The 72,089-nt window shown below is 37.1% G+C and overlaps 1 long non-coding RNA gene across 1 annotated transcript; it reads left to right on the top strand.

The window, feature by feature from the left end:
- Positions 1-24,485: 24,485 nt before the first annotated feature.
- Positions 24,486-69,616, top strand: LOC146767792 (uncharacterized). Its single transcript, XR_014953572.1, has 3 exons — positions 24,486-26,324; positions 53,859-53,940; positions 63,084-69,616. It is a non-coding gene; the product is annotated as an uncharacterized LOC146767792 (long non-coding RNA).
- Positions 69,617-72,089: the final 2,473 nt, after the last annotated feature.

Genomic DNA, 72,089 nt, shown 5'->3' with positions numbered 1-72,089 from the left:
TACCCTACTCTGATTTTGTTAGTAATCAATTCAATTCATATCTCTAATTAGAGCTTGTTTTCCCCATGGCAGTATTTGAGTGATCTCTCATATACTGAGTGTTCTGTCCCTGTCCTTATCTCAACCCATGAACCCATCATTCATTACATTTTCTCTCCCCTGTCCAGCTGTGGAGGAGAGTTATAGAGAGGCTTGGCATCCAGCCATGGTCACCCTGATACAATATATTCAGCAAAATCTGTTTGAATTTCTGAGTTCAAAGATGGTGACACCCCAGGATAATCCTTGCCTCTTTTTAATTAACTGGACATATAAAAAGCACAGTATGCATTTGTCAGCAGGTGTAGAATTTATATATATGATTTGCAAATTGACATTCAGGTTTATGAAGACATACAATATGGTACTTTGAGTTTTACTACACAAGTTTATGAGCAGTAATACCATAAGATTAACAGCAAGATTGGTCTCTGACTGGAATCAGCTCCTTAGACAGGATAAGGCTCTGGAGGGGGGCTTAGCTTCTGAACTAAGAGACTATTTGCATTGTGTTTTTTAGTCCTCATTGTCTAAGAAATATTATATGATTTTAAAGAGCCCCAAACAATTCCACTCATTTCTCAGACCCCACTTAACACATTACAGCATACCTCAATCTTCCTAAACAGAATGAAAACCTTTTATTTTAACCTCAAGTGGATAGCCTCATTAGACAAACTACAAAATACAATGGAATACCTTAAAGCCTTTCATACTTTCAGCAGAATTATTAAAGGTTCCTCAGAGAATAAGGAACCTTACAGTTAGGTTCACTTTATTTTGCTTTAACCACCTAAAAAATTAGGTGTCTGGTTTAAGCTAAGTTTCATCACGCTGCATTGGAAGATGGAACTTGCACATAGCAATTCATCCTACCTCTCTTGAAAATCCTGGTTCGTGCTTTTAAAGTCCCTTCATCCTTTTATAGACAACAGGTCACAGAATTATAGAATGGCCTGGAGTGGAAGGGACCTTAAAGATCATCTATTTCCAACTTCCCTGCTGTGAACACCTTTCACTAGACCTTTCACTAGACATGCTCAGAGATCCATGAGTTCACAGATATCTATGAAACATAGGTAACAATTTTAGGCATGCATTTTTAAGACAGAAAATGTTAACTGAAATTAGCTCATACATTCAGCTGCATTTACAGAAGATCTTATTCTTTATTCTATTCTAAAATATCAGCCACTACAGAGATGAGCTGCAAGTGCACAGAACTCAAACAGGCCCTAAGGCCTTTCTTAAAGACAAGCACAAGATGTGATATCCAAGACCATATCTATTTCTAGTATTATCTGTAGATTATTCAGGTGTGTGGCATAGTCAGATGATTTGTTTCTCTTCAATATTACATTTTAGTCCAGAGCATCTTACTTCCAGGAAAGTAGTCAATCCCTGAAAGAAAAATATCTAACAATTCAAGGTTTAACGTGATTAGCAGAATTTAATGAAACCATACCTATAAGGAAGTACATTCGACATATTCAACACATGCTTAAAGCTGCTGAAAATTATAGGCATTTGGGTAAGACACCCTAAAAAAACCTGTACAGCCTGTGTTTGGGATACAAGGGCCAGAGAAAAAGCTGATCCACATTTCCAGCCTGAAGAGTCTACATGTCTCTATGGTGAATCGTAATGAGACAAAAGAGATATACATCAACCAATAAACAAATTTTCACTGTTCTTTGCTTCATATATACTTCAGAGGTATATTGAAAAGAAAATCAAAAAAAGAACAAAACAAAACAAAACAAAAAACCCAAAGCAAACCAAATCCAACAACAAGAAAAAGCAAGGTATAAAAAAAATGTACCCACCAAATAATAAACCTTAGCTTGAATGACTGGTTTTTACCTATCTTGCTGATAGGGTTTGTTAAAATTGTTCCTAATTAGTGAAAAACTATTATTGAGTCCATTGCTGTCTGGATTTCTTCATTTCAGAACTGAAAACCAGCTACTTTCTGATATCTTAAAATAGGCCTGTGAGTCTCAGTAACACTGTTTCCAAGTAATATGCAAAATATACCACAAATAATAATTTTTTTGGAATCAAAATCTTTAAGAAAATCAGTGCACATTAGAACGAATTGAAAGCAGTATCTCTTAAAGAGAAAGCTTTTTTATTCCCTATAGCATCTTCTCAGATGAAAGTTAGTTGCATATCTAATATAAGCCTATCTTCAACAGTCTGCCCTGTTAGCTTTGGAGAACTTGTCTCATTAATGTAAAATTAATTCTGCAGTTCTCCTTACCATTTGTATATTCTGTGCTGAAAATCTCTTTTCCCTTGATTATGCTGTCAAAATGACCAATTTGTGAACCATCACAATCCCAATAACACAGCGATATCTGAACACTCTACAGTTATACTTACAGCATTAGTGCTGGAGGATCTAACAGACTTTTCTCTTTGGCTGGTGGTTGGTTTTGCTTTCTTTTTCTCAACAGCTGTCAAGCTAAAACCAAAAGAACAAATGTTTAATAAACCCTTGGCTTTAGAGGGTTGCCTTTTAATTATATCTCAGAGCAATTTTTTTTTTGCAAATGAAGTTTAACTGTGCTACTCTTACACACCATAGGGTTTGCTTAGTTTTAATTTACTACACAATTACATCCTAATATATTAGAATTCAAGAAAGTATGTATTCAGCTTGGGATTTCAAGTAATCAAGCTGGGAAAGCTGAATATTCTGATCTGGATTCTGTACATAAAATATTCATAATGAAAGTAAACAAGCTCAAAGAGAATTAATATTGAACCACAGTACCCTTTCTACCTGTGTGTCTTTCAGCCTGTGTGTTGCTGAGTTTCCTTCAGGATCACCATTCATTACTTAGAATACGATTAATTAGAATGGCCTTATTCAGACTAAAGGTCTATCTTGATTCCAAAAGTTCTGAGACATACGCATGCCGAGTATAGATATGAAGCAAGCACACAGGGTATTTTTCTCTGATATTTTCCCAATCTCTTCTTTCATAGAACAGGGATTTTAACAAAATTGAGGTGGTTTCTATGCATTTAATTAACACACTGAATTTCCTGGAAATCCAGGAAACTACTTCATCTCCTCTAGAACACATAAAAATTGTTGGATTCCATCCTTATTTATATTTTGAAAATCTGGATTGCATTTTATATTTTCCCTGGTCCTTTGGGCAGAAATTTTGAAAATTACCAAGAAAAATAAGCAAACAGTAAAAACCTCCTCTTCCAATTCTGTGTTTATTGGAGATTTGGATACACTGAACTATGTCAACTATGAGATCAAATCAGATTTTTCCAGGTTTCATCCCAACTTCAAAAGTACTGCTGCCAAAACCTCTTTTGGCAACAAGCTCAACCATTTGACAGTTCTCTGGGACAAAAAGTTTTCATTTTTGACTTTGCTTTAAAAGCATGAACTTTTCCTGTCTGGTTTGAAGGTGTATTATATTCATTAGATACGTGGCATAATATTTTTTTTTCTTCTTCACTATTCAATGTTATTTAAGGGTTTGCTTGCTATAGACTGGATAATTTAAGAAGGCCAGTCCTAATTCTGTATTTCTGAATATTCTGTATTTCTAGAAAACACTTACAGCTTTCTTCATTTTTTTTTTTATTCTAGAAATTATTTCAAAAAACAGCAAACTGATTTTTGACTTTGGGTTTCAATTCCAGTTATAGACCATTTAAAAGAACTACAGGCATGGAAAACCAAAAATACTTGTTTCCTCCTAACTAGAACCTCTCAGTAAAATAAAATAATTATCTCCTCAGGAAATATTTTACTTTAACTTTTCATTCTTACTGTACAATGTGGTATTGAATAAATAAAGTTAAGAAAAAGAGATAACATTTTGTTTGTGACATGCAAGACGGATAGTCCTTGTGATAGCTGCTCACTATGAAGGTGGTGACAGAGCCAGCTCCAGACACACATGGAGTTAACAGTCACCTGGATCAGCAGGTTATGGGGTACACCAAAAAAGACAGGGCTGCAGTGTGACTAGGATGAGTTAACTGCTGTTGTTTAGAGCGGGGGTAAGAATTTGTGGCATCCCACTGAAATATTCCTTCTGTAACTGTCTCAATTTGCCTTCCAAAAGAAAGAACTAAGCTTCTTCAGGACCTTCCTTCTTTTCTCAGCCTTATTCCTCCCCCAGTTATGTATCACTCTTCTTCTTTAGCCTGCATGGAAGGAAGTCCCAGCTCATTCCTGGATCCTCATGTCTGGAGCAACATAATAATTTAGTTTTCCAGTATTCAGCTTTGCTTGCAGTGCTGTCAGCAGCGAGCACGCTCTGTATGTAGGTCGTGGCTCCTCCCTTGTTATATTTCTGATGCTGACCTCAAGGTAACCTGAAGAGGTTGTCTGGGTACGTAGAGGACTGATGTTTCTTTAAGTAAGAAAAGCAGATATAGAATACCTAATTAAAATGAAATATGTCAACTTGGAGTCCTAGACAAATCTGAAGCAGAAACTAAGATGACATTGCTTACTTCTGTAAGAGCAGCAGTCAAACTAAATTTCAGTCTGAGTTTAAAGATACAAACCCTCACATTTTAGAAGTGCCTGTTTAAGGACTATTGTTCATCTTCTTTGTCTGTTTTATATTTGGCTTTATTTCTTATCTATACCTTGCTATGTTTTGACAGGTGCTTTAAATAATAAGGTTGTCCACTGGGTAGCCTATTAAGCAAAGGGATATAGTAAAAAGCATCAAACTTAATATCCTTCTTCATCAGCCTTGAAAACAAAACCAGAACAAACATAAATTGTCATAATTACTACAATCTTTTCCATGTAATAGAGGATTTATATGAGGGACATTTTAAAGTATAAATTTCCTTAGTCCTATGAATTGCAATCCACATGGCTTCTAGGATCAGAATATCATACAAGATGGAAAACAGCTATGGATTTTTACTGGATTTAGAACGGTAATGATTTGCAGATCCCCTTATAAAATCGTCTAGGGCAAACTATGCTTTTCAAGAGTATAAATAATCTCTTGGGTGCAGCTGAGTCTCTGCATTAGGAAGTCTTCTGAGTCTATGTAACCTACCGGTCTGCCTACAATTAGAATTTTTTATTAGAAGCTAGAACTGTCTAAATAAGACCATAAAACACATTGTAAATAAATAATCACAAATAAATAAACAAATAAATATGTATGTATATATGAATGTATGTCTATTATGGCCAGAGAAGTTGATAATAACAAAAAAGAACCAAAAAAATCAGTAAATAATGGAGAGGACTGTGCTTTTAAACCAGAGTGGAACCCATCTCATCTAATTTTAATTATCTAAGAATTTACTGCATAGCTTCAGATAATTATTTTAGATTCTTAGCAATTAGAAAAAAGGAGAGAGAATGCTGTCATTATACTTTAGCAAGCAGAATGAATCACTCTCTGGAGGCACCTCTTCCTAAGAGAGGACTAAAGAAGGACAAGATATAATAAACCTAGATTAGGCTGGTGGGACAGGATTTGATTCAAGACATTTATATTTATATGTCAACATAAATTAATGTGCCGGACAAAATTCAGATTTTCCAAAAGCATAAAAGCTGTCTAAGTTCCCATTATTGTCAATGAAAATATAATCAACAGAGACATGATTTTCTAGAGCAACTGCAGCTGCCCAAGTGAAGGCAGCAACAACAGCAGCATGAGAGAATATTTGTCTGGCTTCCAATAATTTCATTAACTAGATTTTTTTAAATGGTTAAGGCTGCTTAGGTTTTGTGTTTACCAATGGACACACAGAAGGTCCAGTTTCAGACTGAAACTTTTAAAAGGGCTAAAACTAGGTGAGCTGGATCATATATCATGAGTTGTATGGCTTTGGGAAACACTTATTTGGACAAAATGAAATTTAAAGGCAACCAATAGAAAGTTTATATATCTGCTATGAACACCAGCTGTACCCATTACATGATCAGTATAGACACTTTCTTTGGCAACAGGCAGCATACAGTTGGGTGCCTGTGTGTAATGGGGTGAATGTCCAAACCCAAACTTTTGAACTATCTAACAAAGAGACAGAACTGCTGATTAATTATGAGACTGGTCAGACATTTCCTTATGCAAAGTATATTCTCTTTAAACTTGGGGACTTGGAGTCTGAAAGGAAGAGGTACTTAAGAGGTGTCGGAAGAGAAGAGATGATCTTAGAAAGGAGAACTTTTCCCTTAGAAAGAAGGGAAAGATGACAGCTGGAGGAAGAGTCATGGAGAGGTATGGAGTCAAATGCTGGGGATGCCCAGGAACTTTAGCCAATGGCACCTCAAATGCGTAACTCTGAGCTGCTGAACATCAGGAACCAATAAAATTTTCTGCCTGACCTTGCCAGACCAACAGCAATTCCCCTGCAAATACCAATGAGTGTAGTGCTGTGGGAGGGAACAAGTGAAATAATTCATGAAATAGTAGAATATCTCAAGTTGGAAAAGACCCTGCATGAAGGGGTCATCAAGTCCAACTCCTTCCTTTTTTCAGGACTACCTAAAACATATGAAAAACTTGAATCTTGTTGATTTTTAAATGAATGCCAGCATTCAGGTCCACTTCAAGTTGTGGCTTACGTTATCTTACATGTGTTGCACTTTGGAAAACAGCTACTAGAAAAAGGATTTTTATATTTAGTGGACAATTCAGAATGAGTCTGCACTGTAGCTTTGTGATTCAAATATATAGTACTATCATTAAAAAAAAACAAATAAGATCCAGGAGATAATTTTTTCTCTTTTTATAAGATTGATAAAAGCAAAGTTAAGAAAGAATTCTGGAAGTGTGAAAATTTTTGGGTGATAGAACAGACTGCCTCCTATTGTAACACTTAGAGAGCTCTGTTTGCCACTGATGAATGCCTTTGTAATGCTAAAATATTCAAGTGCTGAAGAATATACCACCTAATGCTAAAGTCTGAGTTTTTTTAAAAAACACATGCTGTTTTATGAGAAGGAATGCATCTATTGTGCCTATGTATTTGCATATATACTTGTATATGTATATGTACACAGTAGAAAGCTCCTGGGGGAAACACATTTGAAGCAATGACAGCTCTTCACCCCTTGATGTCTTCACAGCAAGATTATTTAGCTCTAGGGCCAGTATAATTTTTTTATAAATTTAGATTGTCAAATGTAGAGGCAGCAATAAGGTAAAACATAAGAACTTCCAATATTTGAGTCTCTGGACTTCTTGTTGCCCTTTGTGAACCTGCACAGGAAAGATGGAGTTCATACTCAGGAGAAGCATCTTACAGTGTTTTTAGCTGGGCTTCAGACAGTGGAAGCTTCCAGTAACAGATAGATAATAGCAAGAAAATTAGTAACAACACCCCTGCATGTACTTGGGTGAGCAGGGAACATCCTGGGTACACATGGAGCACCCACATCTCCCATGGGAGGGAGGTGCAAGTTGGGACTGCCCAGAGAGGTATTAATTCCCGAAACCCATACAGCCTGGGAGAGGATGTGTGAGTGATTTAAATGTTGGGTAATCAGTTACAGCAGGTATTTCAAAATCTGCAGCTTTTTGTCTAAGTCTTGTGTCTCATTTTGTGGATTATCTGGTTTAACATCAAGCAGATCCTGAAGGCATGGTTCATTAATTGCCAGTTAATTATGTTATTATTAAATCAACACATTTCCAATTCTGAAGTCCATCAGGCAAACATGTTGTAGACATGACTCCTGTGTGAATCTCTGACTCATGCAGCTCTGTGGGTCCCATGGATATAATACACAAATGTGTGTCCAGACATACACTCTGTGTCTTCATGCATGCAGAAAAATCTATTTAGACCAGCCACATATTTCACATAATCATAAAAATAAGGTTCCATATGGAAGCGTGTATGTGGATCATAAAAATAAATAAATAAATAAAAAATCTGACTGAAGGTATTCTTAATGGATATTTAACCACAAATAGAGGTACCTTGAAGGACTCTTAAGTGGTATTGTGGTACTGCAATATTCAGTGGCATTCAATCGTATGAAGGACAACTTTCTATAAGAAGTGTGCTTACTAATGTAGCATTAGTGCACTTCTCTTTTTGCTCAGTACAAAAATACTTTATTTGATTATCCTCCCACACTCCTTTTAAAATAAGACCATGAGTTATAAAGCTTCTAAATAGTTAGATTAGGTATTTTAAAAGGTCATAGTGACATCTGAAAATAGTTCCTTAACATTTTTTAATGTTACAGAGGCTTAAAATATTACATAGGAATAGAAAAATAACTTAATTAGGACTATCAGGAGATGTACCTGCTAAATTAGCATAACCTTGCAGCCGTTTGTATGGATTTTTAATGTCATTGGACAAATCATAAAATTAATATCAGGAAGTCAAAAGTCAATTTTACTAATCTAAAGTTTAAGTTTATAAACCTCTTATTGCAGGTTAATGACACTAAATTAAAAAAAAAAAAAAAGAAAAAAGAAAAGGGGGGGTGTTTGTTTTGGGTCTCTGTTAAGGACAGAAAGGAAAAATATGAAAAAACCCAACCCTACAGTATTCTTTCATGCAGCTTTCATGTATCCTTCTAAATCCTGAAACTTTTTAAACAAATAGTAGTAAACTCTATATATCCATTTTCTGAGACACCAAAAACAAAAGAATAAGAACCAATTCCAAGCAATTTGCAATGTTAAGAGGCATCTCTCATTAGCCTTCATTCCATCAGCATATTGAAATATATGCCCAACTTCAAAACCAAAAAACGTGCCATTCCCTTGGTCTACCATACAACACTGTTTAGCTTAAACCTCTGGCTCTTAAAAAACAAAGGTGAGCTCTTAAAAATGAAGCTGATCCTCAGGGGCTGCCTTAGTTAAATATGTAATCACTTTTGTGTGCTGCAGAAGTGATATGCAAGGGATACCTGGGGTTCTCTGGAGATTTTAAGGTTTGTCTGATATTGTAGGTGGTCTTCAGGTGAGTTTGGCTCCTGTTCAGGTGAGAGCTTGGCTCTTGTTGCACTGGGCGAGATCCAAGTTTGTGTTTCAGCTGTGCTGTGTTAAAACTCATGTCTTGCCTTTAGCCCAGACACTGTCTGCAGCACTGATGAGCTCAGGATCTGAAGGAGATAATTAATGCTTTGGAAATTTTTTTCCAGATTTCAGTAACTACTGAAGTGTCTCAATAAAAAACATGTGTTCCTATATCCCAAAACAGAAAATAGCAAGAAAAAGAATTCTCATGTTTAGAAAGAGAAGAAGGATGTAACTCTTCAGTGGTATACCATACACAATGTGCTCTTTAAAAAATCAAGTTTTTTCAGATAGTTCCTAATATTTTAATTCTACATATTTTCATATGTACCATATTTAATTGTGAAACTGATAATGTTGCTCTTTTAAAGACAGAGAGTACATAAAATATTTTTCTCCCCTAGGCCAAGAAGATGGAGTAATTTTTAAATTATTCTGGGACCAAAGAAAATAACCCTGTGACAAATTGGACTAAATTTTTATATCATGAGTAGTACTATAAATTAAGTAGTACTACAAATTACTGTATGTGATTATTATATGAATGGGTTCAGTCCTAAGTTATTTTTAACCTTCATGCAGATATTCATTATTTATATCTGAAATGGCTAAAAAAGGATAGAGAAGTGAAAGAAACAGGCTCCTGGAATTTTTCAATTTGAGCATCTTCGAGTAAGTGATAGGAAAGTTATCAGCTGAGTCTATATTTAAATCTGAAAGTGAAAACTAAATTCAACCATAGCCTATCTCCAAAATTTGAAGGCTACTTAAATTTGAAACATATGCATTTCTGCAGCTTTATGAATGTTATCAATTATTTTTCATATTTATTTTCACTAAAAATTTGTGCCAATAGAGACTATTGTAATGGCGAAATGTATCATAAAAACCCAACTTACTCCTTTCTAGATATTAAATGTGAACCTTCCTTCAAAATGAAACCATTAAAATGCATTTTAAATGCCTTTAACAGCTCATTTTCAAACTTTCTTTCTGCTTACAATAATCAGTATACAACAGTCATGATTTCTTATGCCTGAAAGACTGGACAATGTAAAAATGTATTTCATATTGCCTGGTCATTGGTTGCTCTGGGGTATATTAAGCTGCAAGGTTTTACATTAGGCTGTGAAGATGATGGCTCCACCTGTGGAAAAGACACTTTTAGAAAAGCTTAATTACATCTTTATACTCTTTATAAGAATTCATCAACAAACAAAAATGAAATTCTTGAATACACCATTCTTGGGAATATTCTTTTATATAAATGGACTAGAGAAAAATTCTCAAGTCCCTGTGTGAACTACATCTGTTGGTACATGTTGGTGAATTCAGAGCACTTCAATCCAAGAGCTTGCTAGTGCTGTGACAAGCTCTGATTCATGCAGTTCAATTCCTCCCAATAACAGTAAAAGGTCAAACCAAGAGTTCCTTCAACACTGAAATTGGATTCCAGGGGGTTTCAGATATTCCAAATATGTAGACTTGTCTTGCGTCTAGAGGATGTGATTCCCTTTACCAACAAATCTACCAAAATATAAAAAGCTTGAACAAAGTATCAAAGCTGAGGAATTTTGATGTAAAGTTGCTGATGGGCCTTTTTATCTAAGAGATTTTTTTGCAAAACCTCAGGGGATATGTGGTTTGGGTGTTTTATCATTTGTTTGTTTTAAGTTGAACAACATCCAGAGATGCTTACTTATAAGGTATCATGTGACTCTTTTCTTTAGCTGACTTTGAAAATTAGTTTATTTCATTTATGTCAAATTCTTTTCTCATGTAAATGTTTTATTGATTAGAAGGACTAAGACAACCACATAGTGGTATGTAAACATTATTATCTGACTCATTCAAGTTCATTTGCTTCATTCTTTACTTTCTCTTCTTGTTTTACACTCTGGGCATATTTGTTATGTTAGACATATTCTGTTACATAGCAAACAGCTATTGATTCCATCTGTGTGTTTGAAATCATGCATAGTCCAAATGTTAGTTAAAATCTGTTTGTTATCAACAAACTGGTTTAGTGAAGACCCAAGAGTAGCTTTTCTTTGTTAAAGACATCAAATGATGTCTTGGAATGCATGAAACATGCAAGGATATTTATAAATACCAATAAAATAATAATTATAAAAGCAATCATGTCTAATACAGCTTTTTTAATATCACCTTAATCCATGTGGGTAAAGATCCTGTAGATAGACAACAACACAAAGTGAGGGAGACAGATAAAACAGATAAAAATAATTATGCAGAGAACCAAGAACTAATACAACATTTTAGTAAATGTTTTTACTATATAAACTCATGCACAGTCCAAAACAAACATAAACAGGAACTTTGATTATACTTAATAATGGCTTTTTCAAAGCTCAGGAAATTGGAGTGATTTTTAAATGGGAGAAAAGGACTCATTAAAGGTTACCTTGCCTTCTGTCTTCCAGCTGATTATTGTAGACTTTGCTAATATTGGCTCTTAAGGGATACAAAAAAATTGTCTTAGGGAGAGATTCTGTGTTTCTGCTGGTTTTGGATAGGACATAGTTAATTATTGAACTTGTGTGCACAGAATGGTTTTCATAAAAATAATAAAAGTCTGGGGAGGGGGGGTTGCCTTTATTTAAAATAAAATTTATGTATATGAATTTTTTTTCCCAGTTGAAATACTCAAATTAGCTAAGAGATTGTTTAAATCAACCCAAATTACTATTTTGTCTAAAGAAAAGGTCTCAGCTGACAAATTTCACCCCTCCAAGTGACAATCAAACTTCAGTTATTACACCAATAAGAAGCAGAGATACACATACATCATTACAGAAGGGATACATTTTGCAAAGCGTGGTGTGAAAAGGTACAGGCTGGAAAGGAACGAGTCAGTGATGCTCAAATGGGACACACAGGGCACTACAAAGGGTAGAGCAAGCAAGGCTGAGGGCAGCACAGCAGGAGGTGAAGCTGCATCTGTGCTAAACCCCAGAACTGTGATGAACATCCTGCTGTGGTGTTTAGCACTCAGCCATACATTAACCATGACCATTTTAATTGGGTTTATGTGGCAAGATTTTGGTATCAGGAAGGCTGTAGATGTGACTTCTGTGAGAAGACACCAGAAATTTTTCCTGTGGTGGACAGAGACAGTTTCAAACATCGCCAAGATGGATCTGCCACTGCACAAAGTCGATCAATCTTGGTAGCATCTCTGTGAAAACATATTTAAGAAAGCAGGAAAGGTATTGCACAACAACAAAGAGCTCTGCAGACCTTAGACCTTTGCTCTGCAGAGCTCTTTGTCTCACATTCGCAGGCCTCGCTCCCAGATGTTGTGCAATACATTTCCTGCTTTCTTAAAGGTCGGTGCAGGAGGGGCAGGAGGTGCTCCAGGTACTGGAGCTGAGATTCCCTTGCAGCCCATGGTACAGCCAATGGTGAGGCCACTGTGCCCCTGCAGCCCAGGGAGGTCCATGTGGGAGCAGAGATTCAGGTGCATGGAGGATCATCCATGGAGGACCCCACAGCAGAGCAGGATGAGATGTCCTGAAGGAGCTCGTGACTCTGGGGGAAGCTTGTGTTGGAGCAGGTTTCTGGCAGGACCCACGCTGGAGCACTGCTCCTGGAGGACTGCACCATGTGCAAATGACTCATGCTACGGCAGGGAACTTCTTGAAATGCTCTGGCCTGTAGAAGGGACCCCATGTAAGAGCAGAGGAACAGTGTGAGGAGGAAGGAGCAGAGATTAAATGTTATGAATGCCCATTCCCTGTCCCCTTCACTGCTTAGGAGCAAGAGGTGAAATAGTCAGAGGTGAAGTTGAAGCTGAGCCTGGGAGGTATAGGCTCTTAAAAATTACTTCTTGTTTTACACTGTCCTATGCTATTTAAATTGATTATAAATTAAATTAATCTCCTGAAGATGAGCTTGTTTTGCCCATGATTAGTAAGGGAACTTCCTGTTCTTATCTTGACCCATGAGCTTTTTATTGTTCTCTTGAGGAGGGTGAAGGACAGAGTAATTTGGTGGGCACTTGATAGCCAGCTAAGTCAAACCACAACACTGTTTTATGTACTTGCTAATTTGGAATAGCCAGGTGGTGTGGTTATTCCTGTCCACAATGTTCTCATTCCCCTACCCAGTATAGTGTCATACAAGATGAGTGGGTCCCATTAAGTCCAGCAAGACTCCTTGGATGAAGGGATCTGACTGGAGAAAAAAGAAAAAAGTAACCTCATTTGATGCTACAGGTGCAGCCATTCTTTTCAAAAGAGCATATGAGAGTGAGAGGGTGAAGGCAAAGTCTCCTGTGGGTCACTACTAAGTTGATGCTTGGCAGCCAATGGCAGATCAGCCTTCAAATTGCCTTTCTGCACGGGAGTTGACCTCTTCAAGGAAGGGTCCCAGCCAGCCTCCCTGCTACATCTGATCTGAGTGGAGGTCAAAGACTGGTGTCCAAGGCTGTGAACCTCTGCCCACACTTCAGGTGTGTTGCCCCACCTTGTTCTCTAGGTTTAGCTAAAGAAAGTGTCAGAGGGTACTTTTGTGCCAGTCATCTTGGAAAACGGCAATTTATAATCATCTCTGCTGGAAATGCAGCAGGGACTTGTTCTTTGGTCTTCTGAATTGAAGCAATTGAAACCACTGAAAATGTTCACAAAATACTTAAAAATTGTCTCTATCTACAATAACAGGTATATTTTCTTTTTTTCCTTTTTTAAATTGAAACCACAACTTTACTTAGCAAACACTGGCTTGGAGACTATTAGAACAGAGTTTGCCTTTGCAAAAAAATTTATGCAGCTGCTGGACTATATCTCTCTTGGCCTTCTCAGTGACTATCTAAATGTAAAAAACCCACTAAAATTTTACAATTCTACAAATAGAGCAGATACTATTTTCCTGGTTTATGATTTAGTGCTGTGCAAGGTGTTAATTTCCTGCATGGTGCAAATTCCTAGTTTATTTAGAGATGTTGAGTACAGACAGCTTTTTTTACTTTTTTCAACTTAATATTTTTGTTCCAGAAACATGAAAAGATAGAATAATCTAAATATTATATGTAAAAAAAAAAAATCAATACAAGCAACAATTGATTGAAAACATCATGTCCCTCTAATATATGTGATCTTTCTGACAGTTTCTCTCTCTCCTCACTGAAGGGCTGGAATATCAGAAAAACAGGCCTACAAGTAAGAGAGCTGGCTGGTTGCCTACTTATCCAGTTCTTTGGGCAAAAACAGTGTGGGGGTCTAGTATTGTTTTTGGAAGTGATTTTTGCTTTGTGCCTTTTAAACAAAAACCAAAAGCATAAAAAAGAATAACAACCCCCCCAAACAACAACAACAACAACAAAAGAAAACAAAACAAACTACCAAGGAAACAAACAAAAGAGTTTCAGGTACCTCAGTGTTATCTGTAACACTGACTGTGGAACTAAGTGCCAAATAAAAATAAATTAAGCATTCAATAAAAATTTTAAAATGCTGTGAGATTGTATGTATATAGAACACAGTGTTACCAAGGGCAAGGGCTTTTAATCCTCATATAGATATTTTGACTATTTATAGTAATTTCAGTTATCCTAATGACAAGATCAAGGCACTTGCCTTTTAGCTTTTTTTATTTTTCCTCACCATGTATTTATTTTGTGATCAGGATGGCTATATGGAGTGTAGTATAAGACCACTGATTTTTTAATTTTGGCTTATCACTAAATGCCAGTAACATCTTCTAATTTCCTTTCATTGCAGAGATTTCTCTGTTACTTCATAATAATATTTTTTGAATGGTTCCAGCCTGGAATAAACACCTCAGTCATACTGGGGTGAGAGAGAGAAATTACACTTTCAAAGGAACAAAGAAGAATCACAGCTATTTTGCTGACTCACTGGCCAGCAAATAATCTCAAATGAGAATCAAGGTGTTAACAGATCATTTCCTTGTGCTTTTTTTCCTCTGTACAATGATAAAAAAGGCTTAAAAGCAGTAACTTCGGAAATGCAAAACATGAAAGAAAATAAAAAGGGAAAAGAGATAAAAAATTGTAAGGTCTTTCTAGAATAGTTATAATTGTTCTGATTGAAGTTGAGTAGAAAATGGCTACCTAAATATTGTTAGTTTGTTCCTTCTTCACTGATTTTGCTGGTAAGAGGTAATGACAATTTTTTCCCCAAGAAATGTAAAAACAACATATTAATGTGTTTTCTCATGAGTAAATAATCCTTATCTTTTTTATGGAGAGGTCAGATTATGTCTAATCTTACTATACCTGAGGGGGAAAAGCAAACAAACAGACCTAAAGGGCCAAATGATCCTTAAAATAGATCTGGGGCAAACTTTTACAGACTAAGAATATTCTGTGTTGTTCTACTCAATTGTATTATTCTACTGAAGACAGAACATCTATTTTCAGAGACAATAAAAGATACTCCTAGCTCTTCTCAGTCTGTCTCAAATCACCTCTACTCTTCTGCTTTGTTCACTGCTGTAGATGAAAATATTTCACTAGGATTGCTAAGAAGTGTTTTTGAGGAAGTAAGAGAGATGGAAGATACATCACTTCTACAAGAAAGTGCAAAATGCGTAGAGTAGGGCAACGTAAAGCTGAAGGAGAGGGAGTGTATTCCCTAATGTTTGCACCTCTGTACTCTGTTTAAATGTTGTTTGATCTCCCCAGCTAGTGAGAAGTAAAATAACAAACATCAGCTACTCAGAGCACAAAATAAATAAAAATGTCACAGATTTCGAGGGGTGAAAAACGATGATACAAGGAAAAGCTTGTACACATTAATAAGTAATTTATCAGCATCAAATAAATAAAAGTCAACACAACTGACCTTTCTCATAAGTACCCAGAGCAAATTAAATCCAAAACTCTTCCCATAAAATTAGAAGATCAAAACAGATATGCAATCTAATGCGATTGTTAGCAGGTGGTCAATTTGATGGACTTTTGTAGGATTGTCCCTACACTTGTGAAAAAGAATGAATTCTAAATAAAGTGGAGGATGGATGAATTCACTTTTCACTCATTGCTATAATTTGACTCCAAATTGGAAATAGTTAGGAACAGAGCACTGCATCTGGCTTATAACTTCTATACTTTGAGCTCTCGAAGATTGTGATCTGAACTGCATTGCATGAGATTGAGTATTTTTTAGAGAACAAAAGTATTAAATTGTAAGTGGGAATATGTTAGAGGTAAACAAAAGCAAGAGTCTTTTTCCCACTTGAAGTCGGTGAGTTTAAGCTTTGCCTCAGTGAGCTGTTTCAATCTATTCTCAAGCACAGAGACTTTAAAATCTCAACTGATATTAATGGAAGTTTGGCATGTGATTATGCATTTTGCTGAACTGAAACCTGTGATTGCATATTTTCTTGAGTCTGAGGACATATCAAAACTAAAATCACTGTGAAGACTTCCATTTCCTTTTGCTAGGTTTAAAATAGGTTGTTTTGTAAGGGAAGGAGTATAAAATCTCATCCTCTCACCAGGTAACATTTCTCTCTCACCCTATTGGAAATAATTGGTTGTCCAAGGTCAACTGTCTACCTGTTCTTCATCAAAGACTGGGTCTCTGAGAGCCAGTGGGGTAATTGAAATACTTCCATTTGAGATTCAAGTAAGTTTTTAATCTGTATTTATTCATGTGTGTTTTGCTTCCATGCCATTGTTTGGCACTTAGTTTTGGAAAACTCAGAATATTTTTTGTCTTTAGTGGTCCTTTTTTCTTCATATAAACTCTATGACTTGACTGCTACACTACACCAAAAAATAAACATGGTTTTATTCTCTTCTTCTAATCACACAGCTCCAATATCCATATTAAAATATGACTTTCATCAGAGCTTGTGATGCTTGTATGAGAAAGTTATTATCTCTAACAAAAAGCATTTTTGAGAAGGGAGAGCATTTCTGCAAAACCTTCCTGATACTCATGTTCTAGTGTCCTGCCTAAATCCCAGAGCTTGTTAGAGGTGACTACTGGAAAAGGCAAACCAATGACAGTTTCCCTGTCATTGAAGAAGAGGAAAGAGAGGAAATATAGTTGTAAAAAGTCTCAACTGAAATTCCACCAAGCTAATATGATTTAAGTTTTCAGGCTGTAGAAAAGCAAGATGAGGGGAATCCTTAAAATTCATTCTGATGTTGGAAAGAAGTGTTAGTACTCAGGAAGGTGAAATGTGTGTAAGTCAAATAAACACAAAACCAGAGTGTTTTCTGGTTATTAAAGCCTCCCTTTTAAGCCAGAACTTCTATTTACTTTGGCAAATAGGATCTTACACCTGCTTTAAGGACTAGATCAGGACTATTTAGTAAACAAGTGCTTAGTATTTTTATTCTAGTTATTCTTTTGTGTATTCTGTAAAACTAGGAATTGGAGGATAATTTTTCTTCTTTTTTTGTTTTGGTTTTTTTTTTTGGGTTTTTTTGGGTTTTTTTGTTTTTTGATAGCAAAGTCTTTTGGATAAATTAGTTTGGGGACCACTGGTTGTTCAATAGTTACATACATTGGGAGGCCTGAGAACAGGAGCTGAATATCTGTGTTACCTGACCTGCATAGAGAGAATCTCAGAACCACAGAATCTCTGATGTCAGAGAAGAGCTCTTAGATCATCACCACCATGTTACTGTTAAACCATGTTCTCAAGTACCACATCCACACATGTTTTGAACACTTTCAGGAATGATGATTCTACCACTTCTGCGGGCAGCTTGTTCCAATGTCTGACAAATCTTTGGAGATATATGTTAGATCTTAGCTAAGATTCTTGGGCATTGATCATCTGAATCTACCTGACACCTTGATTCCCATCTGGGAATCACATTCCTGTACAGGAGAAAGCACTAGGTCATGCTTCCAAACTTCCTTTAGGTCGAAGTAGGATTTAAGTTGTGCTCATATAGCCATCAAGTCAGACAGGATGATTAGATCATATGGATCTAAACACTGGGAAGAAAGTGCAAGAACTTTGATGCCTAGCCAGAGGAATGAACCCCTGGAGAAAAAGAAATTTAAGAGAAAATTCACCTGATAATCATGAAAAACATTGTCATATCCTTAAAGCACACTCTTTTTCTATATGTGTTGTTTAGGAAGGTATGTGTTTTATGACTCTTCTGATAGCTGAGAATTCATTTCCATTTGCTATTATAATGATGTCACAAATTTCCCATTACTTATCCTGTCTCTTTGGCAGTAGAAGATTTTAAGCTGTTTTTTAGTCTCTTCAAGACAAAATAGTGTGATCAGAGATCTGTTGTTGGGTGCTTTTTTTAAATTTTTTTTTCGTTATGACTCCTTGTTCCATTTACAGTTATGTTTGTATTAACACTGTCTTTGCAGACATAAACTATCCTTTCAGATTCCTGGATGGATGTCAAGTGCATTAATTAGCAGATTGTCTGATTTAATATTTTTTTAACATTATGACATATCACTAAAATAATAAAACCATTGAGGTACTTTCTGCCTGATTCAAAGCCTGTTTTAAAGAATTTTTGCAAAGATTCTCCTGGACTTTGGCATGTGTTTGATTATTGATTACTTACCACCAATGCACACTTGTAGAAGAAACATCGGCTTCATTGTGGTTGTTTCCAGGCTTGGGCTCATAACTTAAGGGTTTTAGCATAGAAATTCCATTATTCCTACCAGATAAAACAGGGTCTGAGTTCCAGTCATAGCATTCAAATTTCAGCTATTTAAATACTAAGACAAATTAATTCAAGATCTTAGCACATGAAAATTTTTCTCATACATTCTTGGCATTTCCACTGAACTCCCTCTGACATCTCATTTTGAGCACTGGAAATGTGATGAATATCCTCTCCCTCTGTGAGATTTTATTTTCACTGGTACATTTAGATATAAAGCCTGGAGGATGCAGTAAGAAGTTGGCATGCAGGGAGCTGGTAACTTTTAGGAATGTCACGTGTGCTTCTGTGATTTACTGCTTTTCAACCTACTGAACGGAAGTAAAGGAATTTCAAAAATAGTGCCAGAGGAAATGTGGCCAAAACCTACCCCTCACTGAAGTGTAGGATACTGATATGTTCTGGATAAACACATTTGTCAGTTGGCTTAGAGTCAGAGGTTTAAAAATGCAGAATGCAAAAATGATTCTTTCACATGGTACAGCGTGATCTTGTACAGCGTGTATGAACTTTATCATCCTACCTGCCTTACCTGCTAAGGGCTGACCTTTACCCAGACTTCAGTAAAGCCTCTGATACTGTCTCCCATAGAATTTTCTTGGAGGAGCTGTCAGCCCATGGTTTGGACTGGTGCACTCTTTACTGGGTTAAAAACTGTTTGGATGGCCAGGCCCAGAGGGTTGTGGTGGGTGGAGTTACCTCCAGCTGGATGTGGCTCGCCAGTGGTGCTCTCCTGGGAGCAGTGCTGGGGCCATTCCTGTTTAATGTCTTTATCAGTGACCTGGATGAGGGGATCAAGTGCACTCTCAGTCAGTTCACAGACAACACCAGGCTGGGCAGAAGTGTTGACCTGCTGGAGGGCAGGAAGGCTCTGCAGAGGGGTCTGGACAGGCTGGACTGATGCTGAAACCAATTTTATGTGGGCCAACAAGGCCAAGTGCTCGGTCCTGCCCTTGGATCACAGCAACCCCTGCAGTGCTACAGGCTGGGAAAGAGTAGCTGGAAAGTGGACAAGAGGAAAAGGACCAGGGGATTTTGGTCAACAGCAGCTGAACATGAGCCAGAGTGTGCCCACATGGCCAGGAAGGCCAACAGCATCCACACAGAAATTGTGTGGCCAGCAGGACCAGGGCAGTGATTGTTTTGTACACAGGTAAGACCACAACTCAAATCCTGTGTTAGCGCTATCATTTGATGAGTCTAGTGTCAGCCTCAAAGAGGCAATGTAAAAATTGTTATTTTCATTAACCTTCCCATGAAGATAAAAGCCCTAAATTAAGCACTCATCATTTTAAAGTAGCTGAGAAATCCACAAGTGTATTAACAAACCACAACTAGAATCCCATCTGGTCATATGCAGTGGAACTGCCATCAAAAAATAAAGCCTGAAATTGTTCATAGAAAAAATGGGGAAACACACTTTGATTAAGTCTACTAAATTAACACTGCTGTGTATACTTCTACCTGAATTTCATTGTCATCAGAGCAGTGATACTGAGATAAACAAGGCTCATATTCACACCTGAAATTTTATTTTGAGCTCTTTCTTTTAATATGGCCAGTGCTTTACATTCCTATGTTTTATATACACCTAAGAAGAATAAATCCAGCTTTAGAGCCAGTAAAAGTTTTTCTCCATTTGTCAGTGGTACAGGTGCTGCAAGACAGAAGCAGGAACTCATCAATGTCAGAAAGATTTTGAGCAGGCAGCCCCAGATACGAGACACAAAGTTATCATTCTTCTACAGCAGTTCTTTAACTCTTTGTCAAAAAAGAGATTGGGAACAATCATGCTGGCTGGTAGAAAAGCTAAAAGGTGCATTGGACTATCAGCTTTCCCCAAATGCTGCTGGAGTTCATAACAGGAAAAGGATTCTAAGGGATGCCCAGTAAAAGTCACATTAAGATACTCTGACACATACTTTATTCAAGAGAAGAAAACATTAAAAATTGAATTTTTTGCTATAAAATGCATTATTTCTCCACTGTTAACAGTGTGCCTTGATATATAATTTTCTGTCATTGGAATGAAGTTCGATGGTTCTGCTTAATGTTATTACTAGAATTGCTTTTCATGTGATGGAACTAATGCATATATACTTAATTTTCTTTTTATGGATCTCTATCTTACATGACTGCATATATTCACTTTTGGTTTTCAGACCTGTTTTTCAGCAGTTATTCAATAATTTTATGAAACTGTTCAGCATCTGCCAGGTTTTTTACATTTTGCCCTTCAACTGTATAATGGGAGATACTTTTTTCTCTTCCTCACATCTTATTCTCACAAAGAAATTATGAGACTTCTGTCAACACTGGAAGTTTAATGTAATTTTGGTTAAAGTGAAAAATATAAAACACTGTTTGCAAAGTTCCAAAGCAAGGAAGTTTTTACACTACTTTCTTAACAACCTACTTTCTTGAATGGCAAAAGACTCTTACCAAAACAAGACACAGAGCTTTGATTTTAGGAGAAATTATGAAAATTCAAAATATCTACCATGACCTCAGCTCTGGGGTTACTTTCGAACCCATGAGAGCTGAATAAGAGAATTAGAAACTGGAAGTAGAAAGAGCTTCAGAAAGGCCATTTGATCTTTCCCTCTTCAGTAAGGCAGTGGAAGTCAGGCCTTCCTCATAGAAATGGAAAAGAATAAATTTTTACAAGCTTCTTTATGTATAGTGGTTTATTCATTGCTGAATAAAGAACGAATTATGTTGTTGAATTTATCTTTAAACCCAAATTATTTCAGTAAGTGACACAGTAATGTTTTGCTATGGAAGATATTTTAAATGCTGTGACTGAAAACAGATCTGCATAGGCATGAGAAATGTGCCAGGTCTTGATTTCATTCTACTGGCAAGATAGCAGCTCCCAAGATAGCAGCAAGGGAGGGAAGCACAAGGTGAAATCCACATAGAACTTAAACAGCCCCAAAGCAGGCAGCACCTTGTCAAGCACCTTGGCCTTCCCATTCAAGCATGGACACAGACCCGGCCACCACTTTTTGTCATCTTCAGGGCAGACAGACCAACTGCCATAAGTTACACTTCCAAAATGTCACCCTGGAATACATGGGTGGTAGGTTGGCTTGGAATCAGTAGCAGCTGTCCAGGCCAGTATCCCTTGTGTGGGAGGTGGCTGATGGTCCCAGAAAATTCCCCCTTCTCTACCCAGTGCTGTTGTCAGGGTGCTTTTCCTCCCCTGGGGGAACTATGGATTTACAAAATACAGGACTCCAGCATACCTTTTCTAATACCTGTGGGCACCTAACTCTGGACATGCTCCTCAGACAGGGTCTACACAAGTCTGGAAGAAAAGTATAATTAGAGATAACTTAAGGGAAACCTTCCAGGACTTGTTATTTCCCTCACCAGTTCACAGACATTAGTCTCCAGGTAGAGATGGGGCAGGGCTCCACATCATCTTGTCATCCAGCCATCAACCTCTCATCATTAACAGGCTCCTAGTGTTTCATCTGAGATGTTCTAGCTCCAGTTCCATGCCATAAGCTCTTCATCTCTCAAGCAGATTATTGAGCAAAACTGCAAAACCTCTTGAAGGCAGCTTTTCTCCTGGTGGTTGCCCATTATTCATAATCATTTGCATTAGTGATGCTGCATCTTGTTTCACAGGCAATTACATCTGATAGATTCTGGCTTCTTCAGAGACTTTCCTTTCCCATTATTTACCTATACTGAATCCATCTTCCCCACCATTCCCAGTCTCAGGTTTCCTAGAAATCTGTACCCATCCAATACAGATATCAAAGCTAGATGCAAACCAAGGTTGCTGAAGGCTTCAGATTTGAAGGATCACTGAAATACCCTTTTATTTGCCTTGCGAGAAGATATTCCTATTCAGAGAGAATTTAAATGGTAGTTTGAAACATCTGGGGTTTATATTTAAAAATACAGCAATGCTGTGTACTTTTGAAAAGCTTTAGACATATGTTTGCCTTGTGTTGTGAGATAGGTTTACATGCACAAACATTTATTAGTCGGGTGTTTAGATGGTTGCTTTCATCAATTCTATAAAGGTTGATTCCAAGAAAAAATAGAAACTAAGGGAGATAGAAAGATAAAACCAAAACTCTCCCCAGTGACCATCTGGGAAGAGAAGTAATTATCATCCTCAAAAAGCATCTTCCATTGGCTCCTCTCCAGCACACATGCAAACCCATCCACCTTTTTCCATAGAACTCTATAATCTTCATCAGGATCCACTCAACCCTCCTACGGGTGTTTGTTGCTGTTGCTGTTACTGCTGTTACTTTCTCGTGGGGCTGCTGCTGCAGACTGCATCATTGAAAAGGTATGCACTTGTTTATTTTTGGGTCCCCATAGTATAACTCAAATGCTGCAACCGAAGAACAGGAAAAGGTCAGAGAAAATAATTATTTGATTCTGGGAGAAATTTGTTTCTCAAGAGAGCTGACCATTAACAATGCTGTCAGGGTTGGGATGAATAAGGCCTTGAAAATATTAACGTGAGAATAACATCATGAGAGCAACAAGGGACAATCTCTGCCACAGGAGGCTGGCTGAAACACTGCAGGGCTTCAAGGCAAAGGCAGGTTAAAGAACTGCAGCTATAAGTGCCCTGGAATTATAAAGGTGAAGGCAGCTAAGACACTGAGCAGCATTTCTGGGCTTGAAAGGTGGTATGTTGCTCATTCTCCTCTATGGCTTCACTCTTTGCACTTGCTCTGATAAGTGACTTCAGTCTCTTTTCCTCACCTCCTCTGTTTGCTGTCTTTCTCTTTCAATATTTCTGATGATTCTTTCAAGTGCACTGTCTCCCATAACTAGCACATACACATGCCCTGCAGCCAAAACCCAAGTACTTCTGCTTTGCATGGACGAGTACTTGCTTCTTTACCTTTACTGGACACTGTAATACAGAAATATCTCACCTCTAGTGACAAAAACCTCCCTTTTTGCCTTCCTCTGAGCAGCAAAAGTTATTTTTCCAACTTATTAAATAAAACATATCTACCAGCTTTGAAGCCACCTGGCAGAACAGTCCCTGTTCTCTCTTAATGGCCTATTTAGCGATACTGAGATATCAAATGCCACAATACCTTGTCATTACCCATCACTGTGTTTATCCTTACAGTGACTGTGATATTCAATAAATTGTTTGTGTAACATTAATATTCTGGTAATTTCCTAGAAGTTTTCTACTCTGGTGGTCTACATTAAGTTTATTTATCATTAGAGATATTATAAAAATATGTACCTATGTTAGTTCCTTCTTCTATAGCATTTGACACTGTCCTGCATGAAAACCTTGTCTCTAAACTGGAGGGACATGGATGTGATAAATGAACTACTTGGTGGGTAAAGAATTGTCTGGAACTGGATGTATTCAAAGACTGAGGTCAATGGCTTGATGTCCAATAGGACACCAATGACAAATGGGATTACTCAGAGGTTGTTACTGGGACAGGTACTGTTAATATCTTTGTCAGCGACAGGGACAGTGGGATTGAGTGCAGCCTCAGCCAGTTTGCCAATGACACCGGGCGGGGTGGGGTGACCAGAACGCTGGAGGGAAGCAATGCCATCCAGAGGGGCCCTGACAGGCTTGAGAACTGGGCCCGTGAAAATGTTCTGGACTTCAACAAGGCCAATGCAAGGTTCTGCATCTGGTTTGGGGCAATCCCAAGCTCAGAGAAAGGTTAGGCAGAGAATGGACTGGGAGTAGGCCTGGGCAGAGGGACTTGAGCGTGTTGGTGGATGAGCAGCTCAACATGACCCAGCCATGTGCCCTTGCAGCCCAGGATGACAAACGTGTCCTGGGCTGTGCCCAAAGCAGCGTGGGCAGCAGGGGAGGGAGGGGGTTCTGCCCCTCTGCTCTGCCCCAGTGAGAGCCCACCTGCAGTGCTGCAACAGCTCTGGGTCCCCAGCACAAGAAAGACTTGAACCTATTGGATACAAGTCTAGAAGAGACCACAAAGATGATCAGAGGATGGAACACCTCTCTCTGTAGGGCTCCTCTCTCTGTAGACAGTCTGACAATGTTGGGAGTGTTCATCCTGATGAAAAGAAGGTTCTGGGGAGGTCTTACCACACCATCCAGTACTGAGAGGTGCTACAAGAGAGCTGGAGAGGGACTTTTTACAAGGAATGTAGTGATAGGACAAGGGGGAATGTTTTAAACTGGAAGAAGGCAAGTTTATATTGAAGAGGGTATGTTTACACTGACTATTAGGAAAGAATTCTTCACTATGAGAGTGTTACAGACCTGAAGACCCAGGAAGTAATATGTTCCTTTGGCATGTTGATTTTGGTGATAAGGGAGGCAGTAGTTCTCCAACATATAAATCTGAAACATCTTAGAAAGAGAGTTTTGCAAAAAAACTTGAAATAGCTGTCTCAAGAAGCTGGAAGCAACAATTTTATTGCTAGCAGTTATTATGTACTATTTATGGTAAGCAGCTTTTTAAGGACTGAAGTGCAGATTGTGGTCTGTTTGCTATCCCTAATAAAAGCAAATATAGGAAAAGACAGTCCATAAGGACACAGATTTTAAAAACAAAATAAAAAGACCAACAACATATCAGGTGTGATGGAGAAAAAGAAATAACTCTGTAGTTAGTGCTTTAGCTTGTGAAAAATGTGCAAACAAATGCCAGGAGGAAGAAATTGGATAGCACAATAAAGAAGATTAAAGGTTCTGGGGGAAAAATCAAGTAAGTGGAGCATGAAAACACAATACTGGTAATTAATACAAGTAGGCACAGGTGAAAAAAAGCTTACAGGGGAAAAGAATACATAAGTCACTCAAGCTGTGCAGAGCCAGAGTGCAAATGAAAATTCAGTAGCTAACACAAGGAAAGGAAAAATCAAACTGTGGCTGGAGGAACATGAGAAGTGCATTGACAGCACAACTGCGAGTAGGCAGATCTAAAAGACGGATATATCTTCCTTTCTCTGGGAGGTCATGCAAGGACTCTGCAAAGAAAATGGAAAACAACAAGATCTTTAAGAAAATATAGAAAGAAACACAAAACAACTGAGAACACAGCCTATTGATCATAAATTTCTAGAAACCATGGAGCCTGTAAAAAAAAAAAATAATCATATTGAAGATAAAATTGGACTGTTCTGAAAACAACCAGATGACATCTTACTAAAAAGCTCAGAATTTCCTTTTTTTCACTCTCTCCTTTTTTTCTTTTTTTTTTTTTTTTTCTGCAGGCAGAAGGCTCCTTCTCATCTAAACAGCAAATGAAGTCATTTTGCTCTTCCCACTTTTGTAAAAATGGTTGGGCAAGAAAGGCAAAACAGCATTACTCACAGGAGATATTATTTCTGCAATAATGTAGGGAAATCAGTTTTTTCTTATGAATCTAAGTCAACCAAAATGTCAAAATTTACCTATGATTTTGGCAGGCATTTCTGAATAGTGACTGTGTGGAATTGTTCTGTGTTTTCTCCTTTTGAAAAGGTCTTCTCTTCAGCATTTAACCAAATGAGGAGAGGAATCAAATTTATTTATGGAACTCCCAGCTGGCTCTTATTTTTTTTTTTTTTTAATCATTATTACATCTTAAATAGCTGCTGTCTGTATTAGCCTCTATCTCTTTCTGTCTCTTAAGAAGCACCTTATTTACAATAAGGTAAGCTCAAGAATCACTTGATTTTAAAGAAAATTCTTAATATATTGTGATACTTATTGATGTAGGATATCCATGTGTAAATACTTGTACATTAACTGAATCAATGTGGCAACAGGAAAATGCCTCAAAGCATTTATTCATTTTGTGCAGTGAAGCACATGAGGAAATGGAATTTTAATGACAAACTGTTTTAAACAGTAAATAGAGGAAATCCAAACTGTCATTTAAATAGACCTTCATGTGAAAAAATACTATAGTGATGCATGGGAAGGCTGCTGCACAATTCCCACCTGATACACATATTTGCTGAGATGCAGTTGACTTAATATGACACTTGGCAGAAAAACAGCAAAATATTTAAATAATCATCTAAATACTTTCAAGGAATTTAGGTAGAAGAAGATAAATAAAATAAAGCATGTTCATAAACTGAATTGTATCACATAGTAATGTTGTGTGTATTTCATTTCAATCTACTGTTTTTGACACTGTGAAATTGTTAATCAGACTTTGAAAATAAAATAGTGCCTACATTGAATATATTAAGATCAATATTACAGCCATTTTAAAGGTTTATTTTCAGGAGAAATGCAAAATAAGCATCTACTTGCCACCTGTGCAGTGCACCTACTCTGACATTTTGGTGTAAGAGTTTAACTTCTAATTACATGGGCTGTGCTCAGCTTGGACGAGAGCACAGCACAACGAAGTAAGATGACATCACAATCAATTTAAATTCTATGAGTTAATTAAAGCCTTGAGCTCCCATGTGCATGCCAGGCAAAGAACGTGAGAGCAAAATTTGTGAGAGCTATGCTGGATCTCTGCTGCAATCTGGGACACAACTGAAAAAGAGTTTTCAGCTAGGAAAACACAGCAGAGACATCACGTCCTTGTACCTTTACAGGAACATTTAGAAAGGAGGTTCATTACACCAGAAAGGGGAGCTGTGAGATTTGGTTTATGCCATTATCCTGCCATGATATAAACCAGCTGTGAGGGAGTCTGTTTGAAAGCAGTATTTAAGATCAGAAAAGCTGATAGGCGTGCATGCAGCACCTAACATGGAGACCACAGCATATATCAGATGTTGTAGCAGAGCAGAAAGCTGATTCTAGCTCAGTTTTATCATTTTCAAATCTATAAGTTTCATTTCTAGACCAGCAAATTTTCTTTTTTGTAGACCACAGAATTTTCTTTTTAAGGTTTCTTAAGATATTTCTTTCATCTGTAGCAAAGTATACATTTTATTAATTTTGACATGTTTAATCAGTCACACAGCTCTGACTAACTACCCTTTGTTGAGTAATTTTTACATTACTAATCTCTCCATTAATTTTCCTGGGTGATTGGAAGGTGTAATGAAAAATTGTACAAAGGGCTGCCCTATTACTAGTTCAGCATGTTGCCATATTCAAATCCTATAAATCTAGGAAACACTTCTTCCAGAGCTTTAGAGAAGTGTCTATTTATATTGTAAGTATATAATATATTCTATTCGAAGTTCTATTTATATTTTTGTATAGCTCCTATCACTGTGGCATCTGACTACTTCTCAGGCCCCTATTATATGATACAGCTACCTTATTTTATTGGAATGCTCTTAGATAATTTTTCAGCTTGGAAAAAATGGAAGAATGTTATTTTAGGGTTATTTGAAACTGCCTGTGTTTATTTTTAGCTGGAGAGGTGCCTCTTGCACAGGGAAAATGATACTTTGAAGCAATTCTTCATTCCATCAAGAGCTTATTGTGTAACTAACTGCAGACCATTACAAAACTCAGGGCCTAAATAAATACCTGCTCTACAGGCTGGGACTGAGTTGTGCCATCTCCTGAAAACAATCCACTATGAAAGATTGAACTGTTCGTAGCTGTGAGAAATATTAGGTCTTCACTGACAGAAGCCATGGGAATCTTGGGAGAAAATAAATTACTGATCATGTTTTAAAGAAGTCAGAAGTAAGAACTGGTAGTTGCAGTCACAATAGCAGATCATCTCTTTGAGAAAATTAAGGGAAAAGTATTAATAGATACATTCTAAAAAGAGGGCAAAATATAATGTTTGCATTATCCATTAGCAGGAAAAATGTGAGAAAATTTGGCAAATAGCCAGTGAGGTTTTTGTTTAAAAAATATTCATAAAGAATATGTGCTTCTACATTTGTGTGTAACACATATCTGTTTTACTCAGAAATGTTATGGTGCTCTGTCTCAGAAATTTGACTGAGAATCATTCCATTTATGAAGTATTATTAAGCAACACCCCCAGGTTTAACACTGCATGGCTCTTTCCACACAGATGTCACTCTGGCTGATGCTTCTGTGGAGTCTAGAATTCAGTAGTTCTGTCTCCATGTCTCTCTGCCAGACAAAAACTGCAAAAATTATGGAAATATGAGCTTTTATGATGCATTTCTAAATGAGTGAAGAAACAGCAGACTTACAGAAAATAAAAATCAATAAAGATAGTTTCCAGAAATAAAACTTATTTTGATTTTGTTTATGTTAATTTATTTTGCCTTGAGCAAAACAGTTCCACAAATCAATTTCACCACCAGTAGGAGACTCAATCATCAATAAGTTAAATACCAGAATTTGTAAGTATAAATGATCTGATCTGGAATAAGTGAAGAAATATGGCAATGTGTTCCAAGAATACAATGATTCCTTGTAGAGTTGAAAAGGTACCAAAAACCCTCCCTGCTACTGCCTAATCTAGTATTAGCATCCAAATCTTGAAAAGGAAGTGTTGGAAGACATTTTTAAACACTGTCCCTATCCCACGTAGGCATTGTGTCATAAAACATAAAACATAAAAACATAAAAATTTTATGTCATAAAACATAAAAGTGAGTTGCAGATGTTATTGAGCACCCTTTCCCAAATTCCAGGGCTGCCCTCTCTTCTGAACCAGCTGTTGAAGCCAAGCCAGCAGATGGGAACACATCCATGAGGAGTGATGGCAGCACTGCCATTGCCAGGGTCAATCTGCTCAGAACAGATCTTACTGACCCTGGCTGCTTTTGCCCATTTGGTCAGGAAGGAGTTTTAAAAATTGAAATGATGCCCCCTAAGAATTACTAAAGTCACAAGTGAGATGCTGTATTTTCCTCTTGTTATACCCACTGCCCAAAGCAAAAGGAATGACATCCCCTCCCTGGTATGTGTCACGGTGTGCTCCAAGCACTGTGCCATGCACACCCACAGTTACATTTCATCACACCTTGAGCAGAAAGATTTTGTCATACAGAAGTCAAGCACCTGGTAGCTTTTTAGTTTGCTTTGTCCCAGGGCTGCCACAAACCACAAGTTTCTTTGTAAAACCGTGCAACACACTTTTAAGCAGAAATACTGTCCTGCACTTGCAAACAGTCAGAGCTCTTGGTGGTCACTGCTCTGAGTTTGATATTTTTCAGAGTCTCAAATGTCCTTGATACAGCTGACTTTGAAAAGCACCTCCACCAAAACTATAGTTATGTTTCTACAATCCAGAGAACAGTTGCCAATAGTGTAATGCTCCATAATACATAAGGCCAGGTGGATAAAAGCACTTCCTTCCTGTCCTCTCAAAGCAGAGCAGTAAAGGCAGATAGAGCTTGGAGAAGAGAAGCTGAAACAACAAAGGCAATTCCAAGCACTCACAATCACCGCCTGCACTGATGGTCCCAGGAAGGCTTTCAGACAGATTTCCTCCAGGATCTCTGCGAAAATGACCTCAAGGGTGCTGCTGCCAGAGCCTCTTCTCTGCTTTTCTACTCAGGGTCAGTCAGATGCTGAGAACAGTCTTTTCCTATATAAAAATGCAATTTGTTGCTGTAGTCCTAAACTGTAGATAGATGTACATTGAACATATATTATTTTGCAGCAAATACTATAACCACTCCTGCCTCCTTCTTGCCTGATGAATTCTGGCTCTTTAGAAAACAAATTATCTTTGAACTCTTCTGGAGACTGGAGAAAGCGCTTGTGCTTGGAACAAAAGATACTTTCCCATCACAGCAAAGACACAAATAAATAACTGCAGCTTGGTTTCCCTCCCCCAGACATCAGCTTAGAAAAGAAGACATCTGTTTTTCTTCAGCATAAAAAGCAAATCCATAAATAACCTATTGAAAGGAATATCTCTTCCTTCAATGTTGAAAAATGGTTCATAGGTATATATCATATCTGTAGTTTTATTGTCTTTCTCCCATCTTCCTTTTTATCCCTGTTAAAGACAATTCACTTAAGAGTGGAAAAAAGTCATAAAGTGAGTGGCAAATCCAGTTTTATTAGGAATCCTGTCAGTCCCAATCTAGAAGGAGGTGATGAAAGAATTTGGGTCACTTCTGTTCTTTTTAAATTCTATTTAAAAAGTCAAAGCACATGAGTGCAAAGGCTTAATAGGGCAACAGCTGTAACTTACAAAACCTTCCTAGAGATTTTCTGCTGATATTTGCTGTTAAACTGTTAAGTTACATAGTAACAATGTAAACTTTGTACTGTTTTTGCATGAGAAATGCCCAGGAGAAAAAGCCTTTTTGTCAGAGGTACTGCAACTAAACTTGTTCAGCCTAACATAGGTAGATTTTTCTTTGTTTTTATGCTGTAAGAAAAAAAAAATTATCAAGTGGCCTATAAATATGTAGAAAGAATAAGTCCTGGAAGAAAAAGTACCACCACAAAAATTCCTAGTTTTCATTTCCTACCTAAAATCCTGAAATATCTATGTTTTTCATATTTTTCATTTTCTTTTATCACTTCTAACACATGCAATAAGTAGCAAGATCTCACTGTTCTTCCCAAAAGAGCAGTTCTATTGAGAAGAAAAAAAAAAATGAAGGTCTCATTAAAAAAGCTTTGATCTTTGTTCACATTTTTATGCTTCACAGGGCTCCACAGTTTCCATGCTGTCTGCAGTGATTTCCTCTCACCCTTTTTGCTAGCAGCCTCCTGGAATTCAGGGAATGACTGAAAGTTTGAACTTGATGGGATGGAGAGAGCTGATAAGAACAGAGCCCTTAGCTCCTCCAGAACCACTGACCAAGCCTTTTTTTCCTTCTCAAGCCTCTCTTCCACACAGCTTTTGTCAATCTGTTTTCTAAATTTGTTTCAGAGCTCTGTTAGTGCCTGAGCTCCAGCTCTCAGACCGCAGGTCTGCAAGCAGGAGGGCTGCTCCCATCTCTGTCCCTGGGCTGAGACCCCTGTCTCCAGGGAGATACAAGCAGTCCTGCTGGAACAATTTTTATGCCAGCTTTATCCCACGAGCTGTCAGCAACACAGTTTGACAGCTCCTGCAAGGAATTATGAACATGAGTGTGCTGCAGATGATTCACAATACTCCTCTCCAGCCTTCCTTTGCGTGCGGGAGAACATGTCGCCCTTCTCACGGCAACTTTCGCAAATTTCTCTTGTCCCAGAATGTCCCACCTGGGTTTTGGCACAATCCTTCTCCCACACTGTCTTCAGCCAAGATGGAAACCTCTTGGCAGAGGTTTTATGTGTACAATGTGTTATACAACATTCACTTCACAGACCTCCTCTGGTCTTGAGTATGGCACCACTTTGCTTTCACTACCAGCCCTGGTTTGCTTCTTTACATCTCTAACAGAATTCAACATATTCCTGGTTCCTGGGAAATAAAGATTGTCTTCTGGGTTTGGGTAGACCGAGCCTACCCAATATGTTTATAATAAATGGTGTTCCAACTTTCTGAGAAAATAGAACATAGAATTCCTTTCCACCTGCATAATCCTTCACAGTTACAAAAATATTTATTGTTTTAGAAATTATAAAAATAATTTTAAATTGTAGAAATTGAGAGAGCATTTTCAGGTAGTCTAGCTTCACTCTCCTACGTCCTACCTACATTCTCCCTGTGTTTTATATACACATATCTCCTTTTTTTAATGACAATTTTAGTTTGTTAAATAATTATGTGTAACTCAATCTGTTATACACATTAGTATTAGGTGTATTAGGAATCTCTTCACAGACTAGAAGATAATATATACCATTAAATGTGATAATATTGTTATAGAATAGTGTAAAAAACTGTTGAGCAGATTAAATCCCACATCTATTAAAATTCCATAAGGTTGTGATCAGTGGATCCTTAATGTATCATTAGAGTATTTTATCTGTTTGTTACCTACACTTCTAATGCAGTTTGACTGCTCCTATTTTTTCCAGTATAAAACAAACCAAAACTTTCATAGCAGTATCTTTATGAAATGGAGATGTCATACAATAGAAAACTTGTGGATCACCAGTGATGACAAATCCTTAGCTGAAACACACTGTCCCAATTCAAGGGCATAAAAAGCCTGAGCGTCCCAGTTTGCCTGGCTTTGCTGTGCAATCTCTTACTCCCTTTTCTGAGCACAGAAGTGCTTCCTGACCTTTCATACTTCCTGAATTGTCAGTAAAGTTTGAAGAAATGGCCTCTGCAATGAATGATAAATTTAGCTATTTTTTCTCCAACAACCACTGTTAAATCTGTCAGAAATTTGATTGGTTCTGTAAAGGGTCGTTGCACTTTTTCAGCATAGTAGAATTTATTAGAAAAAAAATCTGTTCAATGTGACTTTGGAAATTAATCATACTGAATCTACAAAAAATGGCATGTAGGTAATGCACCTAAATCACAGCTGAAAAACCACGATCATGCATCATGTATTTAACCTGGCACTCCAGGTGTAAGCAGGAGGTATCTAAATGTAAATGCTCAGCCAGGTTCAGCATCTGCTGCAGAGCCAAGAAGAACATGGAGTTCTGGTAGTTCTCACTTTTTAATCTCATTTCTCATTTGTTGTTTCTGAAATTGCAAGGCCAAACTCATAAAATCTGATGTACTGTATTGCCAGACCTCTTTGTTAGAACAATGAAGTTGTCTTCACTACCATAAGTGATAAAAAGTATATTTGCAAACCTCTGCCAAAAGAACTCAGATGAATCTATTTTCCATTTAACTGAGTGCAAATCTAGTAATCCACAAACTAAAGTCTCCTTCTGTGTCCCTTTTCAGTGTTTGTTTTGAGACAGGATTTTTTCCTCAAACATATGACTTTAATTGGGACATATTTTATTAAATTCCTGCATTGGGATTGCATAGTCACATATCTGCTAAAGATGATTTGTTACAAAACTTTATAGACATAACAGTTTATATTATTAGAGCACATCAGGGATTTTTCAGGATCAAGTTCTAAGGTACAAGGATAATGAAATTAAAGACATTTTTAATCTTTTCAACAAAACATGGAGAACTTCAAGATTTTCAAATATTGTCGTACAATGTTGTTCAGTTAAAAGCCTAAATGTTTGTTTTTGCAGAAGGGAGAGGAAAGACATTTCAAGACCAGTGGAGATTTACTATAAGATAATGGGGTTTGGTTTTTCTTTTCTTGGTTTTGGGGTTTTTTTAGGAAGGGAAGCAAAAGAACATTCCTAAAATAGGAAGTCTCTTTTAGACTATGGATTACTTTATCTTTAGGAATGGTCAGTTTAGGGATCTCCATTTTTAGGAGAGATTTTAAGGGGCATTTACTGTGTTCTCCACTTGGTTTGTTGAAAATAGAACACCTTTCCAATTTGCTTCTCACCCTGGAATAATTGCATCATAAGATTTATTCTCTCTGTTGTTACTTTGTTTGATAAAGTCCAATATCTCACTCATCCTCACATCAGAGAAAGAAGTCAAATATACTCTGTTATGAAAGGAGGAGATGAAGGTTTTCAGTTTATAATATCATAACTGGGCATCATTCCCAGTTCATGAGCTAACAGTATGGGCTCCCAAACAGACTTTAGGTGCCGTAAATATTCATTTGTATTTGGGAAGACACTAAATATCCCTTGAAATATGCATGAAATAAATATTTTCCTCATGTTTTTTTCATCTGTTCTCTGGATCCCAAAACCAGAAATTTGTGTTTGGAGGGTGGCTATCCAAAATCCTGTCTGCATACATTAACTAAAATTTTATATTATTTCCTTAATGACTTAAAATCTGTCATTTTCAGATGTTTTGTGAACATAAATTCCTGATGTAAGAGCAAAGCTATTTGCCACTATAGTACTCTTAACCCAGTTTCAAGCTCTCATGGTTTAATCACACACAGAATCTTCCATAAACTTCCAGGACTTGAAAATAGTACTTTCAACATTTCTTAATTAGGAAATAAAGAAAGCAGAAAAATATTAAGTCCCTATGGTGGAAGAATATTGAAAGTGTCTAAAAAATGAGCTCAGAATATGTTTATATATAAATATATACAAAATATATATATATATATATGTATAAATCCCACAAATTGTAGATTCTTTTCTTAGTTTTGGAAACTGGAGTTTTTAATGCTGACAGTTTTCTATGAAAAAAAATGAAAGAGTATCTAGCCACAGAGCAGAGTATGCTCTGGAGAAACAATTGTCAAATACATACTAAATAAGATCCTGCCCTCAAAGAACCTAAAACAGTTGAAGAGGAAAAGAAATAAAAGTAAGAATATGGTTTAGACTAGTTCAGATGCATAGTTTTTAGCTAGTATCAAATTACATATTTTCTAATTATCCTTAAGGTAATCCAGAAATAATTTTTTCCTCTGTGCCACCTGTTTTTCTGAGGTGCTCAAAGGGATTTGATAAAGCAGATAAAAACACAGGGCAGCCTTAATTTTTATCCTTCCTATAACCCTTCAAAATCTATTACTCAGAGTGACAAGAGATGTAAAGTTTGGGGCCACAAAGCAATACCACCATTTGGTTACCCAATTTCTGGATGGGCAGCCTCCGTGAAAAATCTTTTTTCTGCTCTCCTTGATTAAAGTTAATTCATGCAGCCCGGATAACTCTACAGAGTTATCAAACAGTCTATTTGTAAGGATCTGCTAAAAGCTAACATGAAATTGTCAGGAACAAACCATGTCAAAACAACCTAATTTCTTTCTATGACAGCGTAAGAGGCCCCATGAATGGAAGAAGAACAGAGGATGTCACATATCATGACTTTAATAAAGCTTTTGATACTGTCTGACATGACATTTGCATAAGAGAACAAAAGCACTGGAGTGTGGGTAAGACAGCTTTAAGGTCAACATGCAGCTGGCTTGAAAATGCTACTTAACAAGAAGATATCATTTGTTTATTGACAAAGTGGAAGAGGGATGTAATGGTCCTAGATCCAGTGCTACATAGTATTTGACTTAATAAGCTTCCTGTTATTGAAGTTTTGAGTTTGGAGTGAGGGTCACCAATTTGGAAGGCAGGATTACATTTCAAAACCATCCTACTAAGATGAAAAATGTGAAATAAATTATGGTGTAACTCAAGGCAATTGAACAAAATAGCAGAATAATGATGAATAATGTGATTGTATTCTGGGGAAAAACTAATAAGACATAGAAGTATCCAGGAAAAAAAAAAAAAAAAAGAAGCAAAATGAGAAGAAATCCTGAAATATTACAGTGCAAAAATCAAATGAAGAGGGAAGGAGGTGAAAGGCTTCCCAGCAAAGTCATAGAGTCTCCTTCTCCAGAGATACTCAAAATCCAGCTGGACACAACCCTGGGCAACCTGCTCTCAGTGAATCTGTCTTAGTAGATGGGTTGGACTAGATGCTCTCCAAAGGTCCATTCCAACCCATTCTGAGATCCAAATATGTCAAATGTTTCTAGAATGCGGAAAATTATTAAATGATCTTTATACCTTTTTGGATAGGATAGAAGTGCCCTTGTCTCTCAGTGAGTCAAATACATTAGGGTGCAGTTCACTGGGACAGAGGAAATGAGCAGGGCTGTCTGAGCCCCTCCCAGTCCCTTTTTCTTTGATTTCTTTGAGATGCAGACGTGCTAGTGTAGATTCCAGTAAGAAACTGGCAATGAGAAATGGCAAATGTACATATTGAGATTGATATAAATTGTGTGGAGACAGCCAACTGCAGCTTAAACACCCTGGATTGTGATGCTCCCAGACACTGTGAAAGCAGTAACAATGACAGTATGATTGGTGTGGTATAATTGCCTGTGTAAAAACTGGAAATCAAGATTAGAGTTCTCAGAAATCTCATATATATATATCTCAAACATGTAAGACAATAGAGTAGCTTTAGTCTATACCAAATAGGCTTTGTGTTCTTTTATTACAATTTCACCGTAAAAATACAAATAAAAGTTTAAAATCCATCCTAGACCAGAGGTAGCATAACATTTTTCATTGAAAAATAGCTGTCAAAATTTTTTTAATAGTCCACTCAATGATCATTTCATGACAGATCAGTTTAAAAACAGTAAAAAGCTGAATTTCTAGGTTTAGAATGTCTTTGTAAGATCTTTCAGCCTCAAACAGATAACTTCAAAAGCATTTTAAGAGTAAAACAAAGTATTTCTTACCAACTGTGTTGTCTAACCAGACTTTCTGAACCATGTTACCTTAACTATTTTCTGCTTCAAGTAAATTTTCTCTTTCAAACTCAAGATGTGAACTATCTTCAATATTTTAATGCATGTTTTATCCAAGAAAAAAAATAATGGAATGTGATTAATACCACTCTAATTATATAGGAATCTCTCTGCAAAATAAGAAAAAAACAATGTCCTGACTCAGTAGCATTTCTATTCTAAATATGCTCATGCAGTTCACATTGCCCTAATATGAGTGTGTCTCACAGTCATTAAAGGACTTATCCCCATTGGTCACAGCATCTTTTAGAGGACTGTAACTACTCACATTTCTCAGGTGAATAAACAGGTATCTAAAATACTATATTTGGCATTGAAATACCAAACTTCTAATTATTCAGCCATCTTTTGGAATCTCCATCCCTGGTTTAGGTAGGTTGCTTCCCAGTACAAGGGGTAGCAAGGCTTGCTTTTACTGTCACTGGAGCATAACAAATCATAAATATAGGGAAGACAAGATCTGACATAAATTTATACCAAACCCATTGATATGTTTATTAAAAAAACCCACATTACCTGACAGTGAGAAACTGGGAGTATCTTAGTGTGACACTCACAAAACATATGGTTTCCTAGAGTGAGGAAAAGAGGTTGAGTTGCCCAATGTCATCCATCCCAAACTTGGGTTCCTGGGCTAACCCCATCCCTTTTTAGCTGGGAGGTGAAACTGGAGCTGTCAGAGATCAATCTGTCCCTCTGCAGATCCATCACAGAACACCCTCTCTCTGTTCCCTTCAGTTCTCATGATAAGCACATTACTTCCATACCAGCTGGGTGAAAGTGTGAAAACACTTTAAATCTCTTTTTGTCATGTCCCACATGACTTTTCCTACCTTCAGACCACGAAATCTTATTGGTGATAAAGGGTAACTCCCTCAGTTTGCTATTGAAGCTGTTCTAGTTCCTGTAAATAATAAACCCATGACTATGAAGGCTAAAATCAAGGTCTATTTACATCTCAGCTGAGTGCTGTAACCATCAGACTGAAGAATCTGTCTGCAGCTCACCATCTGGCTCAAAGATTATTTCAATATTCAGCAGTGTATATCAGCTTTGAAGGCAGAGGAAAAGTGAGTGCCTTTGGAATTTACGAATATAATTGCATGCACCAAGAAAATCAAAGTAGCTCTGCAGTTGGACAGCAAGGGGATTTTGAAGACCAATATTCTGGATTTAGGCAACAATTGGCAAAAAGATTATTTATTAACATAGCCTGAAATGTCTTACTCAAAGTCACAGTACGCAGAATTTTTTGCAGAAAAAGGAATTGCCTCTGGGTTGTCTTAGTCCCAAGACAGCATCTTCATCATCGGACTTTCACTGACTCTTGAGTTCCAGCTTCTCTTGTGATATGTTATCTTTTCCTCCCTGCACAAATACAAATACAAAGGGAAAAAAATAAAAAGAGATAAAAAAGCAACAGTAAAAACAAACTGTTCATTACAAATCCTACTGCTGTTACACCTTAGAATGAAAGAAATTATTACAACCTTACATAGGTAACCCATTTTATCATTTCCATTCAACCAATTTCCCTTTATCCTTTACTCTGAAATTAAAAATATTTTTATCATTTGCAATTTACAAGGCAAATTAAAAAGCTTTTTAAATCATCTGTAACAAGAATTGCATCAAAATGTTGTAACAACTCTTGTGAGAAAATTCAGTACATGAAAGCTCAGTTAAGATTGTCAAAAGCAAACATAAAATCAAGAAAGCTCTTCCCACTCTAGCAGAAAGCATCAAGATATTTATAAATACAAATTGATTGTTAGTGGCCTCAAGCTTTAAGTTGCCCCTTTGAAGAGGTAGATCCTTTCTTATCATAAGTAAACAATTAGAAATTATTTTTACTGCATCTTATTAATACATTTCTGTGCAAATTACTTTCATTTTGCTATTGAAAGCATTTGTTTGGCCATATTTTTGTGCTGTTGCAAAAGTTTACACGATTGCAAGAGAGTAATATTTGGGGTTTTTAATATTTTTGCCCATTTGTTCACACTGAAGTTCTTTTTGTGTCAACAGGGATGCAAAGCCCAGAGCACATCACAGGAATCATGCCAGGATATGATTGTTTCCAGAAAAGAATGTGTGTGTCTGAGTACAAGTGCATGAGAAGCTTCTGTGCTCTGTAAGGAAACAAGAAATCTTGGTTGATGTGAGGGAGATATAAACAATAATCAGGCTGATTTCATGCTGGTATCTGATACCCACAGGTTTGACATTACCTTTAGCAGCCCCATCTGCTTCCTGGGGGATGAGGAGCCTCTTACTACCCAAAGGAGTGATGTGACATATAAACTTTACGTTATGTCCTTCAATTTAAAGCAAATATATTGTAGAAGTGTTATGGTCTGAAAAAATAAACATTCATTTGGATTCAGACTCCAGAGACAACACTTGGCTTAACTCCCACTCTGGTCTGCATTTTGGGCAGCTTTCCTTGTAGTCTCATAAACCTCTATTATATAAAGGAGTTTAATTATTTTTACATTTGGACTACTTGAAAGGCTAATATGCAACTTACTAACACCAAAGAGAATTTTATTAGTCCCTACAAAAACACCAGCATAGCTGCCAGTACAGTGTGTAGGCTGTATTTACAGATCAGGATTTAGATTAAATTCTTCATCAGCTGTGCAAAGCACAGCATGCTTTTCAAGAAATATAACTGCCATGTGAAAAGATAATTAAGTGGGCAGATTCCATCTTGTTCTCAACCTCCTTCCATGGGAGGGAGGGTTCAGACCTCAGCAGATCTGTCCTCCAAAAGGGATAGAAAACCTTTAAAGCAATCACATCAAGTGTTCACCTGTAAGAAATAGATCTATAAAGTCACATGGACTAAGCTGTGCACAAAAAGAGGTTCATGGTATGTAAACTGAAAGTCATGTGGATAAATGCCTCTTCCATTTCAAGCACACTATGCTCAACTTCCATTTAAGAAGCATCAGCTCATTTTCTGTGTTTGGCAAAAAGGCAATTTAACCTGCAGAATTATAGACAAGGGTGGGATTGTCCAGCTGACTGACTGCCCTTGCTCTGCTGCCTTGGGCTGACAGGGGGTCTCACCCAAAGGTGTACATTGGATCCACCCAGCAGTGCCCCTGTAGTGAGGGTCTGAGTGCAGTAGGGTGTAAATGGAGACTATTCCTGTTCATTCATGTGATTACTATGTAAATTGGGGAAGAAAAGGAGAGAGGCAGATTTCAGAACAGGCCACTTCCTGTTGGAAAGAACAAGTTCATACAAGATATTAAACTTCCATCCTGAGAGCTAAAAACACAGACAGAATTCAAATAAGAAAGACACAGCAGCACCTCACATCTAATCAGGTGTTTTGAGGATGTGGATTGGACACTGGACACTGTTTCCCCAGTGCTTCTGGGGGAAACAGGTGTCCTTGGAATGCCACCATGCAATGTTATGCTGAGATCTACATAAGCAGAAAGGCTGGGAGATGAAGAAACACTCACTGCTGCTAAAATAATCACCAGGGACTCTAATGGCTCAGTTACTCCAAGCTTTGTTGTCTGGAGACCACATTGGAGAAGAAACCTTGCCTTGTGTGACCCTTAAACAGCAGGTCTTGGGGGAAGATCTTGATCTTGTGGGGAGAGGTCCATATCCTACAGCAGTAGGACAGTTCTTTTTATCCAAAAGAATATCTTCTGCACTTTGCTGCTGAGAAAAAAAAACAGAAAGTCAGACAGAGCCAAGCCCCACTTTATGCCCCTGTCCTCTGGACCTCAACTGTTGCAAGTTTGAGGCAGAGATAATTCTCATTTAACATATTTTTTGGTGGGTTTCACTCCCCTGGTAATGTACATTTTGCCTCTGAGATCTGCATAAAACTCACTAAATCCCTCAATTTTAAAATGTCTGTATATTTGTCTGGAGTTCTTGTATCGTAGCTACAATCTGCCTAATTTCCAGTGCTCTTATTCAAAGTGGAAAATACTGTTTACTTTTTAGCTATTAAAGTTGTCTGATTATTTTAAGTAAATAACCTCTAAGGAGCAGTTACAAATCATTATATTTTTAATTTATATGTCTGTTTTTCATACCTTCTCTATTCACTATAGCAATGTTAAATATCAGCATTGTGATATTCCTCCAGCAGTGGATATTGCTGACTTCCTCAGCTGAAATACAACGTGTCTACCGGGCTCTGTTTAAGTCTTGATAAGTGAAAAAGAGAATAAAGAACAAATAGGTTGCTTCTCTGTGTGTCTCTTGCTTCTTTTAATATTTTGCTAAGAGGCAAACAAAACTGAGCCTTACTTATCCAGACCTCTGCCCTATTGTGTCTCTTTAAATTAGATTTGCTGCAATGCAGTATTTTGTTTACTCTCCTAGAAATGAAGGACAGCGTTAAGTTGCTACAGAACCAGAGACTGCAGCAAACAGTCCAAATGTTTGTGATAGCTTGTGGGTTTTTTAAGATTCCCTGTACTTTGAAAAGCAGGTTTAGAAAGGTTTTGTGAAAAAATAGAACAGTTGGAGATGTAAAATAGACTTTAAGCTTCACAAGGGAGAAAAGAAAAACTAGTCATTCTAATTCCTTTGTAAAAGAAAGGGACGGTAAAGGTAGGTGGCAACACCAATGCTAATAATAAAGGCATGGGGTTTACATAAAGAATAAAGGCTACTTATCAGTTTTTTAAGTTGCTACTTTGGGGATTTAGACTAATAACAGCAGCTGAGAAGGTTTTTGTAGCATTTTTTTCACTGCACAAAAGTACCTGATCTTTTAATGATTTAGTATATGGATGCTGTATGAAAAAGAAATTAGTGCTTTAGTTAATGACTAGGCATACATTATCATGTGCACATGGTGTTTATAATGTACACATATGTATAGGTGAATGTTAAGAAACAGAAGGTTTATATGTTATACCAGGTCCAATAAAGACACCCACAGAGGAAGATGGTTGCTGATAATGTTTTGCTATTTGCCAGCTTTGCTATCTCCCAGAAATATTCTGGAGATATGATAAGCTGATGACCTGAAGCCTCAGGCAGATCTACTTTTCAGTGAAAAAGTCACCCATTTTATTTATAGAAGACAAATCTTGCTAAACATTTACAGAAAAATGTGCAAACATACATCTGAAAGAGTTAAATACAAAACCAGTCTATAGATGGTCAGCAGCCAAACACAGAAGAAAGGAAGATGACAAGGGGTGCCCAAAATATGGGAAGCAGAGTATGTGCAAGCCCCAAAGGAGAGCAGGAACAGAAGCACTTTGCTTCCCCCTGTAGGGGGAAAAACCACTCTGACCAGGTCCAATTTGCATATATTATTTATATTATTATTCATACATCAGTGCACTCCATAAGACTGTTTTCTGCTGTGCTCTGTTTCACAAATTAGGAGACACAATATATGTAAACACATTTGCGAAAACAAAGAGTAAAGAAGCTGTGAGATGTAACAGCTAAAGAAAAGAGGTCACCCTTAATTACAGTTGTCTCCAGATGGGTACGAATTTTATGGAGGCTTAGTGACTATTTCTTTAATGTATTATACAGATATCAGTTGGTACAGTTCTGCTTCTAGCTTTTGAAGGGATATTACAAATTCAGCAAATTTTTGAGTGAAATCTCTTCCTTGTTTCCTTTCTTTTTCTTCTTAACTCTCCTTTTTTTCCTGCAGTTACACCCAGATTCTTTGTTTGCCCATTGTAATTTGTAAACTCTTATTCTCTTGGATTTTTTCCCCATCTTCATATTTCTTTATTCATTTGTAATGGAAATAGAACTGAAGAAGACTGAGAATATTTTTAGTAAGAAAATCATTATCGATCCTAACTTACACAAAAAAGAAAAAAAATATGGACACTAGTTTAAGGTAGTGCTTCATCTCATTTACTCCCATCAACATGAAAGCACAGACAGGAAAATGGAACTGAAATGAGGAATGGTTTCTTTCAAAACCTCACATATTGCACTTAGAGGACAGTTACACACTCACAAAACCACACCCTGATTCCTTTAACCTGTCTGTCACCCACAGCACAAATCAAAGCAATCAGGATAAGGAAATTTTTCTAATCTGACCAAAAAGTCAGCAAGTGCCCCAGTGAATGACTCAGAGCACTGGAACATGCATGAATAATCTATGTATATGTTAATATTCCTTGGAATGTAAAAATTTAGTATTTTCATATGAAAGTGCAAATTTATTTTGATGTTTTCAAAAAGTTAGGAGTCACCCTCTGCTTTGGATGGGATACACCTAATCAAAGAATTTTATACCTGAGTTAGTTGCCCTTAGTTCCCCTAAAGGAAGAGGAAACACTCTGCAAAAAATATTTCATCCTATCTTGAAGATGTCTAAAATAGAGAATTACAGTTAAAGATGCCATAAATAGGTGTACTTATTATTATTGACCATGAAGACAGCCTAGATACCACCAAAGGTATAGGCAGTTACATTACATGAGTCTAAAATTAGACCAGACCATGTAATAAAAATCAGATCCTTGGAGTCTGCTCATTTTTTATAATCTCTTACTATTTAATCATAATTAGTAGGCTCCAGGTACAGTTACAGGATTTCCCACATTTTTTATCTCCCTCCTCTTCCCACTTGTCTCTTGAGGAGCAGATGCCACACAGTGCTGATGTTGCCTTACATGAGAATGACTGTCCAGTGTATGAAGCCACAGAATTATGTCTGGAATATAATGAAAAAACAATAAAGTAACTTTATATTATACTCTGTGAAACACCTAAGTTTTAGTAGAAAATCCCACCTGGTTCTGCTCTCTTATCCTGTTCACCTGATCACCTGACTGACACCCTAGGCAAGAAGAGATGAAAATCCTCAGTAAAGTTGTATTGCTTGTGGTTATAAAATCCCTTAATTCTGTGAGTTGAAGTAATTATTTATGGTGGGTTTCAGCATAAGTCTTTAGATTCTTAATTGTTACTCTTAAATAAGCAGTAAACATTAAAAGATTAAATAAGTATATTTCTTTGTGGAGTTGCCTTTTATACCTTCTAATTTCTTTTTTTAATTTGCAGGAATCTATATTTAGCCATGAATAAGCTTTCAAGAGCTATTTCTAGAGCTAAAAAACAATAGGCTTTTTTTTTTTAAAGTCACTTGTTCTAACTTCTTTTCATATTTTCTTTCCTCTTTACAATTTTTCGTGAATATAATTGCTTATTATAGCAATGGATTTATTTAGTTACCAGAAATATTTTGAAACTCAAAAAGTATTTTAAATTAATAAATTATTTTTAAAAAGAACAATAATTAAAATTCAGTATATTTTTATAAATAAATTTTTACCCTTCAGGGATTTTTTTTCTCAATCAATTTATGGATCAAAGTATTTACAGAAAGATTGATGCAAATTAAAAACTCAGAAAAAGTTATAGAGTGAACTTAAGAGTCATATACAAAAAAGAGACTTTACATTAAGATATAGCTTTTAAATATTAGAATTTTTTTCACTCAGAAAGAGGTATTCATCAAAACAAAACTGTTCATAAGAAAATGCTGGTTTCTATGAGCACATAGGACAATATTCTAAAACATGCTGAACACCAAACATTTTTAAAGTTTTAAACTCTCCAAACAACTTGCATATGTGCTTTGAAAAGAAAAAGAAAAAATAAAATAGGTTTTGCTATTAAATTGCTTATCTATTTAAAATAGTGCCAAATAATGAAAAAATTAAAAAGAATCTAAAAATAAAAATGGGATTGTTCAAAACAATTTAAAAATGTTTTGACTGAGCAACACAAATTCTTCTGTTTTATCTCATGATCATTTTGGAGGATTTTATCTTTTATCTCACTTCAGCATAAAACACTTTCAATAACATTAAAAATTATAAGAGTTCTCATAAAAACCATGAGACAAAAATTTCAAAAAGAAAAAATAGTCAAAGAAATTTACTATTAACAACAGTAAAGTGATTTGAGAAAATATCCTTGCATTTTCAGATAAGTAAGGCTAATAGAAGTAAAAAAACACATTTATGTGTATGTTGAAACCAAGTCATTCTGTGGTTAGCAAAAAGAAGCAAGAACTTGTATGCCTCCATGAGTTGCAACTTCTTCAGTTGCACTCAAAAAAGTCTTTTCTTATCTAGAGGTCAGGTGTCTAGCCTAAATTCTGGTTTTGAGGAGAGAGAAAATCTCCATAGAGCAAGGCCTATTCTACCTTGCATTAGGCCAAATTGCCTTCATAGGAAATATTCCTTTTTTCTTTGGCTCATCAGAAAGTCTTGACAATCAATTTTGCATAGCTAGATTCCTAATTTTTATAAAGAGGAAATAATGTCATCTTCCTCTAAATGGGCCTTCAGCTGTCCTTGCCTTTAAGTGTTTCTGGATCTTACTCTCCAGTGCTGTGCAGAACTACTGGTGAACAGTATCCTGCTGATGGCTAATGAAATTGTTTTCCAAGGTGGATATGATAGATTATTTCAGTTTTCTGTTCAAAATCAGTGCTTCAGTTTGGGATCAGGCAGGGTCAAGACTCATCTAGGCATGGCAGGGAAGCAGCCAGGCGTCTGATACCATAATGAAAGTAACATCACAACAGACTGATAAATCCCGTTTTCCTCAAAGGAGATTTAGGTTAATGGAGGTTACAGAAGTGGGCAGGCAGTTAAGCAAAACTTATCATTTATGGTTTGTCTCCAGCCATGATTTCATGATCTTGTTATTGCAGAAAGCAGGTGATCTCAGCTGTGCCAAATGCTTTGTTCAAAAAGTGAAGGCATCTGTGAAAATTCACAGACCCTTCTAGCACAAAACTCTACTTGGCAGTCTTGAGAAGCCAACACTTTCCCTCCATCAAAGCTGTGACTCTGACTTCTACACCACAGCTTCATAATGAGTGAGGAAGTAACATTTAAGGCTATTTGAATACAGAAGTTTGTCTAGTCCATGTCTGTTCATATAAACCAGAAGTTGCCAAGTGTTCTTTAAACATTTGACCTGTTGATTCCTCTTCTCCCCATTGTGAAATGACATGAGGGGTTCACCACATGATGAGCAGGGGCGTGCACATCAGGTTGTATTGGCAAAGTGTCCATTCTTATTACAAACATCATGTCTCTGTGGCACAAGGCTTATTCCATGGAATGTGTGCTTTGGAGTCATAGAATCATAGAACCATTAAAGTTGGAAAAGACTGTCAAGATCATCCAGTCCAACCTTTTACCAAACACTGCTATGCCACTAAACCATGTCACAAAGTGCCATGTCTACTTGTTTCTTAAACATTTCCAGGAATGGTGACTCGACCACTTCTAGTAGGACTTTACCTAGTCCTACTAGGTAAACTGGACTTCAGAGTGGCTGTTCTTGGCTCTTGAGAAGCAATGCAGTTTCTGTTCCTCTTCATGAGTCTTGTGGTACCCAGCTGCTTTGTGAGCTGGACTGTTGTCATTGTACTGTGGGACCCCTGAGTGATGCCTCGAGAGGCTGATCTGGAACAGAAACTAGACAGAGTTAATGAAATAAAGTAGGAATTTATCTTAAAAGTATACACCTTGGGCAGTACACGACCCTGACTGGGGCTCTGCCCAAGATGAACCCAAGATGGATGATCATCTTGGGTTTATCTTGGGCAGAGTTTTCACACTTTTTTAACTTTTGGTCCATTTACATATTGGGGTTAATTGCCCAATTAGAGCTTCAGGTTAGAAGTCTTATCCTCCTGGTTTGTTCTCTTCAATCTGCCATTGTTTATGCTTTTTGGGCATGAGGCTGTAACAGCTGCCCTTGGTTCTCAGGCTGGAAAAGGATTGTTTTGTCTAACTACCCTGTGAAGAGAATTTACTAACACTTAATATGAAGTTTAGAGTTACACACCAAGGCAGTACAGAATCTGAAAGATATTAAAGCTAGAACTTAAGGCATCATGAGGGACACAGAGATGACATGTGGGACATGCACTTGTGACCAGGAGGGTTGTCCTGGGCTCTGCAAAAAAAGAAAATATTTTTCCATTGACTGTTAGAGCATCACAGCTGTGGTGCAGGTCACAGAACCCTCAGGCGCATCCTGCCATTACCTCTCATATTTTTATTGAATTTATTTATAGTAGCAAAAGCACCTAAAGAATTGGGAGGAGCAAGTGTGTGTACAGGGTATTGAGAGACCTATGGCATGCAGAGAGCCCTTTGAAGCTGCCTTTTATTTCCAGGTACAACTGACCAAATTCCCTATCTTGTTTCGGTGTGCTGGCTGCAGATATTGCATAGGGAAAAGCAGGACAGTGACTTCACACAAGTACTTAATTGAACATAAAAATTGCAAGTGAGCAATAAGGAGTCATAGTCCTGTGGTGTAGTTGAATACTGATGTGTCTTCCCTTGCGGGAAACAGTATCTGCTGTATTCTGAAAACTTCAGCTTTTGCAGCATCCATAAATCAGATCCACGATTAATTTTTCTCTCCTGAGAATCTGCTGTGAAAGAAACCTCATCTGAGATCCCTGGCTTCTATTTAGCTGCCATCTCTAGCTTCAGTAAAGAGCCACATGAGAACTCTCTTCAAGACAAAATATGTCTATTGCATATTTCTGTGCAATACTCAGTGAAAGGGATTAAACCATCTTTTCTGCCAAAGTCTTTCACTCTTTCCTTTAGATTCACTACTCTTTCCATGCTTACATAACAAGTTGTTAGCTTCTCAAAATGTTGCTTAGAGGATTTGCAGGCAGAAAGAAAATTCTTGGAATCTGTCCTTTCTTCTGTTTATCCATAGATGGTGGCAGGGACTTCCTTGCTCTTCACAGCTTCAGGCCAGGTTTACAACCACCCTGGCTGAAGAATGTCTGTGCTGTAATTCCTACATTGTACCAGGATATTTTTATTTTTTCCTCTTTGAAGAGTTCTTGCAGAAAATCACTAGAAAGTGCTTAAGGAGCAGATAAGCATTTATCTGGCATACTTCCCCTAAAAATGAAGGGGAACCTTGGTTCTTTTGAAAATGAAGGGAAAACCCTTGGTTCTTTTGAACAGAAGTGACATTTGGTTACAAATCTTCTCAGCAACAGCCTGCATAAACAACATAACAGGGCTTGGAGAACTTCCACCTGGACTTCATCCCTGCCTCATTGTAACAGGGACACAAGTACTGTGCAGGATCTGAGATGGAAAGACTGGGATGTATCCAGAGACCTTGAAAATACACCATCAGAAGCCAGGAGAAGAAAAATGGCCAGGAGGTTTTGGATCCTTTCCTGATAGATGATAAAAAGATTTCATTTCAAATTTGACAGAGAATGATAGGATTTCTTCATTTCATAGACACTGAGAAGAGCAGCCACTCTGGGAAGGTTTTTTCTATACTGCTGGAAGACAGTGGAGCCAGTGGCTTTCATTGGCTAATGTCTATGCCCTCAGAGGGTTTGGCAAATCTATGTGTGACAGGAAAAACTTTTATGAAATCATTAATTTATGCAGCTTTTATTTATTAATAGCATTAATTTATGCATAAATGCTGCAACAAAATACTGTTGGCAGAACATTTTCTCTTTATTTAATCTTTCTCCATTAGAAGGATGGTGGAAGTCCTGATCCTTGCTTGTGCAGGTACCCCTTTCAATTTTTTAGTCACCAGTGCATCTGAACTTACCTCTGGAATTTTGGAAATACAATAGAGCAATAGCTACATCAGAATGATTAAATTGGTATGCTCTTAAATTCCCACAGGATGTACCAAGGGACAGAACCATCATCCAAACCTCTCTTGCACAAAGGACTTTTCTTGAAAACACCTATTAGAATACATGCCTTGAATCCATCACTTAGTTCTTCAGTACTAAGTATGCTTCAAATCAGACAATCCATGTTATTCTGGAGCTCTCTCAGGACTGTTGTATAAAGCTGTAACAAGGTGGGTGCTGGCCTCTTCTCCCAGGCAACAGACAGGACAAGAGGACATGACCTCAAATTTTGCCAAGAATGGTTCAGGCTGGACACCAAGAAGAATTTCTTCACTGAAAGGATGGTCAAGCACTGGAAGGGCTGCCCAGGGATGTGGTTGAGTCACTGTACCTGGAAGTGTTCAAGATATGACTGCATATGTCACTTGGTTTAGTTGGGGTAGTGGTGTTCAGCCAATGGTTGGACTCAATGATCTTGGAGGTATTTTCCAATCTTAATTATTCTGTGATTCTATGTGTAGGAAAGAGCTATTGTATATTTTTACACATTTCTCCATCAATCTGACTTCCTTCTACTCTACTTGTCATAGTTGGCATAAATGCTGGGGACATTTGCAATCTCTTTCTGACTTTATCAGCTCCTGGTAGAAAAGCTTCTTAATCCTTGGACTATTACTTTCAACAGTCAAAGTTTAATCATGATTTTAGGGTAGCTGGTACTTTCTTTCCAGTTCAAATTTATTGAATCAAGTTTGCACAAAAAATAACCAAACAAGGAAACCCCCAGAAAATCACAAGAGAGAGATATGTGACATAGATAATTTATTATCTATTGTGACCATGGAGAAAATGTAAATATTCTCTTCCCTTGGGTTCAAGATCCAAAAGGAGTAACCATTATGTAATGAAGGCCTGATAGTTAATTTCTGATCACTATTGCTTGGCAGTCCTGTGCTGAGTCTGCCCTTCAACCAAGTTGCAATCTGTAAAATTTCCAATGTGCCCTGACTGATAACTGAGCCTCTTAGGAAAGAGTTGTTACTGGGAGCACTTTGTACCCAGGGTGAGGCTAAATGAGCCCAGGGAAGTTAATGCCTTTTTATAGATGTCCATTGCACTGCAGTGAATATTAAACTACTATTATGTCTTCATTTCAGGAAGAGGGGTTTTAGATTATATAACTTCAGAACTAGTCCAATGCTTATTCCAGTAAGCACAAAATTCTCTTATTCAGTCAATGAACTATTCATTATTGTCTCATTTTAAAATGGAAAGAAAATACCCATTGAACAGAAGGTTTAAGTGCTGTGGGAAGTTCTTTATAAGCTTTTGATTTGTGCTCTTGAAGTGTTTTGCAGAGAGACAGTCAATGAAATAAAGACAAGGGCAACAAATCAACAAATTCACCTTGAATAAAGCCCTTGAAAATGTAACAATAAAAAGTTAAGCAAAATATAATGGACTATGAATTAAAATCAGTCAACTAGTGGATGGCTGTATATGAAAAGTAATAATACTATATAGCAATGTTATAGAATCATAAAAATATTCCACAATTTTGTTTTCCAGGACTGTTCTTTGATCATTCAGGAATTAAAATGTTAATTTAAGAGAAACACAGCACTTATTATGAAAAATATGTACTCAAAATGTACTAAGGCTTCTTAGATACATTTATATCTATATTGATACCTAGGGTGTCTTATAGAATCATAGAAACATATATGCTTAGAAAAGTAGGAAGTATGCCAAGAATTGAAATTATGTATTCTCCTTACAAGATGTTCATATTTCTGAAATCAGTTCTTTCAAGGAATGTGAGTTCTAACAAGAATACATTTAACCAAGAGAGGGAATCAGTGTCTTGGTGTGACTTTGAAAAAAAACTGAAAAACTGTAGGTATCAGAAGCTAGAAATCCTTAATTTCTGTCATTAACCTATAAACTGTAGGTGTTAAAAAATAGAAATCCTCAAGGTCTGTCATTAACCTAGCCCTCCATCCTTTTGCAAGGAGTTGATAGTAAAACTACAAATATATTGCAAAAACCATGGATTAATAAAACACCACCATTTTTTATGAACACACCTGATTTATACTTTTCATAAAACCTTTACTCCTTGATCAGTAGCAATAGGACCTCCTAAAGGTTTTTCTTCCACCATTATTATAGACCCTTTTACATATTGAAAGGACTCAATAAGATCTCCCTGGAGCCTTTGATTCTCCAGGATGAATATCTCCAACTCCCTCAACCTTTCCTCACGCCTTTTAGCAGAATCACAAAAGCAATGGAAAGGACAGAAATGAGGTCATATCGTGGATTCTTAGGAGGTCATATCAATGAAGGGAGCCACTGCAAATTCTCATTTTGAGTAAAATAAGCCACAGTTTGTAGCCTTTCTGGCATTAGTTGCTACCTTTTGCAGACTCTAACGACCCTTTGAATTTATTCACCTTTTGTTAGGTGCCACACTAACTATGATTAAAAGGCTCTGGGGAGGGGAGAGGAGAGTTGTGCAAGAAATTAAGGTGATGAGTCAAGTCAGAGAAGGTCTATAAATCTTGTTTGTAATGCTTACAGTATTTATAATACAAAAATGACAAGTAGATGTAGATTTGGATGGACTTTTCTAATCAACACCTTATAAAAAAGACCTATATTTCTTAACTGGAACACAAGAAATGTGGAAGAGTCCCAAATCTTGAAGTCTTGAGAAAGTATCAGTATGAAAGTTTTCTGTCAATCAATCCTGTGCCCCTCGTGTAGTGCCTTGGGTCATCTCTATAACAAATAAACAAAGCAAAGCAAAACAAAACAGGAAAAAAAGGCAGTGGTCTCCTGGAATGGGAGAGGGAAAGGAACTGTGTCATTTTTATGGTAATTGCCACTTTCCACCTATGTTCTCTAAAATTGCAGTCAGACACTGAAAAAAAGGAAATATTTCTCAGCACCCTTCTGTGCCTGTGAAATGTGTTGCTCAGAAAGCAGAGTATCTATCTCTAAAAGTGATATTTGTCCAACTTTGCCTAGTGTTTGTACTCACAGGATACATCACAGGACTGCATTTTCTGGAAAACAATTTTAGGAGAATTTTGTATTTTTCAGATATTTATGTCATAATTAGTCATTCTCATAGCTAGGTGTTTGCTCTGGGCAGAATTAACGCTCTTGTGTTCTCAGAACACCCTTTCACTTAAATGCCCTTATCTGCCCCAGGGGCAGCATATTATGAATGCCCCCAGAAATGCTCCTGCACTCATGTGTCATTTTAGTTGGATTCAAAGAACCCTTTGGGGTAGGACATCAGGGATTTTTTCTGGGGACTTACATTGTTCATGACCCTGCCAGACATCATGACATTTTTGCGTAGCCAGACTGTTTACACTGAGCAGCATGTTTAAGGAAACAATCAATGTGCTTTTTCCAATCTATACAGATCTTTGACACTGTTTATTTCCAGATATTTATTATATCTAATTTGACAGCATTTCTTCCCTTTCTCCAGGCTGAAGCAAATAAACTTTGGATAACTATTCTTCATGATTCCACAAAACACTGGAAGAGTAGCCACAAGGGAAATAGGTGGTTTTGATCTGTCACTTACATTCTTCAATTGTTAGTTTTTGTTTGTTTTTTTTCTTGTTTGTCTTGCTTTACCTAATAATACTTACTCTCTCTTCTAAACAATTTTTTATCAAAGTCTGCAATTATTTTTTCATATTCTTCATTTTCTAATAAAGTCTTTAATTTCCCAGAAGACTATGGAGCACTGCACATTGAACCTCAGACAAACACTGTAAAAAATTTTGAAACTTGATAGCATAAAAATGCTGATTTTCTATATACGCTGCTTATTTGCTTATGTTCAGAGCCTTATGCCTGCATTTTAAGATTACTTTGTGCAATGGCTGTGCTGAAAAAGGACTTTTTCTAAAGCTGAATTGATTTTCCATTTTTGGGCCAGAGGGAATGACAGTCATCATTTAACATGACTATAGAAAAATATCATAGACCTCGGCTGTGCAATCTTTGAATTTGGTCTTCTGCTCCTAATTAAACTACAGAATTTCTTTATAGAGAGGTAATGAATTATAAAGACTTCCAATCAAATATATGTCTTATGAGAATATGTACAAATGGTTATTTACTCTCATTGTGAAATTACTATCATTGTTATAATGCATATCATATTTTCACTTAAAATTTTGATTTAATGCTAACTCCTCTCAAGAGAGCAATCTTAGCCAAATGAAAGGAAAACTGGAGCAGCTGGAATACTCACTGAAACATTTTTATCTGAAGGGATCCAGTGGCAGGTTCAAGAGTTCACATGTTTTAAGCAAACCAGACTAAATAGACGCTGTGTGATCTGCCTCTACCCAGAAGTGAGCACCCTTCAAGCTGGCTGATAATAGTTCTCTCCTTCACCTCATCTTCACCTGACTAGACATGGGCAGCTCCCCAAGCCTGGTAGGTCTAGACTTCACCTACCAGGAGAACCTCACATTCTGGACTCCTCCCTTTTTCTCTCAGTCACTGTGCTGTGGTGACCAGAAAGTGGACATAGATTTCCATATATGATTTCCTTTTGTTTATCAGAGTATCTTCTCAGCTTTTCCTCACACATTAAGAACTTCATATTCATTCCTCTTGAACTCATTCCTGAGGTTTCTCAAGCAATCTCCAATTTGAAGCTCTACCCTCTGGTGTGAAATTCACCCTCTGTCGTCTACTGAGGGATAGTCTGCCTCATCATACAGACTATTTATGAAGCTGTTGAACAACATCAACCTCAGTACAAACTACGGGATGCTGCTCTTGTCAACAGCTTCCAAAGAGGTGTCAAGTCACGGGTTAATATCTTTTGAGCCCAGTTGTTTAGACAATTTTTAACCCATCTATCAATCCAGCAAGCTCCTCAGCAAGTGAACACAGTGGGGTGTGCCAAATGTCAAAACTAGAGCACGATCTTCCTTTGTTCATGTCACAGCCCTCAAGGGGCTCCATCAGTCTAATATGGCAGAGATCATAATCAAAGGTGGCTCACTCATGGCAGTGCTCTCTGCAGGTTTTGGGAAATCCCCGACAACCTCGCAGATTTCAATGCAAACAGCTTCTCTAGGTGGTCCCTAAACTGCTCTTCTTCAGTTGTCTCTCCCTCACTTTTCCACCTTCTCCTGCTATGTATAGGGATCCAGAGAAGTAGGATTTTTCTGCCTGAAATTCATTTGATTGGAAAAGTTGTGATCAGCAATACCAAACACTATCATTTTTATCTCCTGGTTAAAGCAGTTTTCTCTTGTCAAGCCAAAAGGTATAGAAAGCAAGCAGTGATTGCACTTGCAGCTTGATAGTTTTGTAAACAATATAACTCAAGTAGATAATCCAAGTTGTCATCTCTCTGTAGATTCAAATAAAAAAAATTATTACAATTTGTCTTTTGCAGGATGATCTGGCTGGTTGATACACTATGATAAGTACCATACTTAAGGACTAGAGGCCTCCTCTTTAGCTTCCCCAGGACGTCAGTGAGTACAGATGACATCTCTTGCCCTACAGATGTGTCAGATTAAGTATTCACAAGCAACTTCAATAGGTGAAGAGTTTTCTAGAAGGGTCAAGGACACAGTTTTAGATATACAACTTTGTGTTTCCTGGCAAAAACCCTGCATTTTAAAACAGCAATGACAAAGAGTTGGGTCTTGTTTACCTAGCTTCATGAGATGAAGAAAATCTGACACATTTTAAAATATAAAAACTGATGTTCAATATATTACTGTATGACAATATTGCCTAAAGGAGCAATACAGCTTAACACTTTAGGTAACTGTGTCCTTTCCATCACAACTACAGTTTGTGAAATAGTTCCTTGGATTAATGTTTTCTGAGTAGGCAGGGATATTTTTAAATATCTCTTTTATTATCGTCATTCTCATTCATTTGATTGGTTTCCATTATATGATTTTATTTTATATTGTATTTTAGCTCTCCATCAACTTGGTTATTCATAAACTCCTACACACAGAAGGAAGCAATATTAGTAAATCATTCAGCAGTAATAATTGAATTTGTCAGATTTTGCTAAGCTATTCATGCCACCACAAAACCACGAACACTCATTGTTTTAAAAGGGGGCATTCCCCCAAGTATTGATTAAAAAATAATTGTTTAAATTCTTCTGAAAGTAAGAAATAATAAAACTAATCTGGTTTGAACTATAACTGAGTGAAGCAGATCTAATTTAGGTAAAATATGGGGGGGTTTTTTGTTACTATTTCTTTAGTGACATATTTAATTGAAACCAAAATACAGTTCTTACTTTAGGAGTTCAATCTTTTTTTTAATGAAAATTATTTCATGAAAAATAAGTAAACATAATGCTTGCATTGCTGTCTAACTGATCTGATATCTTGTGCAGGGCTGGCAGACCCATTGCCAAAGCCATACAGAAAGGCTCTTGAGCAAGGTAGATTTTGCTTTTGACCTTTTTACCCCTCTATATGATCATTTCAGCCTTGCATTTTCTGACAAACTTCACAGCATAATAAAAATTATCAGCTCACGACACAAGATGACTGTAGGTTATTCCATAAAACTTTAATTTTTCAAGTTGAAATAATGATCACAATAAAAAGTCACCATTTTTATTGGAAATGTCAAAAATTAATTATAGCAACACCTATAAGCAATATCTTACATTTTTTACACTGCTTTTAACTTGCAGATATTTTTGACTTAATAGTTGCACTACACTAGGTGTTTGTGTATCTGAAAAGATATTGCTGGATTTTATTAGCAACTAAATTGTTTTCCACCCTACATAAAGAGTCTAATTTACTGAAATGAACATTTTCCTCATCAAATTTGTTGTGAATAAAAATCTTCTAATCAGTAATTTTGTTTACATTTTAAAATATAAATTTCAAGACTAAATAATATTGTGACTTAAACATTTTGCTTAGAGAAAGGGATTTCCTTCCTTATCCCAAGTGGTATCAATAAGGAGTGATTTTAAAAAATATTGTGTCAATTCTTTTTAGCATTACTTTTCATTCTTTTAAAAACAGTTCTTACATTCTCACCTTTTTTCAGCTGAAATATGACAACACTAACTGCTTGCCTTTTTTCTTCCTATTTAATTTTCTGAAATTGCCATTTCATTTGTGTTCCACAATCAGATTTCCTGCTGAAGTGCTGAGCTCTATCTATATGTAAATTGGATAATCTTTCAAAGACAGAAAAGGAACCACTATTTAATGTGAATCTTCATTTCCATAAGAAATTAAGAACTAGGATTTTTTATAATAATAAATTATTACTATAGAAATTGGTTAAGAAAGAGCATGACAACATTTTTTGTCAATCATTAGTAGGTTTTTTTGTATTTATTGGATTCATAAATATTGAAAAAAATTGTCTTCATAATCTCCTTTGTTTATAGTGGGTTTTTTCCAGAAAATATCATGAAAAAATACCTTACCTACTTTAATTTTTCCAGTGTAATCTCTTTTATCAACAATTGATTCACTTTATTGTAAACAATTTTAAATAGTAGACAGCTAATCTCAATGGTTGTTAAGAAGCACCCTCACTAAATCAAATATATTTATTATGTATACTCATTTTTTATCTAGCAAAAGTGTCTGAAAATATTCAGAAAAAAAGAAATCACAGACAAGAGAAAAGCATAGATCCAGCATATCACAGAATACAAATATGAAAAATACACTCAAAAGGAAGTACACATTTATCTTTTAACATTGCAGGTTTCTGATCAAGATTTCTGAAAAAAGTATGGCCATAAACTGTCTTTCTAGTGCCTGATTGTGGAAAAAAAATATGTTAGTATGCAGTTCTTTATCTGTGAAATAATCTAATTTTGGATATAGATTTGCTGTTATTTCCCCCTGTCAAAGAATATAGATGTCTAAAGGAAAAGCAGAGGCAACATGACAGGCAACGTCATGAGGCCATATGTTCTACACAAACTATGAAAGTCAAACTGAGATCTGTTCCAGTATTTTAGGCTAAAAACAAGATATGTGCTAAGATTTCCAGCTATTTTCAAAATTATATCACTTTTCAGCAAATGGAATTATTTTATGAACAGTGTGATGAATCTGACTACACCATGAAAATCCGTGTAACTGTGCAGGAAATGATGTGCTTTCGGCTATTTTGGGCCAACTACATATATATTTACACACATGCAAAAATTAATGGCACTATTTCAAAAGTTCATTACTCAAAATTAATAGCTACACTGCAAAATATCAGAAAACTAAACTTGTATTTGAGAGTACATTTCTAAGATCTGGGAGATAATTTCTAGTGGAGACCCTAAAAATGATCTTGTGACATAAACTGCAAGTGGGAGCATTTACAAAGGTTTAATAATGCTAACTTTTGGGGTATTTTCTCTGGCTGAATAGAAGGACAGAGCTAGAAAACTTGTAATTGAGTAATTAGTGAGAAATTGTCAAAATATAAAAGGATCAAAATTTCTAAGAATAAGATGTCAACAAAGACAAAATGCAGTTAAAGGATATGTGACATGCAAAATTAATCAATTTACCCGCAAATTATTTGAGGGTGAAATTTATCTCACCAAATATAGACATCTACATTATAGCATCCATAGCAGATCTCAGCCACTAAGGTCTCTTAGGGTCCCTTAGAGGAATAAACAAATTCTGGTGCAAATATGTCTTGTCTTAAAGTAAACATCCAAAATATGCCAAAGGAATCGTTCCCTCAAAGGGTGATTAGGTCAGATACAGACATCCATATTTTTGATATCTAATGTTAGACAAGATGAATTCAACCTTTCAGTATTGCTTTAAATCTTGCTTAGTCTCAAAAGGTTGGTTGAAGAGTAATATCCTCTTTCTAACTTCTAAGCAGGTTTTATGCTATGACCAATTCTGTTGGGTCCTGGAGTGCTTAATCTGGCAGTGAAGAGAATATTTGCATTTATGGACCTGGTGGAGTGTTTTGTTTTGTTTTGTTTTGTTTTGTTTTGTTTTGTTTTGTTTTTAAGACATATTTGTTTGATTTGGTTTGGGGTTGAGATTTTGTTTTATTTGGAATTGGGGGAGGGATTGAAAGGGGGGGTTTGCTTTTCATGGAAGGCTTCAAAAAAATATCAGTTTCATAATGTGGAGCTATCAGTGTCACAATTAATCTGGACTGAACAGATGGGCATTCAAATTCACATTGAGGATGTTATGTGGATCAGTGCTCACATAATTATTTGTGTATCAGTGACAGGACATTAGGTCACTGGATAATTTTGCCCTCTGCCAGATCATTTGCCTGCATTCAGAATGAGCATCAATCAAAAAACATTAGTTCTGCTAAAAGGTGTAGAAAGGCTCCAGTAGCCACCAGCTAATCTTTGAGTTGCAAAACTAATACTATTTTTTTTTGGTCTCAAACTGTAGTAGCAAAGAAATGAGTTGTTAGCTCTGTGAGGTTTTAGATACTAATATATGGCTGGGGCAGAAGACTCCCTTTATCAAGGACACCAGAGTGATGTTTTCACAAATACTAATTATAGGAACTGTGCTCTTCTCACTTCAGATGTCTGTCATCATCTTTTTTTCACATATGTGGTAACTGTAAGAAAAAAATCAAAGAGAGTGGTGGTTTCCCCCAGTACCAAACATGGAGCTCTACGAGAATACAGGAAAACACTCTTACAAAATTTCTTCTTTCCTTTCACAAGGTTCTTCTTTGATTTCTGATCAGAAAAAGCAATATGTTCCCCACAACCCCTTCTGGTCTCCCTTTCTCCATTAAAAAAGTTTCAATTTGAGTTAATATATCATACAATGTGGGGGCCAATTCTTGCTTAGAGAAAGAAATTTTGATGCCCTTAACTGTCTCTGGGAATAGCCCTTGGAAATTTCATAGCCCTGGTCAGTAATATTCAGATGAGTTCACAAGAATTAGCAGCATTTTCTAAATAGATATCCCAGGCCTCCAGCCTTCTCCCAGAAGAAAGGAGTCAGACAGGGAGCAGGTAGAGGAATGCCAGGAGCTTTAAGCAAAGGAAGGTGACCTGGTGCAGGTCCTGGCAAGCAGCAGCTCCCGTGTGGATTGGCAGGAACTCTGCTCTTGTACAGCAGACAGCAAGAAACAAATGTAATGCTGTGGAAACCCAGCAGGTGATCAGGTATCCAAACACCGGTGTTCATCCAAGATTACTTTCCTTCCTGTCTACCCTTTTTGCTGCATCAGTGGATAAATCCCTGCCTTCAGCCTTCACCCAGGTTGGGCTAAATATTGCCTGAAAACTCAATATTTCCCAGATAAATTTATGAATAGTCAAATTAAAAGATGGGTACTGATTTTCAATATGCTTAGAGTTTTTCTGTACTATGACTTTCAATAACTTAACTACTTAGGAGAGTTAGGATTCAAGCCCTTAAATATTAGTTTGAGTGTAGGTATTTTCAAGTATGTCATTAACACTGCAGTTTCAATATTGTAGATTGGATAAATCTTCACAAATAAAAATTAATTACAAAGACTAGGAGACAGACCCCTGCTCTTTTCTCAGTGATTCTTGGCAAAATTTACTCAATATATAAATCTTTTCTGTGTGTTTCCTTTCACTTTGCTGGCTGTAGCTGTCTCATGCTGCCTTTTCTTCCAAAGATTGTCAAAGTTTGCAGTATCATGTTTAAAAGGGAATGTGCTCTTAGCAAACCTTCATCTGATTGCAGCGCTGGACTTTCAGTACCACTTTATTGTCCTCCAGGTTTGAAAGATCAGAGTAGCATCTAGGCAGTAGTATTAGTACCCAGCAGTAGCCCAAGTAGTGTACATCTATTTCAGAGGCTTCTCTCTTAGTTACTACTTGATCTTCATGCAAAATGCTCCTCTTCACACCTATTAGAAGCAATATATTCTGTCAAAACAGGGTACTTAACAAAATTCACATGTTCTCTCAAATTATGCACAAACAGCATGTCTATTCTTATAGAACAATCCTTTGGAGATTATTTATATTTTTTTACTCTGATAAAATGAAATAGAATATAATTTGACTTTTTACTCTTTGTGTTCAGTTTCTAGTGGTACCAAATTTGATGAGGTGCTGTACTTCCTCCCCATACTTACTATCACATTCTGAATAAAATTTCTATTTTAAATTAGGAAGTAAAACTTAAGCAGAGATAGGTGGAGATGGAAAGAATAGAAATGAACAGCAAGGATGGACAAAGATCTGTTTTTGTTCTAGCTAAATGAAAATGGAAAGACAAAAATAATTTGGGGTTTTGTTCTTTATTCAAAGGTGCAAATTCCACTTCAAAGTAAGCTTGTTTTTCTGAGATTCAGAGAGGAAAAGAAAGGAAGGTAAAATATTTTGTGGATTTGTCATCAGATGTGTGGCTACTTTCCTCTCCTGAGAAAGCTTTAGTATATCAGAATGAAACCTAATTCCTCTGTTGCTTTGCCTGCACAAGGAAACAACCATGCTGCTTACACCTGCAATTGTATTACCTGGATCTTTGTTCTATCCGTGTTACACCTTGCCAGAAACAGACCCCTAAGGCAGCAAGTAAGGATAGGCTGGTCAAGAGCAATTTAGTACATTTGACTGGAATTGTTGTTTAGAGATTTTTCTGCTGCACAAGTATAGCATTACCCCCTGAAAGCAAGAAGGAACTCACAGAAACTACTCTTACATATAATGTCACCTATTTTCTGAGTTATGCTTCCCAGGAGTATTCTTGAGGCTGTGTGATTTATGCTCATGGCTGTGCTCAAAGTGCTCTGCAGAGGTACCTGCAGTGCAAAGCTCTCCTTACATTGCCAGCTTATGCAGCTCTGTAAGTAATAACACCATGGTCCCTAAAGATATCGACACTCTCCACTTTATTACTTTTCAGGAGCTCTGCCTAGACAGGGGTCTAAAGAATATCATAAACAGCTGTCTGAGAGAATGAGTTGGTGGCAGTTTAAAAACTGCTGTGGGCAAAGAGGAGAGCTGCTGGCCTTTTCAGATGTCTTGTCTGCATGTCTTACATCGGTCAGGAAATCTTTGTCCCTTTAATCAAATTTTGTGCATGTTCCCATGTAATAGCTGTGGGTGCCTCCCACACCTGGTGTCATGAGGCTGAATTGTTCATCACTACCTGCAGACACATGGGAGAAACTGCAAACAAAGCAGAAAAGGCCACTGAGCTGTGAAGGCATTTTGCTTCAGCTTGGTTACTGGACACTTTTCATCCATGAATAAAGCAGGATAGAATGTAAATATTTCCTCCCTTTCCCTAGCTGGGTATTCAATGTAAAGCAGAAAAATAAAATCCATGGTTCTTTTAAGACCATCACCTGTAAAGAAGAAATTTCTTGGGCTAAGCCTCTGCTTTTCATGGCACAGAGCTGCCCATCAGCTTACTCTATGTCCCCCATGTCCCCCTTGTCCCCCTGGCATCTCCCCACACAGCTCCTACTCGTGCTGCCTGAGGGATTACTGCCGGGAGGATGCCAACAGCTTTACTTTTCTTTTTCCCCTGCTACAACTACAATAAGATGGGAGATGAGGGTAAAGTAAGCAGAAGACTCTAACACTCTTCACTCTCAACCAGAGAGGCTTCTCTGTTCACAAAAATGCCCAACAGGTCCTATGATCATTGCACAGATAAATAAAAACAATCAATATGTTTAACTATCAGGGTTTGGGTTTGGTTTTTTTCCCTACTAACTGATTATTATTGACTTTCTGCTCCACCTACATGGAAAAACTAACTGGAAAAGTTGGCACCAGCTTTCCAGTGAGACTTCTGAGACTTTTCCTGGTGAAACCTAAGCAATTTCTCAAAATAACTTTGTGATTGTGCTGGTGACCAGAGGATACCTGTGCAGATGGGCTCCTGGAGCTGTGTGTACCACACATGATACCTGCCTCAGGCTATCCTGGGCAGGGTAGGGGGTTACCTGTCCCCTCTCCTCAGGCTGTGCCATACCTGAACAAGCTCCAGCTTCACTCAGGTGAAATGCTCCAAACTTGAAATGCCATACAATGCTGAGATTATCAAAACATTATATTAAAAAGTAAAGAGGTGCTTTCAGTGGAGCCAAATGCCTAGACTAATAGTTTTCTTAAATTTTGAAGAATACATGAACAACAAAACCATGATTTTTACTGCCGTATCACACTCCCTAAACTTGCTCAGACCATTCATGATCTTTTGTTGTGCAATTTTCTCATTGTACTTGTGCTGATAAAATAATGTTTTCAGAGGTGAATGTTAGCCATAACACATATGTGAAGTGTGTGTTCTAATCACAGTGGCTAACTTTGCATGCAGAAAGGTCATGATACCGGGTGACTCCAGCAGTAAAGGTGTGTACTGCGAGTTGCTGACACGTGACATTTCTGCAACCTTTCTTGCACTGGCATATTGTTACATGCCCTGTGTCAGAATGTTCTCTGTGCTGCAATTCATCAGTCAAACAGGTCAGTGCAGCACCTGACATTTGGAGCTACCTTCCTTGTCCCACAGGTTCATTGATTTGTTAGCTCACTTCTCAAAAAAACCATCCTCCCCTCTTCTTTACATCTTCATTTCTCTCCCTCCTTTGATATTCAAATTCCATAATAAGTTTAGCAATTCCATAATAAGTTTACTTTTTAACATAAAATATAAGAAAAAGCAAGAATAAATATGCTGTTGTATTGATTCAATTTTTAATTTTTCACTAGACCAGATGTTTTTTCCATTGATAGACAGCAATGCTGTAATGTTGTTTTGTGTGCAATCTGCACTACCTATTGTATGCTGTTTTAAAAACATAAGAATGGAATCTTTATTAGTTCTCACCTGGTTCATATCATCAGGTTAGCATAAAGTCAGCACCTGAGACAAGGCAAGATTAGTTAGAGATGCAGTCAAACATTGTACATAATGACACCAAAGAACAAGGACTTGCAAGGAACAAGATATAGTCTGTGAAAGACCAGAAACAGGTGGGCAATGAGATGGAGTTTCAGGATTAATTTGTGTTAGGCTTACTTACATAATTCACAGAGATGTTGAGTCACTAGTAACCTGCTATTAAGCACCTAAAAATACAGCAATTTAGTAAATCTTGTTGCTCAGAAGGCACTACAAAGATAGTACTGTAAATAATTCAGGCCTGATGTCATGAGGGTTTGAACAGACAGTTGAAAATTTTCCACCAAATTACAGGTCTTTTCCAAATAATCTTTTCTAGAAGAGAAAAAGAACACCATTATTTTTTATTTTACAAATTAAAAAATAGATGAACACTGAATTAGGGTATTTCTGAAGTGATACCTCTGTGCAGTTTGGCTCAGGACCTGCCCAGTCAGGGGTGGTGAAGCTGCCACCCTGTGCTCTTTCTGTACAGCACCAGGGCTGGTCATGGCATGAGTTACTTCACCTGGAATTAACTCCTGAAGAGGTCAACAGTGACAACTATGACCTTTCTGAAGCAGCATAGCAACACTTCTTAAAGTAAATATTTAATCTTTGAGGAAAAAAAAAGGCGATTCCCTCCCTGCAAAAGCCTTAATGAGAAACTGGGGCACAGGAAAAAAAAAAATGAAGCATTTTATTAAACTGCTTTCACACAGATTGTCCTCGGCTTTCCCAAAAGATGGAATGAGCTCACTATTCACCTCTCCTTGCAGGAACTGCCCCAAAGGCTGACAGATATGAGGTCTTTGGTGTTGTGATGGATTTCCAGCCTCTGCTCATACAGAGCTGTGCATCAGTTTGGGCATCATCCAGGCACAGTGAGTGAAAACTGCAACAAGTTATGATTGTTTGCTATTTGACATTTTTTCTACCCAATTAACCACATATTGAAACACATGCTGTACCCACATTCAAATATTTTATAATCTACAGAAAAATACTCCTCTCAGTATCAGATGAACTCATCTTCACATTCACACTTTAAACCTATAATGTAGCTCTGTTATATGATCATAGTATGAGAAGTTAATATTTTAGTTGTCCCAAACCTTTTCCAACAAAGCAAATAAATTTTTTATCTTTAGATTCAGTAATAATGGAAGGAAAACTATATCTGACAAGTGCACTTTGCATTTTAATGTCTGTGAGCATATTTTGAGAATTGATGTGGTATAACACAGAGCTCATTAAAAAAAAAAAAACTGCTATGTAAATAATCCTCTATCCTTTTAATAACAAGCTGCTTAAGAGTTGTCCCAATATGTGGCACCAAGAGAAATTCAAGATGCTAGCATAAAGAAACCTGCCAAGTAACAAACACATCAAAGGGACAAGTGCCTTGCTCCAGCCCTGACCTCAAACAAGGAGCAGCAAGTCTCATGGACCCTCCCTTCCTTGGTACAGGCACAGTTAGCAGCCCAAAGGAAGAAGATGAAGAAATCAAAGTTGTATTAGATTTCTTCCCTGCTGTAATAAGTGAAGTGGCTTTTGCTCTGTTTTAGAAAACAAAACGAATAAAACTATTTTACCGAATGAATTCAGAGTGAGGTGGTGAAGCCTCTCAAGAATTGGATAAAATGTGCTGAAATAATTTATGTGTTTGCTCACATAATTTAATCCCAAAGTCACTTCTGTATTGTCTTGGTCATTACTGGTGCATATACTTTGGTCCTTCCTCAACTCCTGCTTCATTTCAGAAAGATGAGATTGACAGAAGCAGAGAAGCTGAGGCAGTTGGCTCTTCACAGGATGTTGCCATCGACTCTTGCAGACAGCACTGGGCTCCCCATGTCAGGTTACACGTGTGGCTACTGCAGAAATGACCAACAGATCTCTGATGCATAAGGACAGTCCTTAGCACCACTAGAATACAGCTGTCCTCTCCCAGCACGGGGGAAAATTGCATCCCAGAGACAAAGGGCAAGGGTTCAGTTCCAAGTTTGGAGTTGAATGTAAGTATCTGTGACACACTGGTGCAGTCTGGAGATACAGTAAGGATTAAATTCATCTGCCACTGCAAGTGAATGAGAAGTTTATATGTGAAACAATGACAGGACCCAAGGGAATGGGCTGAAGTTGTGTCAGGGGAGCTTTAGGTTGGATATTAGGAAAGGGTTCTTCCTCCAGAGGATGGTTGGGTGCTGGACCAGGGTCTCAGGGAAATGGTCACAGAACCAGCCTGACAGAGCTCAAGAAGCATTTGGGCACACGGTGACTCTTGGGGATGGTGCTGTGCAGGGCCAGGAGCTGTGCTCAATGATCTTTGTGAATCCCTTCCAACTTGACATATTATTTGGTTCTGTGTTTCTGTGGTCTCAACCCCTGCATTTAACTGTCTGAATTTACATCTGAATATCACCCAAAGTGTTCTGCAAGCGTGTGGCAGGAAGACAACTTACACCTGTATAACCCACTGTAGCTCACTGCTCCTTCAACCCCTCCACTTCCCTGGATAGTTTTCTCATTTCTTAGCTCCTTTTCCACCAGCTGCTCTCATGAATCTGCAGAAAAGTAGCACAAGTCTTTCTTATCCCTTCTGAATATGAGAGGTTTCACCTCCCCTTCATGAAACCATTCTGTGTGGCTGCCTAAAATACAGAAGATCCTTGCTTGTTCTTGGTGACTGAGAGAACTTTTTGCTCTACACACCAAAGATGTCACATCTAGGTCTATTTAGAACTGTGTAGACTGGCAAGATTGTATGAGAGGGTGGCCAAATTTTCATCTCTCCAAGAAGTTTTGTGTAAAGTGTCTCTTCTAACTAAATATCTGGCAGAGCCTTCAAATGTTTTTTCTGTTGTGATACATTGTTCATTAGTCATTTCCAATTAATTGGATATGACAGATTTCATTCAAATAATTTTATGTTCCATCAGTTATCTAGAGATAACTGGGATCCTGGAAGTTTTTCATATGGCTTTTTAGCAATTATGAAAGAACTAATAGCAGCAAAGAGAAACAAGTGCATGATATTAATTATTTGAAGTATCATTAAAACTTATTTCTCCATTTTATTTGAGGCTGTTATTCCTGATGCTAAATGTAAATTTATTTTTGCCCCAAGTACAAACTGCTGTAGCTCAAAGCAAAGGTCAAGATATAGGCATTCAGGAATAATTCATTTCCATAGAAAATAATTAAGCCACCAATTAAGCCAATTTTTTTACTACTACACTTGACCTATCAAGAAAACAGATTTTCATGCTATAAAGCCATAGCCACTGGCATGAAATTCACAGAATCCCATAATGGTTGAGATTGGAGGAGAATTTCAAAGGCCAACCTCCCCACTGAAGAAGGGCCACCTATAGCCACTTGCTCAGATCTGTGTCTAGATGGCTTTTTCCCCTCTCTTCACACAGCTCATCACAGGGCAAAGACACTACATTAGCTCACGTGCTGCTGCACAAGCTTCAGCAAAAGTGTCTTAAGATTCACAGGCTTATTCTTTTACTGGTTCCCTCCTGCTGACTGCTGAAAGACTGTGGCTGCATTAGTGGGGAGCAAAACTCCTCAGACCAAATAAATCCTGCTGGGACGAGGGGTTTGTTAGCTCTAGCTCAGTGAAATACTTCAGATGTTTCACTGACCCTGCCTGGCTCAAGGAATGAGCAAAGCAAGCTAACTTTGACCTGAAAAATACTGCTGAAGCCAAAGAAAATAAGCTGTCCTGAAGGCATGAATCTAACAAAATCTGGAGGAATGAAACTCAGAATTAGCCATTTCCATGAAGTCTTGTGTACATAAAGAAAAATGCAGGAAGATAGGAAGAATATATGAAAGATAGGAAGGAATATGTGTAAATTGAAAAAAAATCTATAGAAAAATCCTGGCAAATCCACATTCATATGCAGCCAGTACATCCTGAATTAGTGGTAAAGGAAAATATTACTGTTTCTCTGGTTCTTCACCATAGTCCTATTAATGACATATACATATAATGGAAAGGTTTTGTAGCCATAACACTAAATAAAGAATGTCAGCCTAACCTTTTCAAATATTATAAAACTTATTTGTTTTATTTTATTTTTGCTCAGTTTTACTCTGTTGAGATCTATCTAAAATATAAATTAAGGAAAAATATATTTTCTACTACTACCTAGAGAAAGGACTAAACCTTCCAAACAACCTTGCATACAGAGAAGGTATACAAATCTCTAGTATTAAAACATAAACCTAATGATTAACTTTAAAGATGAATGTTTCATGTTAAATGTTGCAAATTATGAGCCCATGTGTGGGCAAGGTTTGTGCACAATGCAAATTCTATTTCCAAAGTAAACAGAGAGGAAAAGATACAGGGATGGTACAGGGAAGATCTGATTGCTGCATACTTTAGAACAGCCCAGGAGATGAACACACACCACAGGATTTGTCATTCCTGAATGGAAAGCTTGCAGACAGTGGGGAACACAGACACACCTCTGCAAGCACCTACCTTTGGTGCCCAGGTTCCCTCTACAGTCAGCAGAGAGAAGTGTGTGCTTCCACACAGGTATTAGGGCACCCCAATTAGAGACCTAACTACTGTCAAATTTCGGCAGCCTGATGTGCTTTCCAGAGACCTCTCTGGACCATGCAGGCAGCTTCAGCTTCCACCTTAATATTGTCTAAATTTAGCGATTTGGTCCTACATGTATCATTAATATAATGGTTGGATGTGAGGGCAAAAACAGAAGTTCAGCTGTCAAAAAAGAGTGTAAGACAAAGTTTGGTTACCTCTGTCCACAGTCATAGTCCTGAAAACACTTGCTTAGTTCTTGAGTAATTTAGAGAGGACTTAAATTCACCAGGTACAACCCAGTTGAACTTCAAATGCTCCTCAGCATTTTTTCAGTTCTGGTCAAGTCTAGGACTAATAAACCCAAAGATAAAAAACTGAAGCAATCTGAAGACACCAATGTGATACATGGAATAAACTCTACTCACAATGCATGAGGATTTCCCAGAATGCTATTGTAGATTAATTTTTTTTAACAAGTCCATAGAAGGTACCTCTTCTTTACATGTAACTTTGGAATATACATTAGACAACAGAGAAATAATGAAACATTTATTCTCAAAACCACCTCAAAGAAATGAGATTCACATACAGTCTCCAAGCAACTACCCTCATCACTAAGTTGACACTTTATTATGTGCCATCCCTCCCTTTCTGCTATTTTTTCTTCCCTCTCAAGTTCCTTCAGAAAAGTATCATACACAGAAAGGCAGATAGTTACAAATACAAGAATATCGCAATTAAAAAAATAGAAGATATTCACTGCTCTGTTTTACAAAGATACTCATGATGTGAAGGAATCTCATTGCGAATAATTTTGAGGAATTGATCTATTATTTTACTTATATTTAATAAATTTATAATAAATAACAACCATAATTAATACAGGGAATTTAAATTCCAAGAAGACTATCTTGTACTAATTTTTGGAGCTTTATTTGCATACCATCTTCCTCAGGGAAATGTTATTCTTCGAGAAATGGCTCTGGATTGATGCATCTGCATTCCATGTGGGAAATTATTTTCTCTAGAAAAGACTGAATTTAACAACATGAGTTGACAATTAATTAGTTGGTTTTTTTCTGAAATTAGTATAGAGGCTTTCCAGATCTGATTAAACATGAGATCCTTAGGAAGAATGAGGGTCATAGAGGAAGAGATATAGGAAAACCATGAGTGCTGAGTCCAATTAACATTCTCCATGTACCTAGAAGCAAAATATTTGATGCTTATATTTTCCGAGTCTATGCAGTTGCTTTCTGTAATGGATTAAGTAAAAAAAGATTGCTACAAAAATATGATACCAAAAAATCACCAGCTATTATTAAAGTTACTAGAAATGTGTCTTGGAAAATTAAATAAATATGCAACATTTAATGTAATACTGTTGTCATTTGAAGAATGAGGTATAACATTTGTACAATATATGTTCACGGGTGTCAAGATAGTTTTCTAAATAATTAAAGTTTTGTTTGAGAGCAACATAAGCATTTTTTTGTCTTGACTGATTTTGCTTCTTTGAATTTAGTCACATTTGAAACCAAGTTTCAATTTCTATTTCTCCCTTCAAGGACTAAGAAGACACCTGAGGAAAAGGATTGCATAACAAGTTAAAATTAACCATAAGATAATGGTGGAAAGTTGCCTACCATAAGGGCGAAAGCAATTACAACCCAGCTCTGTTATGAATAAACAAATTGGATAAGTAGGCATGAATACACAAAAGAACATTTCACAGAGATGTTTATTCAATTGCAGTTGATAACCGCCAGTACCTGAAACCAAACCACTTAAAGAGATGCAATCAATGTGGTCACACAGAGCCATATGCAGCTCTTCCAGCAAAAAAAAAAAAATAAAAATAGGAGCAGCAGCAACCAGCCTGCTCAGACTGTGCTCTCATGACCTGTGCCAACAATCCAATACTGTCACAAAACCAGGTGACAAAGGCAATGTGCCAGTAGGAACCAGCTGCAGACCTGGATGTTCAGAATTGGTGTCACAGCTCTGCATCCCCTCATCCTATTGAGACTCCTTTGACCTCAGCAAATAGATTTTGCCAAAATACCATCAGCAGTTCAGATTTCAGGACTGCTTCCTGCCTCCCTCCAGGTTTTCCTGCAATAATTTTAAGGAGTTATTGAACTCTTATTGACATTTAATATACCTGCAGCTTCCCTTGTTAGCACCAGATTGGGTGGTTTCTATGCTCCTGGAAAGAGGAGATTAACTATGATAAACAGAAGGGAATGGTGGTGTAATGGTGTTTGCTTTGAAGCGATGATTGCTAATCTTTACCACTTTGCCTGTGTCAAGACCTCTTTTGAAAAGTTATTCTTTGTGTTATAGGCAAAAATGATTCTTCAGTTTCAAAATACCTAAGGTCAAGTTATTTACATTTTATAGGTATTGAAGGTATGCATGAAAAAAAAATTCAGTTTTTATGATTCATAAGAAATTTTTCATAATGAATCATATGAATCTCAATTTTGCATGGTTTTCACCCATAATGTCCTGAGGTAAGATTCTTCCTCTCATCTGGGAAATAATTTGCTTTCTCTTTTGTCCTGCTTACCCAAAATTTAATACAGAAGTTCCATTCTCAGTGAGAATTCTTTTTGCAAGTTCCACAGAGAAATACAGAAGAGATCCCCTCTGCCCCTACCAGGGTCAAATATTTCATTTAAAAACTCCTTAAGGACATTTTACCCTGGTAGCCCATGAAGACTATCCTGGTAGTCCATGTTCTTCTGTAATAGAGGAAATTCTCCTGCCTAAGTTTAGGTGCTCCTGAAGAGAGTTTCTCTATCTACAAAAGAAAGTGAGGTACTTCAGATGGATTATTTTACTAAGCATATAAGAATTAGGAATAAATTAGATGATTCAGTGAAGTTGTATAAAAAGAGTGTGACAGGTTTAACTCTTCCTTTCTTTAATCCTTAATCTTTGTATGAAATGCAGGTGTAACAGAAGTGTCTTACATTTCCCTTGTATAACAAATAAAGAGAAATTTTAAAAGAGTAGAAATTAAAAAGCATTGGAGAGGCCAATATACATTTACCTCTAATGTCATCTGGGGATTTTGCCAATAAACTCCATAACCTAATAAACTCCATAAAATGTGCTATTTCACCAGAAACACTGAAAGAAATTAGGATAGAGGTCAACTAATAGGTTCTAGGAAGTTCCATAGCAAAGCAGGAAAAGAGTCTCCAAATATTTTACCATTTTCTCACAACTCCTTTTTCTGTATTAGAAGGCAAATACTTTCTACATTTCTTTTTCAACCACTAGAAAGCTGGAGAACTAGTAATTCATTTAGCTGCCCTGTAGTACTGTGGATAATGTATGGTGTACTGCAGGAGACATATTTCTGTTAAGGTACAAGTCAGCATTTGCAAAGCCATATATCTCCACCAAGACATGGCTTGGGTGTTTTGCTGAGGAATTCCAACATTTTGAAATGTGTGTTAAGTCCTCACCCTGCAGTCCTGGTCAATCCCTACTCACTGCTTGAACAGCCACCGTGGGCTGTGCTTGCAGGAATCAGCCTGGCCCCACTGTGTCAGGTGGGAATGGACTGTGAACTGGAGATGCTGCAAGTCAATTTTTTAAGCTTTTCAGGAGTTCCCCAAATTATACTGGAGAGGTAGATTGGGATCTAGGGTTGTTGCAGTGCCAGAATGGAGACAGAGAGAGGCCTGCTCTTTCTCAAGCATTTATAAAAAGAGTTTTCAGGTAGATAAGAAAAGAATTGCAGGGACAAAGACAGGCCCGGTAATTGTAGGGAGGAAGAAATAGATATCTTACTTACTCCCATAAATAAAGATCTAGTTCCTGAGATTTTTATTTCCTAGGAAGACAATGAATGGAGGCTAATGGCTTGTGCTGTATTCTGTGAGCTTTGCATAATTTCCATACAGATGGATACACATAAATTCCCCTCTGGCCAAACTCCTTACTTCAGGAGATTCAGCAAAACCCTCAAGTTTATAGCCATAGGATAATCTACATAACCTTTCTCTTCAACATTTTTTTTTAAATCTCAAGCAAAAAATCTCAAGCCTCAAGCAAAAATTTTCCTCTCAAGAGATATAAAAGATTTCCAGATGCTGTCTAAAAACTGCCAATGCCAGATTAAAAAAAAAAAAAAATTAAGATGCTCAAATGGACAATTTTAAAAATTCTCACAGAAGAAACATAATGAACCCTTTCTTCCTGGCTCTGTCATGTTCTCATTTCTGACCAACACAACAGAGCTCCATCACTTAGGAGGCCAGGGAAAAACTTTCCTCTGGAAAGACTCTGTCATGCATTCACACAAATTGTCCATACTGCACCTTTCTCATTCTTTAATAGATGTGTATGCTATAACCACTCTTTTCTCTGCAAATACCCTGGGAATAGAGGGGGTTCAGTGGGGGTGAGCAGAGCAGCAAAGCAAAAAATGCACCAGTGGTAGAGAAGATATTCAAGGCTGCCTTGAGGTTTGATATTGATAATTTATTTTCCATTCAAAATGTGGAAGCTGTAAAACACTTAGATATATCTTAGTGACTCTAGAAAGAGCAAAATGGACTCTGAAGTTAAAAGGGAGAGAAGTAAAACATAAGTTGTTGCTAACTAGGGAGTAATGTGTGAAGCTGCAAATTAGGATGGAAGGAAATAATAGGTTATCTATCAGGAAACAAGCTGAGAAGTGTTAGACCAGAATATTCTACCCACAAACCAGGTTGAAAACCCTGGAAAACACACTGTACATATTGTTACCATTCCCAAGACCCCTGTGCATGTGCACTCCTGCCCCTGTGTGTGCTGGGTTTCTCTCAGCACCAGCTCCTGGATCCCTGTTGGGAGATCTCAGGTGACATCTGAGTGTTTGTTTCCAAAACTGGCTTTAGGTAGCAGAGTATTGAGTGTTAATCAAAAAGTCTTGGACACGCAGAGCAAATGAAAGATCTCAACTCAAAAACAAGAAAACACAGATATTATTTTTAAATATATGATTTTTTAAACACCATCTATAATAGTTGTGAGTGCTGAGAATGTGGTGTCAGCAGTGCAGTGTGAGCAATCCTGCTGGGAGGACAGCTCTAATAAGCTGGAAAAATCCATCCCCTTTGTCACAAGGGCAGACTGCTCATGTCACTTTGCCTCCCTGGACAGAGGAAACCAAGTGAAGGAGAAGATGCAGAACACTCAGCCTACAGCTTTATTC

Source organism: Lonchura striata, chromosome 3 (genome assembly GCF_050655825.1).
Source record: "Lonchura striata isolate lonStrDom1 chromosome 3, ASM5065582v1, whole genome shotgun sequence".
Classification (NCBI taxonomy): Eukaryota; Metazoa; Chordata; class Aves; order Passeriformes; family Estrildidae; genus Lonchura; species Lonchura striata.
The sequence above is the reverse complement of the archived record's forward strand: the minus strand, read 5'-3'. Positions and strand labels throughout refer to the sequence as shown.